This window comes from Scophthalmus maximus, chromosome 5, assembly GCF_022379125.1.
Source record: "Scophthalmus maximus strain ysfricsl-2021 chromosome 5, ASM2237912v1, whole genome shotgun sequence".
Classification (NCBI taxonomy): Eukaryota; Metazoa; Chordata; class Actinopteri; order Pleuronectiformes; family Scophthalmidae; genus Scophthalmus; species Scophthalmus maximus.
This window is the reverse complement of record NC_061519.1, coordinates 23,707,062-23,779,150: the sequence shown is the minus strand read 5'-3', so window position 1 is coordinate 23,779,150 and position 72,089 is coordinate 23,707,062. Positions and strand designations below refer to the sequence as shown.

Sequence of the window (72,089 nt, the reverse complement as noted above, 5' to 3'; positions counted from 1 at the left end):
TCTCTCTCTCTCTCTTTTGTTTGCTGTTTTATTTATGTATTCGTCTATTTTGACCTCAAATCAATAAATGATGTTCTAACTTTTTTTTTTTTTACGTATTTATTGATATCGGTGAAGACGGGCACACAATGAAGTGCCCAATAACTTAATGATTTATTTGTGGGTTAATTCCATGATTGGTTACCACCTGTCCACTTAGATATCTGTCAATGTTGAAATTAAATTATCTAATTTAGTATGAATTACTGATCTTCTCTGTATTTTTCATTTGACCTATTTACTGAGAGTGAGTGATATGTTCATTTATAAATCTTCAGAATCAGATTTTTCATTGTCTCTTTTAATAAATGGTAAATATTCAGATGACCATTCATTATAATGATTTATTTTAGCAGCTGCAACTGAACTGATCGACTATCTTTTCATTTTTCAAGTAAATATGCCAAACATTTGCTCGCACTAGTTTCCAAAATATGTGGATGTAATGTTTTTTTTAGTTTTATATATCTGAATATCTGAGGTTCTGGACTGTTGATCATGAACAAACCTCCTCAGGCAGTGGTGAGTTATAACCGGCACTAGACAAAATAATCAACAGGTCGATGAGGAGAGTAATCGTTCGGCACATCCCTGATTAATTGTTTTTCAAATGTCTTTTTTTATCGTCCAGTCAAACATCAGTTAGTGGAATGTTTTATAGGCATAGAGATTATGTGGTCCTCCATAATCTCTATGCCGATACTGTAGCACACAGCCATCTCCCACCCCCCGCATCATTATCGGTGTCATGCTGTGCACTCTCTCTTTAATTCACACAGGGTCTAAGGCTCCTCGTGGTGTTTTTTCACCCCCCCTCGGGGAGAGTGGGGGGGCCCCTCTGCTTTTGCGGGGGCTGGGGGGTGTGTGTACTTCATGACCCACTTCAGATGCTACTAGCCAGGTTTCGGCAAAAGAAAAAAAAAGAAGCCTTGCTGCATCTCTGCCGTGTGTTTTGTAAATGATCAAAGCTCGTGTTTTTTTTCTTCTCTCTCTCACTTTGATGGGTCATAACTCATACACCGAGAGTCTGGTGCTGATGAAAGGATTATGCATGTTGTTATTGATTGGCCTACTGGGTTCCTGCAACGTTCGCGGGGGGATGACATGTGCTCCGCTTTCGGCTCGTTATGTTTTAGCTGTTCAACAAACCCCACGAAGTGTTTCTCTCGCTCACGTCGATGAGCGAAGGTTTATAAGTTTCCTCTACGCACACAAACCTCTTTAAAGGAGACATATTGTGCTCATATTCAGGTTCATCATTTGAATTTGGGTTATTACCTTGAAAAGCTTTACGTGCTCTAATGTTCAGTAAACACTTCAGTTTCCTCAGACTGTCACATCCCTGCAGCTCCTCTTCTCTGCCTCTGTCTGAAACACTCGGTTTCAGCTCCTGTCTCTTTAAGGCCCCTCGCTGCCGACTAAGTCTGCTCTGATTGGCCAGCCGCTCCCGGCGTATGTAGGAAGTGTCGGCCTCTGCTCCACCTCCTCGTCTTACTGTTTCTATATGTTTTGAGCAGCCCACAATAAGAACAGCTGTTAGAGTAAACTCTGCCCACCACGGAGAGTACACTGTGTACTATTACATTAAAAGTATTTGTGTTTGTGTGTGTTTTTCAGGATCCAGTCCGGCTCCTACCTCAGCACCGGCTGGTTCACCCTCATCCTCGCCATGGACATGTGCAAAGAGATCCATATCTACGGCATGATAAATGACACCTACTGCAAGTAAGACACCAACTGCCCCCCCACCCTCCCTCCCCTGATTCACTCCTCCCTGCTGGGGAATGGAAACACACACAAAACGTTCACATTCACAGCGGCGGCGGCGGCAGGCCAATCACAGTCCCACCATAACCGCGGACTGCCCCGTTGGAATGCATTCCCAGTGCCTCCGTTTTGATTTAATGGCTTGAATTTCTATGCTGAAATCCATATTGGGTTCTCTTTGCCGCCGTGAATTCCATTTCACGTTTTTCCTGCCTCGAATCCCCAGCAGGGCTGCAGAGTCTCCGTCTCTGCGGCTGACTGGAGTGGCTGCTGCTGCACCCAATTCTACACGTGCTTAAAGTTTTTTTTTTAATTCGTATCGGCCTGTCATCTTCTTTCTGACTCTCGGCCGAGTGATCACTGTCTGGCGGAGAGGCCGTGGTGGGGGGCTGACAAACAAGACGCAGTTGCCCTGGGCACGGCTGCTCAGTGAGTCATCTCAGCCTCGATGGACTCCGTCTTTTCTCTCTCAGCTCAACCTGAGCCCCCCCCCCCCCAATCAAACACTTTTACCTAATGCACGGTGGAAAAAATCCTTCCTTTCATCCCCTCCGTGTTCCCCCACGTGCACAGCAGGGGTGGAAATAAAAACAGCCCCAGACACACGGCAGATAATTCAACCGGCACGGAGGGATTTTCTATATAATTCAGCCAGGCAGTTACAAGGGGCCTCCTCGCTCTCTGCTTATATCCTCCCTCACCCGCGCGAGACGGGAGGATATTGTGCTTCCGCCGAGTTCCCCGAATTGGACAATTTAGCGTCACACAAAGTGCTGCTGGCGGCCGATCGCTTTTCGGTACACTGAGAAGAAAAGTGATGTTTTGTGCGATGGTGTTTTCGAAAGCGTTGGTCGGAATTGACCTCGGCGTTTCGTGCGCTAATGGGACTTCCGACGGCAGCGGCAAATTCGGTTTGCTTGTTAACGGCCCGGTGTGGACCGCGGTGTGACACCCGGAGAGGGCGGGGCGACTTGTGGCCCCGCCCCCCCCCCCCGTGGACTCTGCTGCTGCGATGGCTCTTCCTCTTCCCGTCTCCTGTTCAATCTGCCAATGAGGTTGTTTCACGAGTCGTCCTCTCGCGAAGCTGTCGCTCGCTATTCGAAACCGGCTGCAGAATACACGATGAGTCTTTTCTTCTGCACCGGCTTTTATCGGTCCCGCGTCTTTTTTTTCTTCTTCTTCTTCATCGGTTTGAAGATGCAAACTGTAAACAGAGCGACTCATCGTGAAACTCAGAGTCGGAGTGGCAATACGTCCGCGGCTGTACATTTCACTCCCGAGTGTTTTTCTCATCACGATGACATTTGGTTAAAGGGGTATTCATTGAATACTTTTTCTTTCTTTCTTTCTATTCGCCAACAGCAGCTTTTAAATTGAAAATGCCTGCTGAGCGGAGGGTTTTGTTCGCATGGCAGCTTCCGCTCAAACTGCTGAGCACCGTCCTGAAGGACCTTCAGTTTAACAGTTTCATAATTTAGTTTGTGAAACTGAGCAAGACAAAAACCAAGGATACTTGTTTTTATACCTACTCACATTTCTCTAATCGCAAACTGCAAAACATTGTTGAGAATACAAATAGCTTTGCGATTGGATTAGAATTACATATAATTCCAACAATAGTATTTTGATAAACTATCATAAACCAATATATTTGTAACACTATTATATACATATTTTTTTATGTACAAGAATTGAGTAAATCCTAAAATAATTTCTGCATTTAGGTAAAGATTTGTCCAGAATGACGTAACAATCATTAAACTAACACAATCTATTTAACTAATAACACACAAACCATTATACTGTTCCTGTCCATACTGAAAATATCATTCAAACATTCACGTTGTAGGCCGGACAAAGAATGTGAATCAAAAAGAAACTCAATGTAGTCCAGAGTTGGAGGTGTGGGTTACAGGTGATTTGACATTTTGAGTCTGTTATCCACAAGAAGCTTCTGATGATGTTTAATCTCAGAAAGAATTACTGGTTTGCATTAAGCTGGAATTTAAAATGAATACTTTTAAGCCCACAGCAAAACGAACTCTCACATTCTGACTCAAGAAACCAGAGGAACATCTAAGGGGCTCATAATAATCACTGGAGCAGGAAGTCCACGTCCGCCCTCCAAACAAAACAACACATCACAGCGTGCCTGAAGTTTTTCCAAAAGACGCACTGGGACTCCACGATGCTGCTGGGAAATGTTTTGTGCATTGATGAAAACAATGGTTGAAGGGTTTGGGAAGAAGACGAAGCTCATTGTCTTGGTCTGCGCTTAACTGAAGATCAGATCGATGAAATACGAGACATCCGTGATTCTTTTTGTCACAACATAGGTTTTATAATCAAATATACAGTATATATATATATATATACACACACATATATATATATATATATATATATATATATATATATATATATGTGTGTGTGTATATATATATATATATACATATAAATATAAATATATATATATATATATCAGAAAGACCTGGCCCAAAATGTAAGGCTGAATGGCCAAAAATATGTGGACACGTGTGGTTGTTGAAGGTCTTGTTTACGGCTGCAACTAACTCTTATTGTCATAATTGATTAATCCGAGATTAGTTGTTTGGTCCATAACATGGTGAAAAATGACGATCGTGTTTCCCAAAACTCTAAGATGATGTTTTGTTTTGTGCACACACCAAAGATGTTCAGCTTTTCTGCCACAGAGGAGCAAAGAAACCAGAAAATATTCACATTTGAGAAGCTGAAATCGGTGAATTTTGACTTTTTATTTTTCATAAAAACTATTTGAACCGATTCATCGAATATCAAAATAGTTGGCGATTCATTTAGTAGTCGATGACTGATGGATTAACTGTTGCAGCTCTCGTCTTTGTGGCTGGGATTCAGCTCATCGCCGAGATCCAAGCGCACCGATGCCGGGGGATGAGGCCCGGCTGGCTCACAGTCAGTGTGAGAGGAGCTGGACGGGGTCTTTCCTCTGCGGACTTTGCTTTGTGCAGTGAGTGTTGGCACGGTGAGACGGGGGACAGCCTCGGAGGAAAAAGGAAGTTTCCTCCTCCTCACCTTGCTCTAACCCTACAGACTTCTTTTATTTTCAGACTCGTAGTCTTCGCTCACTTCACTTCAGATTTCACACAGCTCCCCCCTGGAGCCACCAAAGGAGCTTTTCCCCTTCAACGAACTGGATTAATTAACGTCTCTCTCCTCTCTCTCTTTCTCTTCCCCTGTAGGACGGAGGGTTACCGGAAGGTTCCCTACCACTACTACGAGGCCGGCAGCCGGGACGAGTGCGCCGAGTACGTGCTCCACGAGAGCGCCCCCTACGGCGGACACCGCTTCATCACGGAGAAGTCGGTGTTCGCCAAGTGGGCCAAGGCGCACGCCATCAAGTTCTTCAACCCGCCGTGGCTGCTGTCGTGACCCCGGCTCAACCGGCCTGGGAGTACCACATCGTCATCGTCATCGCCGCCGTCGCCGTCGCCATCATCGTGCAGTGACCAGCTGAATCTCGACACCGACGGAGAGCATGTTTCCTAACGTTCACTCCAAATCCAATATGGAGCACTTCAATTCTAGACGGATTTCCATTAAGGTCGGACCAACCCGGACATCAAAATCATATCTCGCGCTTCTCGAAAAACATTCAGTCCTCTTTCTTTCTCCTGAATTTGAAAGCTGAAGGAAGTGCTCTGCTCTGCGCCGACTAAAACCACCCATCGGCTGCTCTGTGAGTTCAGCGAAGGATGGCTCGGAGACTAACTTTGAAAATGAAGAGGGAGCAGAAAAACAACATGACGGCGAATCCACCGTCCGACAGCCTCGCTGTGTCCTCGGCAGCTTCCATGTCCGCAGGCGCTGAACATCGCAGAGGCTAAATTGACATATCCTTTTTATTCGATTGTTTCTCCGGCACTGTAGTCGGCGAGGAGCTCGGCCGCCGCGGAGACGCGTCACGCCGCCGCTGACGTCTGACGAGCGCGCCCGCTCCGTTTCCTCCGAGCGACTTCTCTCCTGTCGGGGCTGTAATTAATCTGTAACGAGTGTAATTCGGAGCCCTCATCTCCGACGGAGGGAGCGTTGGAAGCAGATTGTCTGTCAGTTTTAATATTCCTCTGAGTCGTTTTTTAAAAGACGCTCCAACAAAAAAAACAAGGTCGTTTCAGAAAGGAAACAGCACCCGAGTGAGGGGAGAAAAACAGAAAATCCAATCATACTCAAAGGTGAAGCAGAGGTTGTCGACGTAAATCTGCTTTTTACACTAATGTTTGGTGGTTGTGCCGTTACGTTGACTCACACGGCTTCAAGATGTCAGCTTTTATATATATATATATATATATATATATATATATATATATATATAAATAATGCTGTGAAACTGCATTTTAAGAGACATGTTTCGGAGTTCGTCTGATGTCCAGATGGTTTTCTTATTTATTCTGCAGAGATCGGGCTCCCAGGTGAGTGTGCGTGCCACTGACGAGATGAGCATCGCGGCGCAGACAGAGCCATGTGCAATTAGAAACCCCATCCTTACGGACGGGAGTAAAGTCATTCGTGACCCCGCCGGGGGAGAGATTTATGTGCGTTGCGAAACCATTCGAAGTTAATTGTGTTGTATTATCATTTTGTGCCTGCAATATATGTATACACTCTGCAGCTCGTCGCACACAGAGACGGCAGGAGACGCTCTCACACCCTCCGTCTCTCGCCCGTCTTCTCGTGCCTCTTCTTGTGAACAGTGTCACCGCGTTGGACACGTCATCCTCCGTTTTTTTTGGTCTTTGGACGCGACGCGCGATGTCTCTCCTGGTTCGGCCATTTTGCATTTGAACGCACCGAGTTAAAGGACAGTGGAGAGTGTTGAGGTGTGCAGGTTGGTCCGCGGCCCGCCCCGCCCCGCCCCTCTCGCCCCTTTCGCCCCTCTCGCCCCTTTCGCCCCTCTCGCCCCTCTCGCCCCTCCATGAAGCTGTGGTCAGTGTCCTGCTCAGAGCCGCGGCCCACGGAGGAGGATTGGAAGGATTCCGACTTCTACTGACTGTGATATACTGAGCTCCACAGTCTCGCTCCTCCTGCGGCGAACCGTCTACGATCACACCTTATTGGTCGTTTCTCTGTAAGCACTGATTTGGTGATTTACAGGACAGGAGTTGCTGTACGTAGCGTTTTGGTGGAAGTTCGACTACATTCAAACAAAGTTATTTTTTTGACCTCGGAAACAATTGTTTGACAAAACTAAGTTTTTCAATTTGGACACAAACAGACTAAAATTACCACCGGGCTGAATTTGTTTGCTACTGGGTTTTTTGTTGTTGTTTTTTTTACATATAATTGATTTTAGTAACGCTCCACCGGCCACATTTCAATGTGAAGCAGATCCAACAATCCAATATGCAGTGAAATATATTCATCGAAATGCTTTTGAAGTAGTTGTTGTTTGTAACCTATGTTTCTATAAAAGCTTTCTCTGAACCCGTTTTTTAGAAACTCAGACTTTCGACCAAACTATTTCAACGAGAGGAACAAGTCCCTCAAATGAGTTTACAGTGCTGAATATCAATCATGTGAGCAACATTAATTCACACAATAACAGTCAGATCCGATGGTTATTGATCTTAAGGATGAAATGATGTCGTCCAATTTGTATTTGTCCGGAAACGGGCCATGTGGTAACCATCAAACTCTCAGCAGATTGGGTGCGATGGTTCAGCTTTCTCACCCAAAAATATTAAAATGATTATACCTTTTTTCTCAGAGCATTTAACCACTGATGATGTGGTTGAAAGTCTTTGGAAACCCACAGGGTCTCCATGGCAACATCAGTTCAAAACTGCAACGATAAATTACAAAGAACAAAATGTTTCTTAAACAAAGTTTTTGGTTGTAAATGCATTATCTATAGCTATTTTTAGTTGTTTTGTTCCCAAACTCTATTTGGATAAGGAATTAACTTTTAAAGCTAATTTGGTCGTAACTGCTTCAGTCAAACTTCTTTTTCCCCTGAGGTGAACAATTAACTTTCTCTCACACTTTACAGAAGTTGTTAAAGGAGACATACTGTGCCTTTCCTCTAGTGTGTCACATAGGTTTGTTTTGAGTATGTAAAATGTCTGCAAAGTTAAAAAGCCAAACGCTAAAGGGAGCTCTTCTCCCCGAGAGAAAACACTGCTCCTGAAACGCCTCGTCAGTAGTCCCCCCGATACTTCCGTAATATTGTGATGTCACGATGTTACGGAAGTGCACGAGGCACAGCTAGCGGCTACTCTGACACGCCCCCGACAAAGCCAGGTACAGCGAAGAGCGGAAACCGACATTTCCTCCACACGCTGGAAGCCTTGAACCAATCAGAGCAGACTGGGCGTCATTGGGGAAGGAGGGGCCTTAAAGAGACAGGAGCTAAAAACCAAGTGTTTTCCGACAGACTGAAAGGAGGAGCTGCAGGAATGTGACATTCTGAGAAATCTGAGGTGTTTACTGAACATTGGAGCACGTACACCTTTTCATATCATAACCCAAATTTAAAATTATGAACCTGAATATGAGCACAATATGTCTCCTTTAAATAATTGTGATGCTAAAGATGCTGAAGATATCAGCCACAGAGTTTGCATATCAACATAAACATCTCCGGACCAAGAAGCGGTGACATGACTGAAATTGGTTTGCATCAGGGACAGAAAAATCCGTTTTCTTGCTGTATTCCAGACAGAGCGACTGTTTACTGCACCCGCTGTGTAACCTTGTCACTCAGTGGAAGTCGACCTGGCTGAAAAGAGCATCAGCAAACTGTAACAAAAACAACAACAACAAAAAACGCCCCTGCGACTCTGAGCAGAGACGGAGGCCGGCCCGAAAACACACTGCGGGGTCAAGGGTCCCGTCGTCCCCTCCGGGACGAGACGAGCTTGAGAGGCTTTTCAGTCCCGGCAATATCCACCACATCGATGTACCGTATGTAGAGCATGAAAACAAAGTATTATTTTTTTCCCCCCGTCCAGAAAGCCTGAAGATAAGATCTGGGTCTCGGCGGAAAAAAGTTTTATTATTATTATTCTTTCTCTCTCTGTGTTCCCGACACGGGAGCGTGAATTCGTACAATACGCCCATGCATGTTACACACATTTCATCACTCAGCCTGTGATTGTGTGATTGTCATCTGGCAGCTTCTCCTCTCACTGTACAGTGCAGACGGCATCAATTGTAAAGCACGTCATATTAACATAAGAAATGTATGGAATGTTTGATCAGATGTTTCCGGAGGTGTCTTTGTGCATCATTGAGGTATTTTACTCACAACTGGAATGAGAGAACTGTTCATCCTCCATCCTCCTCTACCCGTTGTTTTGAATAACGGTTGCTTCATATTTTTATTTTTTTTGTTGACGCAGTGGTTTGTGTGCAGAATTGGTTTTTTTTCCCCGCTGCCGGTCGCGTGTTGCCAACAACATTCTGCCGCTTCAGGCTTTGTGCACTCCGATCCACAAACAAACACTCCATTGTTCTCGGCCAGAACACACTGCGAGAATACACCCGCAGATTTATTATACTGAATATGGTGGAGGATACGCCCTCTCACAGGCGCCCATGAATCATTCATGGCCCACAGGAAGCCAAGTGTGGACACGGCCGCTCTGTAACTCCGGAATGGGCACTGTGAGGGGGGGGGGTACTTTCCATTCATGATCGGCAGATTTAGTTACGTTATCCTGTTTCCACTGTTAATGCTAAGCTAAGTGACTGAAGCTTCACCTTTCCTGCACAGACACATCAGACATTGAATGAGATTACTTCCCAAAATGTTGACGGGAAAAAAATCATCCTTTCAAATTAAAAGCCGCCTTATTTGCTTTTATCTGATTTTTGCAGTAAATATGGGAACAGTCCCTTAGTATGAATAAACATATTTCTGGAAATTACATTACAAAACTATTCCTTTTATAACATTTCATAAATACTTGTTTATTTCTGATTTTGTCACCTGTCCCCTCCCGTTTCCACTCCCCGTGCTAAGCTATGCTAACCGACTGGAGCGTCATATTTACCGTGCAGACATATCAGTGTTAACAAGCCTCTCATCTACTGTCACTCTCTGACAGAAGTCAAATGACATTACAGATTAAAAATGTCAACGCAAAAAAAAATAGATCTTCTTGAAATTCACAATCATCCTTTCAAATTAAAAGCATCCTTATTTGCCTCCTATCCATCTGACACTAATGAATGGAATGAGTATTTGCATTAAGTATGGAAACAGTCCTCTTTATGCATAAACACATTTGTTAAAATGTCAAACTATTCCTTGAATTACATTTTTGAATACTAAAGTTGATCATTAGATGGCCTAATTCCGTGCTCACAGGGACTTCACCTCTGCACCTCGCTGTGCGCGTGCAAATGATGAAAAAAAACGAAATAAAAAGGAGACACAAATACAGCTTGTCCTCAGCTGCTTGGCAACAGGCCGTGCTCGCGTCCGTCTGTTCACTCGCTGTGTGTCGCAAAGCATAATTGAAGGGTCGCTTCCCCTCATCAACGGCGCAGGGCTCAGAGGAAAGCAGAGTCCGTTATTTGGACATGGATGTGGATTTTCATTGTCCTCCTCCGTCTCACTAGTCCGGCCTCCTCTCCCCGCTGCGATCCGTCGAGCCAATTACCGTCTGCAAAGAACTTTTGATCGTCTTCGCGACCCCCCCCCCCCCTTGACCTTTGCACTTGTTGCCATTTTCTCCAAAATGCCTCAAGTGCTTTTTCTTACATCGAGAACTTTCTTGTTTCGTTTCTCTCTTCCCCCCGTTGTGCACGTGTTGCTATGATTTTTTTCCCCGCGTGTCGTTAAAAAAAAAAAAGCACTTTCCTTTGTCATTTTTCGGCGTCAAGTGTCCTTGTGAGACGTGTGACTTTGCGCGTGTGTATGAGTCACGTCGAATGTAATACCACACCGGGGTTGTTACAAACATGTGAGAAAAGTTGTTTTTTTTATTGCTAACACGCTCCTGCTATCGGTGGTGAACTAACACACCCGAAAATGCTGCATGGACTATTGCAGGTCATTGAAATGTGTGTTTTTGTCGAGAAAACAAGCGGTGATCGTGTGTATTATTATTCTGTCACTTGCGGTCTACGTCATAGCTAAAAAAGTGGATGTATTGTGAACGTTTTCTTTTAATTTTTGCCCACAGTGTGTGGATCCTGTCTTCTGTGTCTTTGACTCACCGTGGGGATTAAAGAGAAAAACCTGAAAACCCCCTTTCGCGTGATCGAGTTCCTTTTCACAACAGGGCAGAGTAGGCAGCGTCGGAATGTCAACAAAAAAAAGAAAAAGAAAAGAAAAGCTGATGAAATGTGCTCACGTTATATAAATGGCGCTCGAGCTGTCATCTCAAATCTGGCGTCTCATGAGATTTTTAAAACATCAGTGGAGGCGCGGCGGCGGCGATGTGCCGAGTTCAGACAGTTGTGAAGAGGTTTTTTCGCTTTTTACGGAACCTCTGCATAAATCAACACGGGGCTTGAAATAATGATAATACCTACATGCGTGCTTTTCATGCTACAGTAATGAACAGGGAACCAACGTAGGAAATTAAAGGGGCGTTCCAGCTGTTCAGTGCAATGCACTTGCATAAATCAGTTGGACGCGTAAGGGACGGGTTTGAAATGAAATGGACCAGTCCAAGTTGATCTGACCATTTGGGGGCAAACTCCAAAAACACAAAACCAGGTAAAGGTCCACTGCTATATTCCAAACAGCTTCCAGTTATCAATCTGTAAGTAGGTTTTGGAATGATATTAAGTTCCTGTAGCAACTCCAAGCTCTGAGCTGAGGTTAGGAGAAGATTTTTTTTTTTTTTTTACAGGATTATGCAAATACTGATGCATAAAAATAAACAAAAAGATGTTCTCCAGACTTGGTGGGGGGAGGGAGCTTGGGCCACGGAAGAAGAACACGTTGATTTAGTGCGGATCTGATTAATGCTGATTAAAGAGGCACGCACAGTCATTTTTCAATCACACTTTTTGGACATTTTCGTTCGTTCCTCAAGATATCGCGATCTTTAGTCACTCGAAAATTACACATATTAGTGGAGTGGGGATCTATGGATTCGCACAATTCGCCGAAGATTATGAGCCAATTTTCCTTTTTTTCCTCCCTTTTATTCTCCTGTCACACAGAGATAGACCGACGTGTGGGATTTGTTTGGCCTTGGCAGAGGATTGAGTTCCGCCGAGTGTCGTCCCACTTCCACGCGGAAACTAAACCGCAATCTTTCCTCAACCGCAACCTCCGGGTGTCAAAACACTGCTCTTCGTCTGCGTTGCGGTACAAAAGCTCAACACTTTGTTGGACAGAAGCACAAAGCAAATATATTCCCCTTGAAAATATAGGAAGAAATCTAGTTAGCGGTACGCGAGCGGGATATTTTAAAGCCCCCCAGACACACATAATTACATAATCGGGGGGCCATTTTCTTTTCTCCACCAGCGAAACACGTGGTTTTATGGAAACCTTATCACAGAAATTGATTGTACTTCATGTAAATATGTGATGGCTGAGCCCGTACACTCGATGTTTTCATCCGAAGCACTTAGTGAGGATGTGGCTGGACAGGGTTTATATCCAATAGTGTGTCGTCTCCGTCTCATTAGGGGGAAAATACTCCTCTCTAACCGTCACGCGGCTCCCAGGAGGATGCCAATCTCGCCTTTCTCATCAGAACGCTCCCCAGCGCCAGAGGAAAATATGTCTGGATAACGCCGCCGCACGCCCCTCTGGCCTCGCTCGACCTCATTGTGAGTTTGACTCGTCGAGCCGACCGACATCAACACCGAGGCCTTCGACCCCCCTGCAGGGGTGACGAGATACAGGAAACGGAAAGAGGCACATCGTGAACATGCTGCTCCCACTCTGCTCATTTGCTCAGACACTGTCTGTCAATTGTCGTGCGAGCGTTCTGGTGCCGGGCCGCGCGGCGATCCTGCGGGCTCCTCTGTCTCCTGTCGTGGAAGCCTGACGCTGAGCAATGACATGGCTGATGTATTAACTAATAACTAAATAGCCGCGGGTGCAACTCCGAAGGCCCGTTCATTTGTCAGAAGCGCCGGGCGGAGCGGCAGCAGGCGGCTCCCACGTCTGAGTAATGGGACAAATGGTCATTTCGCACGAGCTTACAACAACAGAGAAAACTAATGAGCCATTGGGTAAAAGGCCGGAAAAAAAATTCAAAGTTCAATATGCTAGTATTAAGTTTGTCAGACCTCATCCTAAATTGCAGCCTGACCCCACATTTCTTCTTCTTTTCTTCTTCTTCTTCTTGCGCTGGCAGCTGGCACGCGTTCATGTTTTCTCGTTTGTGCTCATCTCAAGAGAGCAGGGTCAACTCGCAAAGACAACTGCAATCGTTTCCGTTCAGTGTTCGCACATTTGTTCTTCTCTTTTTTTTACCTCCCAAACATATTTGCAAGAGGGTCTGCTCTCCGAGGCCAGATGGGGCTACAAAATGTAAACTCATCAGGTCCGGGAACACTCCATGGTGGTAAAATATGTAATATGAAAAGGGGTGAGGGAAAGGGAAGGAAGTAAGGTAAGTAAAATACTCTCCTTTGAGCTGCCCAGTTTCTGTTTCTTTTCAGCCCTGCGGTTTCATTACGTCCTATCTCTTTTGTTCACACAGGAGAAGTTGTCAATTTTTTGCATAAACATATGGCGGAGAATCGAAAGAAAAGAGGTACTTATGTTATTTGTGATTATTTGGTTTTAAAACCAATTAATTATTCCTTTTGATAGGTTATAAATTTTTTCATTTGATGATGACTTTAGTTTGCAACGACAACGAACCCTGACCCTGACCTTGACCTTGACCCTGACCTTGACCCTGACCCTGACCTTGACCTTGACCTTGACCCGGACCGAGACCAGACTGAATTAGCATTTAAATGCTTTTAAAGTGTAAAATCAAAGACAACACATGATGCCACGTCGACTGTCCGCCATCTTGGGAACGACCAGGAGACAGTGTGCAACATGAGCAAGCGTTGAACCGATGAACGACCCCTTTCGCAACGTACCTCGTTAAATCATGATCAATCATAATCATAAAACTGGATGTAGAGAGACAGAACTCTCAGCTGTCGCAGCCTTTTTTTATTGCGTTGAGGTTAATTTATTAATCGGGTGTCTTATTCAGCCCAGCTCCAGTTTTTTTTTTTTTTGCCAAATCAATCAGTCGCAGAGCAAAGGAAAGAAAAAAAACATTTTCTTTCTTTTTCCTTTGGACCCGGTCCTGTCCACTTGGCACTTGTCGCCCGTGTTTGCCGCCAGATCCTGTTGATTGGTGTTTTTCAAAGTGGCCGAGCAGTTCGGCGACCGTCTCCGTTCCCAGTCTGTCGCAGGCCTCAGTGCGAGAGCATGTGTGGGAGTGAGCAGCCCATCCTTGTCGGGTTTATTAGGGTTTTTTTTTTTAAATTCCCTTGACTTAAACAATCTATAAAATTGTGGAGATGTTTTAATTCATTCCATGCAGGGTTCCTAAAGGCTCTTTAACAATATATGTCCCTGTAGTTGCTCCGGCGCCTCATTAGCGACTCACTTGAAGCAGACATGGCTTTGAACGCCACGTCTTTTTTTTCCCTTAAGAAATGTGAGTGCTTTAGTAATTGCTTCATGTTTATATTGATCACATCCACCGCCTCCGGTAGTCACTCATCCCCTGTCTGAGCATATTGGGCCTGTCAGCAAACAGGAACAGTCGTGGGGACGGGGGGGACGGGGGGGACGGGGGGGGGGGGGGGGGGGGGGGGGGGGGGGGGGTACAAGCAGCCACTACATGTCAACAGTCTTCATATTATCTGCGGCAACAGGAAACATTCGACTGTGACTAATTGCCGCGGCAGCTCTGACAAAATAAATCTCGGCGCCGTCACGGAATATTCTTTCCGAGGTGGCGTGCGTTTTGGAAGTCCCCCCCCCCCCCGCAACAATTTCAAACAGTCAAACAGCAGAAATAAGCGACGTTTGCGTCGGCTCGAGGGAGGATCTGTGCAACGTGGGACCACAAGCCACATGATCCTCCCATACTTTCACCAGCGTTGATGAAATCAAAGCTTCTTACATCCTGTGGCCGGAGGTAATAGAATTGGGCCAAAAGGTCTTATCTCTGGAAAGGCCCCCCCCCCCCCCCCCCCCCCCCCTCGCTCATCCCCCACTCCTCCTTCGATGCCTTTTTATATTCCTCCAAATACATTAGCTACAGGGGGGGTTCCAGTCTTTAGAGCCGGTGACGTCCCGGTGTGGGCGACAGCCGACAGAAGTGATTGACTGCTCCGTCAAGCAACACCGCTGCGAGGTGTCAGCTGCTCTCAAGGGGCACGAGGATCAAGGGGAGCGTTCGGTTGACGGAGGGGGGGGGGTTCGTGAGAGCGAACACTTTCACTTTTTAACACCGCTCTTCACGTTCCTGCTGCTACACACCGTTCCCCCCCCCCCCCCCGGGAGCTTCCCCACTACACCTACGATCTGCTGCTGCTTGGCAACTGTGCAGCACTACGAAAGCCAGCAGGTGGTAATCCCTAACTCAAATACACCTTCTCTTTTATTAAATGATATTCTACAACATCAGAAGGAAATAATATACCGTATGTATTCAGAGAGTATGGCAACTTGTCACCTTGCAGATGAAATGTTCATCCGAAACATATGAAACCATACAACGATATGTGTAAAATTGGCTCCACCTCAACCAGCTCTCACATTAAAAACAGCTTCGTCTCTCAGTAATAGTAACTCAATACTAGAATAAACATCACACTGTAAACCTCGGAAAGGAGCCATTGTGCATTGTCGATTCAATTTATTTTAGTGCTCACGCTCTTAAAGGGGAATCGCGGCATTTTTCAACCTGGGCAAGTGTGGGTGTTCAAATGAATGGTCCTTTTTTCCCCCCCCACCAATTAAAGGCTCAACTTGTTATTCTGGCTCTTTGCAACCCAACATTACACATCCCCCGAGACTCGGGCTGTCGAAGGGGAAGATAGAGTTTGGATTTTATTGAGAGAAACTATTTTTGGCTGAATCCTTTCTTTTTTTCTTTCCGATGTGGACAATGTCGACGAAGCATTTGACTTTGACGACCCGTCCCCGTCCCCGTCCCTATTCGTTTGAGCCAGAGTAAACGGACGAAGAGCTAACGAGGAGAGAGGCGGAGGAGCGTCGAGCGCAGGAGGAAGGACGAGCTGCTGCACGGCTGCGAAGCTCTGGGAACTGGTGGTGTTCCCGTGGGTGGGTGGGTAGGACTTTTATTGGTGGGGGGGAAAAAAAGCAGCACTGAACCAATAATTGTTATTATTGGACACTTCGTGGACTGTCGGGGCACCAGTGGCTTCCAGCTGAGGCCATCTACTGGACCGATTTACACTGACCCACCCACCGTTCTAAACATCTAGGGCCTGAGGTTGAAAAATATCAGAATACCCCTTTAAAGCTGCGCTACTTCTTTTTCGCCCCAAGCCGAAAACCCCGGCATTGCAGTGATATCACTCCTGTGCGCGGCAGACACAGAACAGTCACCAACGTTCACCTGGAGTGATGTCGTACACCAGTCTCCCCCCTTTTGTCTCGGTGTCCATCGAGAACCCTGAACCAACGCTACATCTTCAGCTGCTGAACGCTACTTCACCCTCAGAGCCGCCCTGACCGAGGCAGGGGTTCGGAAAAAAATATTGACGTGAATTGGCCGCACAGCCGAGGAGCCTTTGTGTGCTCATCGCTGCGAGCGCGCCGTCCTTTGCAGTTATTTCGAGTCACGTCTGGACAAAAGCATCTTTCAGATGAACGCAATGTTGCTGGAAAAAAAAGGCCAATATCGCTGTTCCGCCTCCTGCCCCCTGGTACAGTGATACTCTCTGTCTTCTGGTATCCAGGCAACCGGCTCATCATTTAACTCTTATGGTTAATGGGTTTAATTGTTTGTATTATGTCGTGCGTGCTCCGCTTCATGTCCCCCTTTTCAGAAAACGCGCACACACACACACACACACACACACACACACACACACACACACACACACACACACACACACACACACACACACACACACACACACACACACACACACACACACACACACACACACACACACACACACACACACACACACACACACACACACACACACACACACACACAAATGCTAAATGGAACCTTTGTGATTTGACCAGTCACTTTGTTGGTGACTGTGGAATTTGGGGTTCAGATGCTCGAACACGCGGACTCCAGTTGGCGCTACCGTCCATGAGGACACAGGGGACCTGGCGCAGGGGAACAGAGGTTTGCACCGTTGCCTCGCGATTCCGCTTTTTCTCCTTCCTTGATGAAAGACTTTTGGGTTTCTTTTAAACACCACTCCACAAACAGTACACTCGCTGGCGGCGTTCCACTTCCAGTTCCCCAAACCAGCCTCGGCTAACCGATCGGACCGCGGCCAGGTCGCGCTCCATCTGAAATCAGATGAGAAGCTGCCTCCAGTCGTCTGAGTGATGAGAGCGATTTCGCATATCGCAGCCGAAAGACACGAAAGATTTGACTGGCTGCGCTCGCCGACTCGGTGAAAAGTCGGAATCCACTGACAGTTTGATGAATCCCTCCCCCTCCCTCTGCCCGGGAAACATGCACGCGACTACTTCAGCAGCTTCGCAGCCCCGGAGCGAGGCGAAAATTGCAGCGCAGCCGCATCCGGCCGTTGTCCGTCTCAGCAAACGTCACCTGTCAGCGCGGTTATCATCTCTGCATTAGGAACCCAACGTGTACGCCGAGCAGCTGGCTCGTGCGGCAGCGTCGATCTCTCCGGGGGATTCTCGCGCTACAGAGACACAAAGAACTTTTCCAAAAAGAAAACTCCCGGGAAATTAGATCTGTCCAAACCATCAGGTAAGAATACTTCCACACACACACACACACACAAAAACCAAACGTGTGCAGAGCGATGAAAGCGTTCACGGTTCTGCAACCTGCAGGTACCTGAACACTCGTGAGGAGACGGGGTTCATCTGAACGGGGGACGCTCCGCAACGGGAAACAACGAAATGTGACGAAAGAGTGACCGATGCGTTCGTGAAGCTTGACAGTGATTTTTTTTTTTTTTTTTGACAAGTAAGAAATTAATTATTATTTTCCCCCAAATTACAAAACACATTTTCTCACTTGTCACCTAATGGTGTGTGGCCGTACGTATAGTTTTGGTTTTAAGTGCCCAGGTTTTGAGCTCCGGTGCCACATTCACAGACTTTAGAGCAGTTGCCACTGGCAACACGTTTGACTGAAGAAATCTTTTAAATGTCACTTGCCATTGCCAAAAAAAGAGAGGAATGAATGGAAAGTAATGCTCCTGTAAAATTTGTAAATTTTATTTTTTCCGTAAATAAAATTCTGTATTATTGTATTCTGGTCAAAATCAAAATGAAACACAAAGAGGAATTTCCCTTTTTTGGAAAAGGTTCTGCCACTGAGTATATTCCTCCAATTGGGAAACTGTGAAAACATCAATTTTATTCTATTTATGTTTCGTTGCATTTGTTTGTTGGTTTAAATTATTTTATTTGCACAACCTACTTCCATGGGTCCTGATTTATTCCGTTATCTGTATGTCCCTCATTTACTGTAACAGTGGTCTCGTGTAGTATTAGGGCCTTTATGTGCCATTGTAATGGTTAATGATGTATAGACACACCATCTTCCCCAATCCCACCTTGTTCTTCTCTTTAACTGCGTAGTCAGACCACTGCCAAGAAGTTCTCCGAAGCAACAGAGACGAAGGACTTCGTCCGAGCAAACGCCACAGTTTCATCATTCACCGGCACAAACCTTGTGCCATTAGGAGGACGGAATTAGTCAAAGAGGAGCGGAGCTGCTGTTTGCCGAGGTCAAATACTCAAACTACACAGTTTGCTCTTGTAGCCCGCCAGTGCAGAAAGTGAAGAAAAACATTTACAAAGAAGATTTTGCATTACAGAAAAACACCGAATGACTCATTTCCGTAGGATAATGGTCCAGAGAGAATGAGTGCGGTTCTAAAGAAGTAGTACCACCTTGGCTTTATTCACTCCGAGACAGAATTAGAAATGGTTCCGACTTCCTGTTTTGCAGTCCTTCACTCCTGACCTGTGATTGCTCCCGCGTCTCCCCGGAAATCTTCCGGAGCATCTGGCGCGCACACACACACACACGCACACACACAATCACGCACGCACGCAAACACACACACACACACGCACACGCACGCACACGCACGCGAGCAGACATGTCGGGGCAGGCGAGTGTTCCTCCCTGTGGGCCCGGATGATGAGATGGCGCATTTACATTAGCCCAGTGAGGCAGGAGCGGTGGCTCGCTGCCAGCTCCAAAGCACAGAGCACGCAGCCAGAGCATCTGGCGGGTTTGTGCCAGCGCGGGCAGCAGCCCCCGGTTTGCCTTCACGCAGACTCACCGACGGGGGCGCGGGGCAGGCGGGCAGACAAACTGGCACACAGTCAGATCATAAAGTCAGATAAACAATCATATTCGGGAAGTTAATTGGCCATTACTCGTTGAGCCAAACCATTTATCAGCCGGTGAGCGAGACAGACTCCTGGCCTGGACCTGCGTCAGTTATAACCAGGGAGGGATATGAGAGGGGAGGAGGGAGTCTGGACTCCAAACTCTTGGCGTGGATGGCAGGGGGAGCAGGTTGTTCTGCTCAGAGGGAAATTGGGAAAATCATTCTGTGTTGAAATTACTTTGGTCACAAACCGCAATCTGCCTCCCGACCACTGACCATCGGGGGGGGGGGGGGGTTCTTTGGATTTCAGCATGATTTTCAATAAAGATCCAAATGGAGGGGGGTTGATGAGAATGGGACATTGGAGCAGAAAATGTGTATTTCCATCAGCTGGGACGGAGAATGGTCCAGTCATGTGCACAGTAACATTACAATGCACCTAGATTGGATGTAACAGGGAAGAGGAAAAGTGCAGTTCTCTAGGCGAATGGAGTTAAAACGGGGCCTGCACTTTAGCTGGAACAAGCTATAAAAGTAGCACCAATAAGCATTTTTCTACAGCCAACGCTGAACAGAAAAGGAAACAAGACTGTGGGTGTCATTACTGACTCCCAACCCCTTATGGCTTCTTTGCTCTTCCGTCTCAGATGTATTTATTTATTTGTATATGTCATATTCATTTTCGTAGGTAAAAGAACAATACACAGCATGTACCAGTGCAATAACAACAACATTAATAACCTACGGTAGTTTGCAATTTGCCTTTTATACACAAGAAAAACTCAACAGGAAGGTCAGCATCATTTCTTTTTGAGTTCTGCAGAAGTTTCCTAAGTTATCTATTAAATCTGGTCGAAATAAGATTTCCAAAATGACACCTAACAATTTCTCATATGTGCATTCCAAATCACAGAGCAAGAATCTGCAACAGGTTTCACCAAATATATATATATATATATATATATATATATATATATAGACTAATTGTAGAAACTTATATGGTGATCACATCTTATCATATTGGATTTCATATTGAGACATTTCACTTCTAAAGCCTTTTCAGTACATTGACCAGTAATCTTTAATTTGAACTCATCAACTTCATATTCACATGATTTCCTGTCAAGTGTGCAAGCACTGAGGAAATAGTTCCACCCGATACGTATATTATAGTATCGTCTGCATAGCATGTGAGAACCTGCTCCTTTACAGGATTCTGGTGAATAATTAATGTACAACGGAGGTGTACCGAGGACAGAGCCCTGTGGAACTACTCCGTTTCTTGTTTCAAGTCAGAACATTAAGTATACAAAAAAAAAGTACAAAATGTTTATTTGATGTGTTTAACTGAACTGTAACTAATTTAGTTATGTGCCTCCAAACCAAAGTGTCCTGTGGGAACTTTAAAGATAAAAGAAAAAAGGATGCTTTTTGTTTCTCTCTCTCTCGTCTCCAAGACGGGAAGTACTGCTACACGAACCACCTAAGAGCACCTTACAGTGAGCTCGGTCGGCTGCATGAGGGGTGGCCGGACACTGATGCATCGCCACAGCGCTGCGATCCCATTTGCCGATGTCAGACTCCCAGTATTTGTCTCACCTCCAGCAGAGAAACACTGAAAAGCCGGGGCTTCGCAAAGCGCCGGTCCTCGCTCTGTACCCGTGGCCCAGTCACCCCTGAAACTAGATTCCCCTCTTCCATCATGCCTGAGGGAACAATTTAATTAAAGGCCAGCACACCCATCACCCTATTCCTGACGTGGCCACAGTCAACAAATATGGAGAGCAAATAAATCCGCCTGTGGACAAAGCCCTGGCCTCGCTACACTAACTGTAAATACACACCGACAGATTGTGGCGTAATGACTTTAATTTACTGCGTAAAAGGGGGCAGACGTCGACGTATTCTCGTGAGAACAGTCCTGTTGAATGACGCCGCTTTAATTGAATCTGGTTCTGTTTTTCAACTCGACCGACCCGAATGGGCTTGATTTTGTTTCATCCATACTGGTAATACGACACATTCATTTCCCTCGTAATTACTCGTCAGCTGTTATTATCCTGTTAACAATGTGTTTGTTGCACAAAAAAAGCAATACAGTCCCCCACATTCCTGCAGAGATGAAGGGGGGAGTCACATGTTAACAGCTGCAGTATATAGACACTGAAAGCCCCATACCAGAGTTTTTGCATGTTTGGTGATGATGGTGGTTGGGTTTATGTAATGCTGTCTCTTAGCATTGTTTTGCGTGCGTGCGTGCGTGCGTGCGTGCGTGTGTGTCCATCTCCTGTCACCATCTAGTTGCTGGTTTTCTCATCACACTGTAGATTTACTGTATAAAAGCTTTTTTTCCTTGATAGCAGAAACAGTTGCAGATTGTAAAAACGATGAGATGAATGACAATAAAATGCAGAGTACAGCTGAGCGGGTAGTTATCTGTGGCGTGTATCTCCCTGCAAAGCTTTGAAATTACTCTTTTGGAGCGAAATACGAAAAAATATTGATTAGTGCAGATTTGTGTTCATAGATTACCGCAGACCTGAAGCTCACGGTGGTGGAGTCGGTCACGTTGCAAGCATTGAATGATTTACCATTAACAGAAAAGAAAAAAAAAGAAAAAAGAAATAATGGAAATCAGTGGTTGTCCAGAAGGTAGAAAAATATGTTTAAAAATCCAAAGGACAATATAATGGATTGCAAAATGTTTAGCAGACATGCGTAAAGTATGCATGATTTATGACAACTGGGCTGATGCATAATGCAGAGTGAGTCCAGTCCTTTAAATCCTCCCTCCATGTTCAATCCTCTGGTGCAACATGCAGATATATTCTAAGTCGGATGTGCAAGGGGGGAAAAAAAAAACATTCGTTTTGTGTAATGTAGGTTGATAATTAAACTGCCTGGTGATTTTGTCTCCCGTGTCTTGTACGTGCTGTTGCTCATTCACCCCAAACGGGACAGCCAGTGAGTCGGCATTAAAACGGGCCTCCGCCTCCGCCTCCTCCTCATCATTTGTCACTGGGCCCAAGGGTAATGAACAGGGTGAATTAGATGTACTCTCTAATTATGGCGAGGACAAAGAGCCAGTCAGATTCCCTTGTCAAGGTCCCCGTCCTGCAGCACCGCGGGGAGCGGCTTTCGCTCATAAATCAGAGGTGGGGTACAGATCTGCCGCAGATTAGAGGGAACATAAAAGGGAGAAATATAGGGCCGTGCGGGCCTGAAACAATCAACCATGTAACGGCGTACGACTGGCCAACAAGTAGGGGCCTGGGCCCTGCCGCGCGTTATGGGTGTCGTAAACACCTGCTGATCAGCATCCGGCAACGTCCACGTGCTCGGCAGGCGGCAGCCATTGCCTCATCACGGTGGCCTCGCCATGATCGTCATGTCGGCCCCCCCTCGACAATCACGCGCCGCAGCCTCGGTGTTACGGGATCCATTTACATCGATCGACGTGCCCCGGCTGCTGTTGGGGGCTGCCTGCGCGGTCATTGCCTTTTTAAACTCCCATCTCCTGCTCATGGCCCCCGGTTGTCATGGTGAGATTATGTGGAGACGCGACGCCCACGCAGCCGTGATCAGTACAGGCCGCTCATGGACACTCACGCCGAAGCTTGTGTGGTTAGTGTGGAGTTAAAGTTTACAACAGCTGCTGTTATTTCGAGATTTAGCGCCCCCCCCCCCCCCCCCCCCCCCCCCCCCCCCCCCCCATCGGGGGCCTCTGGGTGTTTGAGAAACAGCGGCAAAGAGACATCCACTGCAGCAGAATCACAAGCACAGACTTTCAGTAGCACGTAGTTGAAGGAGGCCGCAGCCGCTGACCACCCTGTCTGCGTGATTAGAACCGTTTCCACCGACGCACGTTGAAGGATTGATCCCTTTTTCCCTGCCAACGGTGTCATCTATAATGTGTAGACATCAGCAGAACATGGAGCTGTAGTAATGTAGCAGTCCCGGTATTTTCTGTGGCGGCAAAGTGAACCATTTTTTCTTTTCTTTTTTGAAGTATGTAATTGCACGATGTAGCACACTGCTCATTAAAATGTAGAAGCACTGAGCAGGCATCAGGCACAGCTACCTCGTTTCTACGGTACAATGCAAACTCCCGTCGGCGGACCGAGAGATAAAAACCCAGCGGTTTATCGACTCGGGGGGGGGGAAGTCTTGCTTTTGGACAAGTATTGGCTCGCTGAACCTTCGGTGCCCCGTTTCCCGAGAGGAGCTGCGAACACAAAAGATGGCCGTGCTCTCGTAGGGTCACACTGAGCTGTGAGCTGCGCACAGGTTGGATATTGCAGTTTAATGTCACAGCCATTAACTGGGCTTTAATCTAAAGTGTAAAAAAAAAAAAAAAGTTAAATAGCCACGGCGCATCAACGCAGCGCTAACCTGAAGACGCCCGTCATATTGCCCGTTTGCTAAACAGCCGAAATATCTCCGTCAGAGCTCAGAGAGCCGCGAGCCCTTTCACTGCCCTTCACTGAGTGCACACACTTTGAATTGCTTCTCTGATACGCTGCTGCTGCCGTTGTTGTTGTTGTTGTTGTTGTTGTTGTTGTTGTTGCTAAGCCTTCCAACCTAATGCCGCGTTATCGCACATCATTCCCCAGTCACGCCGATGGCGGCGGCGATGTGGATTATTACTTCTGGGAGGTCTCTCTTGCTCCTCCCACGAGGACCTGTTGGTTTTTTTTCCGTTTTTGTTTTTTTTCCTAAGCAGAGTACACGGGGGTGAAACGTGCAGCAGCTTCACTTCGGATAGAATGCATTGCTGTGTGTGTTTTTTGACTGCTGTGGATTGAGAGCTGAAAATAATTGAATTCTGCCGCGACGTCGCCCATCGGTTTTCGAGCTGCCGTTTCCGGAGCCTGGAGTTTAGCATTTTGACCGACGCCATCTTGGGTTTTCTTGGCAACCGGACTTGGGATCGATGGGTGGCGTCCGACTGAGAGCTCGTCCGGCGCGCGCCCACTTAAACCTGCGACCATGTCTGACCGATTGGACGCTACCAGCTGTCAATCACGCCGTTTCCATGCCCCAATGCGTTATCGTCTATTTTACTCTAAACGAGACCACAGTTCACAAAATGAACATCACGCTGTATTGAAGAAGACATGAAACTAGAGATTGAGATCATTAACTCCTCAGGAAAATGTTGACTGACTTTTTGCGACCAGTCGAGTCGCCCTCTGCTGGTGATTCCGAAGAATACAGGTTTAAGGCACTTTCGCATTGGCCTAATTTCTCGGACCTGGTGACCACGTCCATATTTATATACAGTCTATGAATTCTTTGAATAATACGTTTTCTGGTATTCTATATTTTTCTGAATGTGTACAAACACAGAAAAGCCCAACACACTGTACAGTGTGCACTCCTGCTGATGGAAATTCAAACCCTATCAGCAAACAGGAGTTTGAGTATTAGACTTTTTTTCTTGTCTTGCTGTCTACAATATCTCAACATGATAACTACATGTATGGTATAGTTGAAATTAGGCAACAAAGGTTATTATTGCAAATTAATTGTGGTTATTAAAGTGTGAAAGAAAAACATTTGGTTGAAGTTATGGAAACATCTACAGATAATGTTAACTGCAGGCTGCTCACGGGAAGCAAATTCCAGTCTCCTACATGAAAGTCATCCAACAACCAGATCTCCAACAGACCGACTGACAGATCGAGATTTGCTCAAATCGATTGTACGAAGACTGATCTGGTAAATATTCACTACAACACCAAACCTGAAAATAGTCTCCAACAAATGTAAATATAAAGTCAGTGTTTACTCCTGTCCTTTTAATTAATTTGTGTATCATCATACGTTCATTTTTCCAGTTTGAAGGAAACGACGGACGGACTGACACACTGTTGGTTTTCTGGTCTTTTCACATGGTTGAAAAAAAACTTTTCACAAACACCTTTATCCTTTTAATTGGGACTTTTCAATGTTGACTTTAATCTGCTTTCTGTGTTTGTGATGCACATTTTTCCCTTTTTCAGAAAAAGCATTTATTTTCTTCTTTCTTCAGAATCCTTTCATACTCATCTATTTATCTGTGGTCCACAAAACTGTCTCTAAGATACTCTTTCATTGAGTTCTGACCTGGTTGACACTTTTACATCCCAAACAGAGATTTGTATTAATTTTTTTTTACTTTTAAAAGAGGGAGAACGCGCTCTCTACATTCTCTGCAGCGCCGAGACTTTTTAGTTAAATCTACAGGACACGACCGAACAACCTCCATTTTCAGCCTTGCTTCCATGGTCGAATCATCATTTTTTAATATTTCATTGATCACCCTTCACATTTTTGTCCGAATGCACAGCGAGCATCTCTGGCCCTGTCAATAATCTATAAGTCGGATCCCAGAACAAGAGCTCCGGGCCGCACAGTTCGCGTTGAATCAATCCAGAGCTGAGAGGAGTGGGCTCTTCTCTGTGAGGTCACCGGACTAGCTCCATCATTGTCGTTTTTTTAAACCGCTATTTCACAAACCTGGTGTTGTTCTTCTTCGTCACTCTTTTTCTTACCTTGTTCATTCTATTTCTGCAATTTTGGCATCATTGTTTTTTTTTTTTTCAAATCAACATTGATTTCTTTTCACACATGCTTCTGTTAATAAATACTGTATGTGTCTCCGCGCTGTACGTTCACACCACACTGAGCACTTCGTCAGAACACCGTACTAACGGCTGGGGGCTCCTCCCTTCGCTCGCAGCGCAGCCTTGAGTCTTCGAGGCGTGAATTTCCACAAGATGTCGGCCATTTTTCCCCTGAGATGCCGTTGACGCGATTACGTTAACGCGGCGCTTTCTGCGGATTTGTCTGTTGGCCACATTCACGCCGCCGGAAATCTCACAGTTCTAGCTCGCGCTACAGGTGGATCTATTGGATTCAGATCCCGGGGACAACGTTGTGTTCATGAAACCGGCGCGAGGCGACTCTCGCGCCGCATTATCCCGCTGGAGTTAGCCATTAGGAAAACTGTGGACATGAGAGGATGCACGTGGTCGGCCACAATACTCAGGTCGGCTGTCAAAGAGTCCATTAGACCACCACCACCACCGGCGGTCAGTCGGTCAGTCGGGCCTGTTAGCACAGGGCAGCTTGGCTCCGTGGACTCGCGCTGTAGATGCCAGATTCCGACCCCCACCACCTGCCGCCTCGGCAGAGAATCCAGAGTCGTCACATGTGCGTTCTTCCGGCCTTTCAAACTGTCCAGCTGTGGCGAGTGTGTGTCCGCGGCAGCCTCAGATTCCTGTTCCCGGCCGACGGGAGCAGGGGCCGGTGTGGCCCCTCTCACGGCAAACTTCGAAAAACGTCGCAATTCCGAGATGCTCCTCTGCTCATCGCGGCTGCGAAACGGTGGTTATCTGTCTGTGCGGATTTCAGGGACTGCACCCCGCAAGCTGTCCTGCATACACATTCGGTGGTGGGCTGTTTATTTCACTGCTTCGTTCATTACTCATCATTTTTCTCCTTATTTCCCACAAAGTGCCCTGAAAAAGGCGATAAAATCTGGTGCTAGCCACGTTCGTAAATCGTAAAAAAACCTCCAAATGATAAAGATTTATTCATTCGTTTTTATCTTTCAGTCAGCACACAGCAGCTGATGCAAAAGTATGAAATATGTCTATACATAATATATTGCGAGCTTAACACATTTTTACTTTGCCTTCTGGAAATCAACAACTCAGCTTTTTTTTTTATAACAGAAACACCAGTTTGTGCCAAATCACATAATTCTCTCATGGTAACTTGTCTAGAAATTATTAGAAAAGATAAGAATAAACCTTTCAAATTGCTTAACTGATGTGTTATGTGTTGTGGAACCAGCAACTCTGTACATAATATACGGAACTGACAGAAATAAACCATATTCAATTTCTTTTGTGCTGACCTGCTTGACCCCGTGTCAACACAAGCTGTCCCTCAGAAAAGTCTCTGCTCACTCTTGTTTCTGCTTTTGTTTTAGTTTGTTTGTTTGGTTGTTTTCTCTCTCTGCTGCGCCACAAAACCCTTCGTAATTGTGGTTTGAAACGTGCCAGGAACATAAAAGTTTATGAATATTTATGGTAAACTGCAGTTGCTACAGCTCAAAAACATAAAACATCCCTTTCCACACACACACACACACACACACACACACACACACACACACACACACACACACACACACACACACACACACACACACACACACACACACACACACACACACACACACACACACACACACACACACACACACACACACACACACACACAGCTACTGTGCTACTTCTTTTCTAGACAGAAAGGTTCAGTTATTACGAATCCAAATCCTCTTGAGCAAATAACAATATTAAAAGTTGTATTAGGCTTGCATCTTAATGCATCCATAATATGGCATTGCACAATTTCTCTCAAGTCTCACAGTTAAACTCTGGAATCTAGCATAATCAAACGCAAAACAATGTTAACATTCAAACAATATATGCCATATTTTACTAAATAAACATTTTAAAGGTGAAAAGTCCATCTGAACTCACGTCTGTTGATCCCTTTGTTCTGCTGGAATTGTTTGGAGGGGGAAAAAAGGGCTCACAGGCCTGCAGGGCCGGGTTTTATAGTTTTAGGGGTGTGGTCAAATTAGGAGTGGCTGGCTGCAGGTGTAGGGTGGAGACTTGGGATTTAACATCTTGCTTCAAAATGGCCGCTCACAAACCAATAGGTGATGTCATGGTGGGTCGCTGCTTGATTGGCGTTATAGTTGGAAATACTGAACTCTTCAAATATGTACCTTGGCATTTGAGCAAATGTGCTTCGTTACATTCCACCGGTGGTTAATAAAGTGTCAGTGCTAATGGGAGGAAGTTATACAGGATGTACATCTCGTCCCATGCATTTATAATCCACTTCATATTACCTTTGCAGCGGACACACAGAGGGATGACATGGTGGGTTCACTGTACTCCAGAGGGATCCGAGCTGAGATTTCCCATCAAATATCGCTCAGCCTGAAATAACCATGAAACAAAAACAGCCTTATCACCCTCTTGCAGGTATAATGGAAGAGTATTAGGGCCAGGCAAAGAATTTTCTTTTTTATCAAGGAGGGGGAAGATTTTTTAAATTTATTTAACATTTCGACAATAAAGTAGAAATGTCGAGATTAAATATGAAATGTCGAAAGTTGAAATATCCCTAAACGGCCGTGTTGTGGTTCCAGTTCAGCTGTCACACATCCACGTTAACGTACGTTAGCAAAGCTACGCTAGCTTCGGTCATTGCACGCCTCTCAAAATTCATGACCTGTTGTTTGTTTGCATTTGAAAGTTGTCGTGTCAGGACACAAGTTGACGTTCATGTGCAAATGTTGGCTCTGCATCGTTTCTTCCAGATGCAGCCTGTCAATAATAATATCGGACCTTGTCGCAACTTGGTTAGCAGCTAGCGTTAGCTTAGCAAACTGGCTAGCAAAACATCAACATCCGGTTGTTTGGTGGGCTGGAAAGTGCTTCTGGGTCACAATTTTCAACTTTATTCTCGACATTTCGACTTTATTCTTGGTATACTATTTCGATTTTATTCTCGATATAGTATTTCAACTTTATTCTCGACATTTCGACTTTATTCTCGGTATACTATTTCGACTTTATTCTCGATATAGTATTTCAACTTTACTCGCGACATTTCAACTTTATTCTCGATATAGTATTTCAACTTTATTCTCGACATTTTGACTTTATTCTCGATATAGTATTTCAACTTTATTCTCGATATAGTATTTCAACTTTATTCTCGACATTCCGACTTTATTTTCGATATAGTATTTCAACTTTATTCTCGAAATGTTATCTTTATTTTGGAATGTTAAAAAACCATTTATTTTCTCATGACTGGCCCTTATACTCTTCCATAAGGTAGAAACTCTTCTAATTAACTGCCTACATATAAAAACTCCTCCGCTACAACTGGAACGCGGGGGGCTTTAAGACCCAGCGGAGACACCAGAGTGCACATCTGTCGCCTCGCTCTCTCCACAGTATGAAGTGCGCCTGGGCTCCGGTGTGGAGACACTCGGGCAGCGGCAGGCAGGCGAGGCGGAGGCTGCAGGGCGCAGTGTGCGGAGCGACTGGGAGTGGATGCGGGACGTCGAGCACACGATCGAGGCTCAGGCTGGACCATGACGGGAGAGTGGAGCCGGACGCACTGAGCCGCAGCGGGAAGACGAAGCGTGCGCGCCCTGCAGAAATGAAGACACCTATGGTAAAGAGGGTTTTCTGCCTTGTTGTAGCCCCCGCCGCGGGCAAAACTGTTTGACGCTTCAGCATTGTTCCGAGAAAGTGCCCCTGCCTCCCCGATGCCGAGGGATCAGAGGATCAGGATCATGTGGAACAATGGACGTCCAGCTGTGCCACTGAAAGCTCCGGCATCCCTTTACATTTACGCACCGCAGCCGTGGACAGCTACAGCGCGCTGGATGGTTTATTTCTTGTTCTTCCCCGCGCGTCTTATGCAGAGGAGGACATATTAATTTGTGCAAGTGCATGGCAGAATGAATTTCTTTGATTTGCTTTCTTCTTCTTCTTTTTTTTTTTGCCCGTTGGCCCCAGTTTAGAGAAAAAGAAAAATGCATCCACTGCTGCCACGAAAACAAAACCCAAAGTGTCCGGAGCTGCGTGCTTATCTCCTCATATGGATTCATATGAGGCGCGGGCTCAGGCTGATGCCCATCTCGACTTGCAAGGTCAGGGGGTATCGATCTGAACTTTCTCTCGTGCGTCCTCTTGAGGTGTGGCACTTCTCTGGAAAAAATCCCCATCAGCCTGCAGATGTTTTCTCTCCCCCTGAACATTAAAGTGCAGGCACGCAAACTGAGTCCATGTCATGAATAAGCCTGTTGAATGAAGTCTATAAGAGTTGTTGTGGATGTTGTCTCTGAGGAGGATGATGATGATGATGATGACGATGATGATGATGATGTGTTCCACTGAGCCTGTAGGTGCAGCAGCATGAACTCGGTTCACTGCAGCCATGAACTAATTTGTCAGCATCTGCTTTGTGTCTTCTGTGTCAGCGCCATGGGGTAACCGTGCTTCTCGTGCTTCTCCTGTGCGCCAGCTTGTTCCTCGTGTACAACGGCAGCTTCAGCATCGCCTCCCGGGACGCCAACGACACGCGCGTCCGGCAGCATGAGCAGCGGCGGCCCACCGAGGCCTCCGTCCGGGTGGCCAAGCCTCACCCGCCGGTCCTCCAGGGATACAGTGGCATCATCGACCATAAGGTAAAAACACACAGATGTGTGGACGTGCGCGGAGGGAACGTGCGCCAACGCGCGGCCGGTGCACTGCGAAGCCTTTTGAGAGTGAAGCCACTTTCAACTTTTCCTCCATTAGCAGCTGAGTGTTTTCCCCCCACTTCATCTCCACTTGAGACACAGGCTGGATTTGGATTGTCCCTCCTGTCGTCTCTTCCTATCTTCTACTGTTTTCCTTGACCTCAAATGGAAGAAAGAAAATGTAGTCATTACCAAGGTAATAAAATAATAAGTAATAAAAACAATAATAAACAGTAGGCTACGAAACTGAAAGGAAAAGGTCGTCACATTGAGACTGTCCATTCATATTTATCCACATGACCACTGTATGGCATGAGATGGAAATGCATCATAGGCAACGATAACTTATATGATGACTTGGGTCCCTTCTCGGTCATATTCATTCTTTTCTTCTTCTATTTTGGATTTAACCGTTTACGTTCGTGCATGGCCCGTCACGTTAAATATCGCTGCCGCAATGACTTGTGGGGCGTCTATTTCTCCTTTCCTTTCGCATAGGAAAGGTCCAGTCTACCCAATACCCCAAAGGAGATGGGAAAGGAAGCTTGAAGCACCTTTCTTAAACATTTGGGGTGGATTGGGATTGTCCTTCCTATAGTCTTTTCCTATCTGCAATTCCTTGACCTCAGTGGAAAACATCATGAGGTCAAGGAAAGGTGCGAAGGAGGACTGATAGGAATTAGGAGAAGCCGACAGCGCTGCTCAGAGAATCCGACTTTCGCTAAACTACGTCATCACGCGACGGCGGATGTTGTTGACGCGCGTCTGACGTGAGTGTTTTACCACCATGTGACATCAGATGTAAATGCTTCATAAGCAACGGTAACTTACACGATGACCTGCATCCCCTCTCAGTCATAGAACAAGTCAGTTAAATATTGCTGCCGCAATGAATTGTGGGGCGTCTATTTCTCCTTTCTCTTGGCACATAGGAGACGTCCGGTGTACCCTGTGCTAAAGGGGATAGGTAAGGAAGCATTGAAGCACCTTTCCTTAGTAATTAGAGAATCCGAAAAAGCAGCTCTTATCATGGCTGCCAATGAAATACTCCTGGGTCGTTTCAGGATTTATGGATAGGAAATTTTACAATCCGGCCGCACCCACAAACTCGTGAACGCACACACACCTTTCCTCCTTTTCTGGTGACCAGCGGTCCCTCTACCTGCACAGCTCTTTAGAGAGCGAGAGAGCCCCCTCCCCCCTCCCCCCTTGTCATTTATCACAATTTTCTCTAGCACAGTGTTGCACTGACACTCAGTAGCCACCTGTCGTTGCTAATAACACCTTCAGGCTACGAGTGGAATCCGCGGCTGCGTTCTTTTCGCTCTAATTGATAAGCCCGGGAGACCCGCTGCTGCGAGGTGAACCCTGACGTCACCGCAGGGGCCTATTGACTTCCATCCACTTAGCGAGCCAGGTGGGAAACAATCAATGTGAGTTCCGGGGAGCGAGGGTGCTGCAAGTAAAGCAGACCTGATCAAACCAAACCTTCTCAAGGCAACGTGCAACAACAGCGTGCTTCTCTGCGGGCAGTTTGGTCGGCGGCGGCGGCGGCGGCTTGTGAAGCGGCCTGCACCGCTGCCCCCCCCCAGATAATGGGTGCAGCGATTCTCCCAACAACTTGGATTTGAGAAATGGAAAGTTTGGAGGGACTCGTGCAAAGATTATGAAACAAAGGGCCCCCCTGGGTACAGACAGGTCCCTCACCCCCTCCCAAACAAAACAGCCATTTAATTGACTTTTGAACAAGAAAGAGTCCCTTCAAACGGAGCCACCAGCCCGCAGCCCCCCCCCGACCCCACCAACCATGTGTTTGTGCCCAGATGCCCAATGACCCCACTTTGAATAACAGCCAGTCCAAACTTCATCTCTCTTTAAAGGGAAAGTATTCCGTTGGTGGCTTTAAATCCTCAGATTGTGCCAGCGGTGGACTTGCATATGACTTATTCGACGGCCTCCTCCCTTCTGTTTTCTGCGACAATTAAGCGGCGTGAACGTGCACCAGTGTGACCGATGTGAGGGAGTCGCCGGGCTGTTCTTGAACGTCAGGCCCAAAAGAAAAAAATTGGGCCCGGTTGGATAAATGAACTTTTGCTAAATTAAACACGGGGGGACTCCGAAGAGACACTCCATCTCATGACAAAGCGACGCAAGTTGCCAACGGAAGGTGGAACTATTATTCATTGAGAGAAGAATCTCTCGGGCTGCAGGAAACAACAAAGTGCGGCAACAACCCCCGGCTGCTGGCGGCTCGTGTAAAAGTTTTAGCCGGCGGCGTCTTCACTGGGGGAGAACTGCTGCTCGTTGGTCCGCTTCTTAGTTTTACACGTTGCAGAAGGACGTTGGTGATCTTGCACTGTGAATATTCGCCGCTCCCTTTACAAATGACACGCTGCGCTCAACTGGTGCGTGGTGACTCGGTGTGCACGTGAGCAGAATGATTGTTCGCGTCGGAGGAGATGGAGACGGCATGCAAACGGCAAGTTCGAAGGGGCTGATTCGTGGGTCTAGGCTTGGGTTTAATCATGCGGCCGTGGCGTCTGAGATGAGGCAGAAACAAATCTTATTTTCCATGACTGCAGGGCGCCGGGTTGTGTGCCTCCAAAACTGAATGAGTGTGCCGACAGTATGTGCTGACAGCCGTGTGTGAGTATGTGCGTGTCATTGGCATCGTCCCTCCGCGTCTGCAGCCAACACGCTTTTGTGTAAGCGCCACGGTCAATTCCAACGAGCGTTTCACGTGCACTCGATGTTGCTCTGACTTCCAGATAGTTGGGTTCGGATGACTGGTTGGAGCAGGAGACTTTTCTCCGGCTGTTTGTCTCTCGCGTTGCATTCAAGGCCTCCACTGTGGAGTGTGGTCGCTCTCCCCCCGAACCTCAGTGGTTTAGTAATGAATAAGAGTTTTTTAAACTAACAATTATTTCCTCTCAAGGATGGAAACGTCTAGCGGTGTGAAATCGGTTGCGGCAGTGCGGGAGGCTCATGATGAGCCCGTAGTTGTTTGTCGAGCAGAACATCCGAATCCAGTGAAGACTTCCTCCGCCCAGGGCTGTGGTCAATACACGCCGGACGTCTCAGGTGTTAGGTTTTGGTCCGTGCACGTGAATTATTGCAGTCGAGTGGCGCGCACAAATAAATCGTCCGTCATATTTTCAGATGGACGATGGGGCAGCAGCAGCAGCGTCTTCTTTTTTTTCTCCTCTCCCTCTGCCTGAAATGTCAATATTCAGTGACCGTGTACGTTTAGATTTTTTTATGAGGATTTGTCTGTAATGCGTCAGTAAACCCAGCTATGGACGAGAATTGATTTTCTCCCGCTGACGGGAGCAGTCGGGCGTCGTAACTAAACCGCCAATTTGTTTTTTTCTCTCTCTCTCTCTCTTGGCAATAAACTTATTGACATTTTGGTGACGGGGGACATCAATTAGGGGCCACGGCTCCGCTGAACATCATTTATGCTTCTTCAAACCTGCTATTATGTCCGCCCATAACACTCTGCCACTGCAAGCCGCACTCAATACTTTATGATTTGAACGCTCTTTGCCACTACAGCATGTGCCGGTGCATAATGCAGCAACAGCCTTCAGACGCTTTGCATTGAGTTTCCCCGGGACCTCGCGTCCGCCCCGCGGTTCCACAACTTGGATGTGCTCCGTGTGCATACGTTGCCCCTTAAGCCTTGCATTTCTCCTCCCGCAGTGCTGAGCGATCTGTGTTTGAGGAAAAGAATGACTCTGACACGAGCATTCGTCTTCTTCATCGTTGCTCGCTGACCTCTGCGCCGTATCGATCTTTCTAAGATATCAGCCGGGCTGCGGTGCCAGGCAGCCTCTGACCGTCCCACTTTATCTTCCGCCAGAGTATTGAACTCATCACTGCAACCAAGAAAAACATTTTCCAAGCCTTTGCGTTCCCCGCAGACTTAGCCGAGATACTTAAACATTTTCCACACCATAAAAAACATTTCACTATGATGTTTTGAACCACCGTTGTGTTACAATCTGTGTTTTTGTATTTGAAAACCATTAAATCGGAGCACTTTCAATGCGGCACGTTTGATTTAGGTTTGAATAAAGGCTCATTTCAATTCTATATCTATGCAGCAGCCGTGGTCGGCCTGCACTTGTGCTGTGAAGACTGTGGAGGAGAGGGGACGAGATAAGGAAGCTGAGAAAAAAGGAGAGAAAAAAAAAACTTGGGGCGGAGATGAAAAGGGAAGGGAACTCTTGCAGAGTAAGGGCAAAGGGAACGAGAGAAGAGGACAAAACTAGGAGAGGGTAAAGGATGGAGAGGATGATAAAAGAGAATATAGGACCCGGGAAAGGTTCAGCCGGAGAGAATGACAAGAAGGAGACAGAAGCAGACGCCAGAGTGAAAGACAGAGAGTGAAATCCCAACGGGTTTCCTTTCTTCTAGAACTCTCCTGCTTTGTATTTTCTCGGTGAGGAGGAGGAGGAGGAGGAGGAAACCACACTCCCCTGTCTCTCTCCGTCTGCGGAGATGAGGCAGCGTAACCGTCTCCTTGTGATTGCCTCTCTGACAGCACAATCATACCGATTCCTGACTGATATCCTGCGAGCCAGGTGGAGACGCAGTAATGGAGATTTTCAGTGCAGACGAGTCGGGGGGGGGGGGGGGGGCGGCCTTATCAAACAAGGATGGGGACCCCCCCCCCCCATGTCATTCAGGAGAGTAATGACCTAGTCTGAACAAGATACACAATGGTTTTTAAATGATTAAGAGTCAAAGAGTCTGCAGTCATGCTGGCAGCACGTGAGTCGGAACTTTAAAGGGCCGTTCCGCCAATTTAACCATCGTAGTTTTACAAGATTTTTGATTTTCAAAATAAAGGCAGTAGAAGACATACGGCCGAATCTCTGTTCTTGGGCCACAACCAGCTAAGCGAACCGCAACGTGATTGGTTGCGCACTCTTCGTCGTCGTCCTTTTCTGATGGCGGTTTGCAACCAGCGTAACAACTTGTGCTCCGCAGTTTGTCCCCTTTGTCCTCTGACAGTGGCAGATATTAAAATGTGTCGGAAAAGGGAAAGAAGAGCGGTAGATGTAATGGGTTTTTAAAATTGTAGTGCAACATAGAAGTTATCGTTTGATGTTAACCCTAACCTCAACCCTAACCCTAGCCATAACCAAATGTAACGCAGCATTTAAATGCTGTAAAAGTGTAAAATCAAAGGAAATATATGTGATGCGTTAAGTCGCTGCCGGCCGACGTGAAGCAACAAGCTCATTCTCGTCTGGTTCTTGGAACCGCGTTCTCGGCCGCAGACGTTCCTCCAGCAGGACCAGCTAAACTGTGTTTTGATCATGACGCCCATATTACCCATGATGCAATCCCGACCACTGGCAGTTCAGTAATATCCTGCGGTGTGGGACGATGTGCCATTTATAGTCATATTTAGTTTGTACATCTTTGAGATCAGAAAGACGAATATGTGAGAAGCTTCTTGGCAGATCCTCATGTAGCCTTGTCTTAGAGCAGAGATGGAGGGTGAGATACTGAGGTCTGGTCATCTCACCTCTTTCTTACTCCACCACCAGATATTACTCTATTTTTCTTGTTTTCAAACTTGCAGTGTTCAGACTGAGCTGAATACACTCGGCGCAGCTCCCCTCTGAAGCCACGAAGCCCTTTTGTACAACTTTTTTTTTGGACCCGGTGGTGGCACTAGATGAAAAGTCAGAGAGTCATCATCACCATCATCGTCATCATCGCGGTGCTGGTGCGAAAGGAAACGACGACGCCCTCTTGGCAAAAAAGAAGAAGAACAGAAAATGCCAGAAGCTGCCGTGCAGCTGCGGACAGACCCCGCCGAGATGGCGCGAGAAAATTCCCCAAAGCAGTCTCCCATCGATACGCTCTGCGACGAGGTACACTTTGCTCGAAGGTATGAGCCGAGGAGACATGACAAGGCGTCCTCCTGCCCGGCCACAGCCTCAGTGACAGCTGGAGAAGTGAGATGTTTAATATTTCATCTCCGACAGCCACATCTTCTGTGGGGTTTGTCCTCCGAAGCCACGCGAGCCATTTTTCACCGTTCATTAGGATTTCTGCAATGCAGTCAGCCAGCTGGTTGGCGAGACAGAAAACTCCCCAATTACGCCGTTATGGCCAAGGACCCATGTTATGCGAACTAACAGTGTTTGTGAAGCCTGTGTGTCTGTGTGTACAAACCTCCGGGCGTGTGTGACGTCTCTCCTCGTGTTTTCTACCATTAGGGGTTTTTAAAGTACGGCAATTGCACGAAAAAATAGACAGATAACCACTAGTTTTATGCAGAGACCTTGTTAGAATGCTGAGAATGCTGCGTTTGTGACTGAAGAGAGGAGAATATTGGTTTCGTTATGCCACAGTGGTCCCAATTGGGCCATAGTCTTGGATTTCAACTTATCTCCTGTGCATTCTGCTCCCGCCAAACATAAAACAGCTCCGGGCTCCGTCCAATGCAGGCCTAGAAAGCAATTATGGATGAAGGAGGTAAAGGGGGTTTGGGGGCGGGGGGGGCGCTGCCTCTCGATAAGCATTCCCTCGACGGAGTAATCTCACACTTGGCGCCTTTTGGCATTCTGTGGTTAGGGAATCACTTGGCGGAGTCATACATTTTTTAACATAAAGGAAGTGGAGGGGAAACTGTCACGAGCCGAACGGTGATTTCACGCTCCTCCGTGTTTTAACCTTTGGTGCTTTGGTAAAGCCGGTGACTGCGAGGAGCTCTCCTCGTTTGCCCCCCCCCCCCCCCCGGAGAAGAACTGTAAAGGATCTGAAAAGGGTAAACTATGAGAAACGGACGATAGCCTTTGGCACGACATGGGGAGATAGATGGTGGGGCTGCGGTCGCCTTCCACGCCGTCAGCCGGGAGCCAACACAAAGGGCCGAGTTGCAGGAAGCGTCGCAATGAAACCCCATTTCTTTGCTCGTTGCCGTCCTGCGGCTCCACAGACGCAACAAGGCCGGCTACATTACTCAGCTCTTTAGTCGTGATTAATGAGCATGTCGTCCATGCTGGGGAGAGAGGAACGATCATACTGCTATTTGTATTTCGGCGTAATCTCTTTCTGTATGCTATGAGCAACCCCCCCCCCAACCACACACACACACACAGATTAGAAACATATTGGATGCCAGGGTTATTAATTATGTAGGCCTGAGGTTTGATAACAACGTGCCAAGCAGCAGAGTTGTATTAAAGTTTTTCGTGCAAAACAGGAAGTGACAAGGCGAAAGTTGCAGCAGGCCGCTGAGCGCCCGGAGAGTCGAGAAGAAAGGAACAACCTTCTGCAGCCTTGTAGCGTTTCGCTGATGTGACATTAAATCGTTGCCCGTACCGCGTCGCCTGCCTCCAGTCGAAAACACTCCCACTTACAGCGCCGACTTTGATGTATATCCCATCACCTCCCGCCCATTGAGGAGGAGACAGTGTCGTGGAAATTCGCCGAAGGTTCTTTGGTCTCCCTCTCTTCCGCCGACGAGCCCGCCGATTACACTTCCAGAGGAGTAAGCGTTTTTTTCTTCCTCTTTTTTTTTTCCTGAGGCCCTTCCGCCTTCTTCTGCTTCCTCTCCGCTGGAGACGTTGCCCATTAATTCAGGTCACATCGACAGCGGGGGTCCGTCTGAGGATAATTTCAGACGATGCATCGGCCACCGACGTTGAAACCAGGCCAGGTTGCTCGTACAGACACGACAAGCGGCAAATGGAAAGGAAAAACGGGAACAAGTGAGCGATGAAACAAAAAGCAAATGCGTCCGTCCAGGACAGGAGGAAGCCACTAGATAGTTTGATGTGAATGGACACAAGTTCTCCAGCTGACTCGACTGCAAAGGGGCATTTTTGGACCATTGCACCGGGCATCACTTTCCGCCCCCTTCTCCAAAACACCACTTGGAGAATCAGTGCTGATCCAAGCTTCCTTATATCTTATTTATATTTATCATCAAGTCATGTTAGAACGAGTCCCATCAGCATGTTGTCCGACCGGGTTTTGAAAAATACATTTCTGTTCGGCAGTTGTTTCAAATAGCCACACTGGAAGTGAAAAGGCCGACCGTCATGGAGAAGGGCGGAAGACGCAGTGAATCCTGAACATAAAATGAACGGCGTATTTTTTCAGACAGTCTTCACATACTCAGCGTTTCTCTCCGTCGTTCATATAAACATTGTCGATATGAATCGAAATAGTTGCATCAAGAGATGAAGACAAAGAGTCAAAAAGAGAGAAGTTAAGCCCCCGGATCCTTCCTCACCTCGGCGCAGGCGACCGATCGTGTTGGGAATCGAGCGTCGACGTCGGACAGTCAAGTACACGGGGCTGGAGTGTGCCGGCGTTAACACCGGGAGGAGGCAAGACGAGGCAGGAACTGTTACTGACAGCGAGCATTGGCTGGAAGCGAATGTGGGCCACCCCGTCACCGTGCCCCCCCCCCCCCCCTGTCCGTACTCTACAGCGCCGCACTTGGGGGGTTTTTTTCCGAACCGAAATGAGGCGCCAGCAGCGTTTACAAACCTCTCCGAACTCAGCGCAGTTGTGTGGACGGCAGGCGCAAACGTAGCGTTTTAACAGTGAAATGAGGCGGCGCGGATGTAGCCTCAGTCGGCCGCCTCGTCGCCGGCATCGCGACAAGCACTTCTGAAGAGGCCCACCGCGGGCTGTGAAATGACTGTGAGATAAATATTCCACCCCGTCAGAGGAAAACAAACACCCACAGCAACTAGAAACTGCAACCCTGAAAAACCTTGGAGTCAGGTGCTTCAGGCAGTTATTTCAGGGCTGCACCCAATTCTGTATCACCTTAAGATAAGTGTTGTTGGCGAGTCCTTGTTCCGTGCTCTGTTGTTCTGCTGCACACACAAAATTAACCTTTGTCGAAGCAAATAACAGATGCGCTAAATTATAGCCCGACAGCTGCTTTGTGGAATTAATGGATTGGCGCTTTGAGGTAATTGCAGGGATTAAAAAAAAAAAGGAGAAGAAGTTTGCTGCGGAGAAGCAGCTCGTCTTGTTCAAAGATTGTCTGGGGGCGAGTCAACCAAACCTCCGCATCTCAAACTGCGGTGGAGATGCACAGGTGCATGGAGTCGCCCGACTTTGGCAGGCGACTCTGTGGAAACGCCGTTGATTCAAGTCAACAGGAGAACAAGTGACCCCGGCGCCCTCGCCTAGGACCAACTTCACGGACATCGCATCGCCGGGGCAACGGCACAATGCCGTGGAGTGGATTCTCTCTGTCGGTCTCGGCTGAGGCAGAAAAATACCCGTGTGACGTATATAAAACCAAATAATCAAACAAACGGCAACTTAATGCTGCGAGTTGCACGGACAAATACCAACGCAGCAAATTGTCACCAGAGGTGCTGCCGCCAAGACAAACACGCAGAGAGGCAGAACTCCAGCTGTGCGATCTCGGTGTTGATCCCTTTTTCCCTCATCATCTCATTAATGATGCAACAGACCCCTTAATGATGATGATGACGATGATGATGATGATGATGACGACGATGATGATGATGACAACGACGATGATGATGATGATGATGATGACGATGATGATGATGACGATGATGATGATGATGATGACGACGACGACGATGATGATGATGACGATGATGATGGTGATGATGATGATGATGATGACGACGATGATGAGGATGACGATGATGATGACGATGATGATGATGATGATAATGATGATGACGATGATGATGATGATGATGACGATGGTGATGATGATGATGATGACGATGATGATGACGACGATGATGATGATGATGATGATGACGATGATGATGATGATGATGGTGATGGTGATGATGATGATGACGATGACGATGACGATGACGATGATGATGACGATGATGATGATGATGATGATGATGACGACGATGGTGATTGGTGAAAACTCAGCCTCTTAAATTGGTCTACTTCAGACGGGGTTCAGTCAAGAGCTGCAACAGTTAATCGATCAGTTATCGGCTACTGAATTAATCGCCAACTATTTTGATAATCGATCAATCGGATCAAGTCGTTTTTTGTGAGGGGAAAAAAAAAGGCAAAAATCTTTGATTTCAGCTTCTTCGATGTGAATATTTCCTGGTTTCTTTGCTCCCCTGTGACAGTGAACTACATGTCTTTGGTTCGTGGCCAATAAAAACAAAAACAAAACCATCATCTTGGAGTTTTTCGGGAAACACGGTCGACATTTTTCACCATTTTGTTGAGAAAATGACTGAGGGATTAAGCGATAATGAAGATAATCGTTAGTGGCAGCCCTAGTTCAGTCCCCTGTAGGGAAACATCGGACTAGAATACATATAGTCGTTGGCTTCACCTCAACCAGCTGGAAGATACAGGTTTTAAAATCAATGAGTCCATAATAACATAATAAGTAATACGCCCGTCATAGGGGGCTTTTATTTCAGCAGAATTCTTTCTTTTTTTTCAAATACGTTTTATGCTTTATACACTATAATAAATACTTTACATCCGACATCTTGGTGATAATCTTTGAGTGCAGCACTTTTTCCATTGTTGTACCGTTGGTTTGATTTGAGTAAAGTCTCTGAAGCCCACCTCCACCGCCGCGGCCACGTGACACTCGCCTCCTCTCCGCGGCGAGGTGAACGTGAGCGGGGGCCGGTCGGGGCTCATTAAGTGATAAGACGGCGCGGGAGCGAGCACCTCCCCCGACGGCGACGATGTTAAGCAGGTGTGTGCGCATTGTTTGTGTCTTTATGAATTCCTGCAAGACAGAACACGCCAAGGATTAGACTAATGAGCCCTGTGTTTGTGGGGGAGGCTTATCATCCTCGGAGAAAAGCTGGAGGGGGGGGGGGGGGGGGACAACAACAGCAACATTAACATCAACCCCCGAGCAGCCATTTACTGATGTGATTTGGATCCAGAGCCGCTGGCAGAGAAAACACGTTCTTTCCCCGTTGAGGCACTGAACCTGCGTGGACGTTACCCTCACACGTTCCTGATCAGCTGTTATCGCATCTCAGGTGCGAATCCATGAAGTAAATGAATAGGCATTTCACCTTGGCACTAGACATTAGCGCTGTGATTCATTCATTAGCGCGATCCAATTAAAAGCGCGTGTCTCTGGGAATGCGCGCGTAAAGAAAAGCACCGACAAGCTCTCCTCCTGTGCTCCAGTCGCGACCCGATCCCCGGTGCAAAAGTAGTGTAAACATTATTAATATTTTGGGTGCTCAGTTTGCACAGTTTCTTACCTTAACGCTGCAGCGTGTCATATTTAGAAGAACTTATTCACAGAAATTGAACACATGTCCGTAACTATGTGTCCGTGTATGCATAATCACCATGTTTCTTCGTCAACTCTGAATGAGTTAAACACAGTTCCGTGAGGTGGCCCCCCGACCTCCGTGTGAGTCGCCGTGTTTGCTACGTCCCGTTGAACGCGGTTGCTGACACGAAACGGTTCCAGAATACGCCGCATGCGCCCTGAATCTCTCCGACGATGGCGGAAACCGGGAATGGGATCGGCGGTGCGCCGCCAAAGAGTGTCCCCTGTCGGCTGCTCGGTTGGTTTGCGGTTTGCAACTTTACCACCAGATGCCGCCAGGAAAAAATTTCAAATTAAAACAATTTAAGTGAGGGTAGTTTTTCTTCTTTTAATCCTGCTGAAAGTCAGACGGACAAACAAACGGCAATGAAAAGATGGAGATAGTCCCGACTGTACTCGGGCGCAGTATTTGAGTAATTGCTTAATTTCCTCCATTCACGTACATGCCCATCACACACAAACACACACACACACACACACACACACACACACACACACACACACACACACAGAGATTCAGAGTCACACTCATGTGCCCTGCTTGCCAATATGAAAACTCTCTCCTCCCAGGAGTTTCTTTCTGCCTGACGAGTGTTGCCACTGCCAGCTGGTATTTTACACACTCGCTCTCACACACACACACACACGCACACGCGCACACACACACACACACACGCACGCACACCCGTTTTGGTTACTGTTCCTCATTATCCTCTGTTCCAGCACATAATGGACACACTCCAGCTAGAATATTTACTACTGAAAGTCTTTTCCGGGGGAAGCGCGTGGAGAGCGGGGCGTTGGCGATGTATTATTGATGTCTTCTTTTTGTTTTCTCGGGCTTGTTGTTTTATTGTGAGAACACAACGGTAATTGCTCCGCCGGGATTAAGTTCGACAGGATTTATCACACGCGCTCTCGCAAGATTTAACAGTCAGTCTCCAGCCTGGAAGGAGAATCTTGGTTTTTTTCTTTTTCTTTCTTTTCTTTTTTGCGTCGGTGTGAAAATTGCTTGTTTGCCCTTGTTCGCGGCAAACTTGTCACCTCGAGTTTGACGGTTAACAGTTGGTCTGAATGCCATATTCAAATCCTCCCTCCCGCCGTCCCCGCCCGCGCGTTCATTCGGCTCCACGCTAACATTGTGCCGCACCTTCTATCTTTCAGCTTCATTTTTTTGTCAACTGGCGGAAGAGGGACTTTTGCAGTGCAGCGGTGCGACGTGATGTGAAAAATTAAACCTGGCGCGCGCACACACACGCACACACACACACACACACACACACACACACACACACACCTACACACACAAACACACACGCACACACAAACACACACGCACACACACGCACGCACACACGCACACCTACACACACAAACACACACGCACACACACGCACACACACACACACACACACACACACAAACACACACACGCGCGCACACGCACACACACACACCTACACACACGCGCACACACGCACACACACGCGCACACACAGACACACACACACACACACAGGCACACACGCAGACACACACACACACACACAAACACACGCACACACACACGCGCACGCACCTCGCGCTCAGACAGCTCCTGCCAGTCATTACTCTCTCGCCAGACTTCTCCCTTAACAGGATCATCTCCTCGTTATCGACCGGGCCCGTTGTTTACCAGGCCTGAGCCAGACGTTAACCAGGCCTGTCACTGCCAGCAGCCGATCGGAGGGAGGATTACGGGGGAAACACATCAGGCCGGCAGATCAGTGAGACGGTGTGCTGCCGACGAACACCGCCGCGGCGCAGAATTCGCTTCAGGCGTCTGGACGCACTCAGGAAAGGAGAGACCCGGCAGACGGCGGGCCGCCGTGTGCTCGCATAATGACCCCATCGGATACCATCACACGGGCGCAGCTGCGGAGGGGAGTGTGTGCGATTCCGACGTTTTTTCTCCATCAGAGGATGCCCCCCCGAGACCTCCGCGTGCCCCTCTGAAGGTCCTGGCCTACATGTCTCAGTCATCCCAACGTGCTCGCACTCCGTTCTCTCACTCCTTCTTTCGTCATATCGGATTGGCTTTCATTTTCAACCCCGCCTCTGTCTCCGGAGCCCCCCCAGGACCCCCCGGCCTCTCCTCGTCGTCCTCCCGTCTTTATCCCCCCCACCCCGCCCTCTCCTCCGAATGTCCCCCTGTCATTTCTTCCCCCCTGCCGCAATTTCAGAGGGAAAAAAAAGAAAGGGGGAAGGAGGAGAGATTCTTGAAAATGGCACCTCATCTTTTGTATCCATGCCAAAGCAGTCATTCCTACAGGGGTGTGTCTGCGTGGTTTTCTCGCAGCAGTGGCCCCCTCGTCCTGTTCCTGGGTGGAGGTCACAGGGACGAGCCACGGCTGCATCATTGCACAGTCCGCGCCGGCGACTAGAAAGGCCGATACGGAGCCAATTAAAGCGAAAGGAGTCTGTGGTGTAACAAGCTGCAACCCGACTGTCTTACACTCTCCCACTGGCACGTCGGGGCCGCCCGGGTCCGGTCTCTTCCGGCTGCTCATACTAATAGAAAGCTCACAGCGAGAGGAGCTGTTTGTTCTTCACCTATGGCGGACGACGGGGAAGAAGAAGAAGAAGGAGGAGGAGGAGGAGGAGGAGGAGGAGGAGGAGGAGGAGGAGGGCAGGTCCGGCTTTTCTTATCTGGGAGCAAAAAAAAGGAGGAGTGAAGGAACAAGGTGCAGTGATGTTCTTGTCCCCGTGCAGGTGGCGAGGAGAATTCTGGTTTTTTAATGACGCACAGTCTTGCCCTCGGGGGCAGAGGCGGGCCGCACACGAGCTGCAGAGGTGTCTGGGATACGGGGGCATTTTTGATGAGGGAGGCGGTGAGAGACGGGAGGTGAGTGTGTGTGTGTGTGTGTGTGCGTGTGTGTGTGTGTGTGCGCGAGACGGAAATCAAGCCGGGGATTGAGTGTGGGTGGACACGATGGTAGCAACACCTGTGAAATCGAATGGAAACCCGGTGTGGTATTGAAGCACCGCGTTCACGTCCTGTTGTGGAGAGAGTGGCCACAGGGAGATGATGCCGAGATGCGAGCGAGACCTTCGTATGCGGTGTTCTCGGGGTCGACGTGTGTTTTTTTCTCTAAAGCCCCTGGAAAAATCAAGATCTCGCTGATCAATGGCACGAGTGCGCTCCACTTCACCTTACGCGGGCGATAGTGCCGCGGCCATTGTCGGCGCCCGTCATCGTCGGCGTCTGTCATCGAGCGAGCTAATTCACCGAGGCCTCGGCCGAAGGTCTCGTCGCACAATAAAGAAGCCGAAAACACGACGCGGGGGGGGGCTGCTGGACGATGGTCCAATTGAACAGGGAACATTCAGTCTGGCGTGTGACTGCATCGGCGTCAAGGCTCTTATTTGAGTACAGGGTTTTTTCTGCTGCTGCTGCTGCAGATAAAATACAATGAGGTAAGTTGAATGAGAGCGTCAGACTGCACTCACGAAGCCTAAATAAAATCTGCATAATGAAATGACTTCGAACTGTCGGGAGCCTTCATGAACTGCTCGATGGTTAAGAGCCAGTTACGATAAGGCGACTCAAACTTCTCTGTTTTGGGGAAAGTTCGTCTCGATGGTTAAAATGTGGATTCATGCGGAGACAAGATATCTCACCTCCTCTCAGACCTCTTCCCATAACGCTGCAGGGAACAAACGCGGCCTCGCTGCTCCCGCCTTTTACTGCTTTCCATGAAATATAAAACAGGAAACACATTACGGCTTAACATAAACAGGACTGGTTTTTTTATTAGCTCATGAGAAGCTTTGTGTTTTGCAGGTGCACGGTTTACACGGGACACCGATGACGGGTGTGATTTTAAGAGACGTCATGTACCTATAGTGTTATTTTGGAATCCAGGGGCGGTCGCTTGTTGGATAGGAACAAATGACCAGTGCTGGGGTTTTTCACAACAAGTACGTTTCTGGTTCGCACTGGTCGGGCGACTGAAATGAAAAATGTGCCCTTGATTTTTGCTTCTGTGGAAGTGATGTTGATTGTAGAGTGCGGCTGTTCTTCGAAAGTGGCAGATGCATTTTACGGTGGTGGTGTGTTTTTGTTCCACGTCTGTATTGAGAGTGTATGTGCGTGTGTGTGTGAGAGCGAGAGAGAGAGAGAGTGTGTGTGTGTGTGTGTGAGAGAGAGAGAGAGAGAGAGAGAGAGAGAGAGAGAGAGTGTGTGTGTGTGTGTGTGTGTGTGTATTGGTTTGATGTCCTCTAAACTGTTGCATCCCTCTCCAATGGCCATGCTTTGATCAGAAACGTGCAGACAGGCCCAGATTAAATCACACACACACACACACACACACACACACACACACACACAGAGCAAAGAGGCCTCTTTACGCTTTGAAGATCAGTGCTCCGCCGCCCATCTCTCTCTCCTCTTCTTCTTCAAACGCCGTCGATGATATCAAGTCTCGTTTCAACCAGTGCCCTCTTCATTGCGTCGTCAGCCATGCCCACTTACCCCCCCCCCCACCCACCCCTAAAAGAAACCTCACTATCAACCTCCATCACTGAGCTTTCATTAACTTCTTTTTGGGTCAGGTGAGAGTTTTCCCCCCCTGAAGTAGATAATTGTCCTCCGTCTGAGACGTCGTCTTTTTTCAAGGCGCTCGCTGACAACTCGGCCCTAATTGACACCAGAGCATCGGAGCGGCGGGAGCTGTCAACCTGGAGAATGACTGCTGACCGCCCCAGTCCCTAATTGGCAGTGTTTCAATATCCACTCCTTCCTCCTCCTCCTCCTCCTCCTCTTCTACCCCCTCCTCTCCTTGTCTTCATTAGTTCTCAGCAGCGCTTGTTTCCCACATCAGCTCCGTTCTCACGACTGGTTAAACGTGCATGCTGGACAAACAGCTCCAAATAGGCCTTCCTCCTCCGACTCGGCCCTGCGGTGTGTCTGTGTGTGTGTGTGTGTGTGTGTGTGTGCGCGTGTGTGTGTGTGTGCGCGTGCGCGTGTGCGTGCAGAGAATAACAGAAGCAGGTTCGATTCTTTTGCCACGGCTGCTGAGATTTTTACTCTAATTGCCCACTGTGCTCACACGGCCCGTCCCGTACGCGCCCCCCCCCCGTCGCTCCGCTATCAACCGCGGTTCTGTTTCCGCGTTCGTTAATTCTCTGTTCGTTCTCCCTTCCACTCTCTCTACGTGTCCCCGTACCACTTCGCGTCTTTATCCCTGCGCTTCTCCTTCCCAGCGCCATGTCACCTCTCCTCTTTTTCTCTCTTCTTACTCATCTCCTGTCATTAATTGCACACTGAAGCTGCCGCAGTGGGGAGCAGCTTCAGAAATGACCTTTCTTTTTTCTGAGTCCTTTTCACGGGCAATTATCAAGAAGGAAGAAATAACACAAATACACTCGATTAATCCCGGTGGGATTAGAACCAGAACACTTGTCACAGTGACACAAAAGATCTCAGTGTTGAACTGCTGCGTCGGTGTTGAGCTGTGTGCGGCGCTCTTTGCCCTGCGTGCTCGCAGGATGCTAAATGGGGAAGTACGCTCTGCAGCTGCTACCATAGATACGATTTGATTCTGAGGGAAACACTGAGATGTGTCTCCACAAGTTTCCAGAGGATACTTCATGGCGGTAACTTGACCTCTAGCATCAACAGGAGGGCGTCGGCCCGCCCCTCGCCCGATGTCAGCGATCGCCAAGTGGTGTACACTGTAGATCGTGGATGGATGGATATGGGACGGATTGCCATGACGGATACAATACAGCTGTGTAATGATGTGGTGCGTCACGTATATACAGTGTTTCTACTGTGACTGAGTGCTGCTAATATTTTGTTGCCACAGGCTGTGATAAGATACGATAAGACTCTATTAATCCCACGCCGGGGAAGTTCACTTGTTACAGCCGCAGCAAGAGGCGAGGCAACAAGGAAGAGGTAGAAAATATAGCAAAATGATACAATTATAACAGAAGAAAACAACTGTAGAATGAAAAAAAAAGAGTGCACAATATTGTAAAAGAAGGCTAAAATGTGCAGTGGTTTGAATTTGAAGTACAAGTAGTAAATACATATGCATATATATATATATATATATATATAAATATTGCACAGTTGTTAGTGGAATATAGATAGATATATGAAGTACAGAGGATGATAATCGATATTGAAACGGTGAACTACAGCCTTGCCGCAGTGCAAGCAGTTTGTTGTGACGTCGTGATGGGACGTGTTTCCCGTCAGTCGATCCGTTTGCTTCTCTCCCACCGGTGCGAACCCGTCAGTCACCGATTGGGCCGCGAAGGACAGCAGCCGCGTTCGACGACACAGTCGGCAACACGTGAGCCGCGCGTCCTACAGTGAGAAGGAGAGTTGTATGTACCTAAGGTCAGCATTTGACTCATGGGGAGAGTTTTTTTGCCCCGGAGCCACAGTTTATTTCTGACTCTGGAAGTCGTCTCTCCGAGGAGGCTGTAGAGAACAACGGTGTCTCTGACGAGCCCAGAGGCCATCGCGGACAGGCGCTCGAGAATGCTCCGTTCCGTTGCGGTATCTTCGACGGCCAGACAACGTCCCGCTGGGCCGGAGGATTCTCAACGCTCCAACATCTCTCCCGTCCGTATCCTTCATTTCGCACACCCTCCGAGACCCGGCGACCTCGCCAAGCCCCTCACTCGAATCCCTCCTCCCTCCGCTGTCGCTCCCCGCACAAAATCAATAGCAACACTCAAATGCTATTTCTCCTTCCAGAGAGGGGGGTAGGGCGCACATCGAGCGCAAAGGTTCACCGCAGTGTGAGGGGCGCCGAGCCGGTCGGGGGAAGGAAGGGGGGGGGGGGTTGAAGCTGCCAATTATTGCGTTTATTACCCACGAGCAGCGAAAGGGCTCCGAGTGCCGACCGCCAATCAGGCCAACGCAACTGCACAATCTCTCCCGATTACAATCAGGCGGGAACAATGTGTGATTATATATGAGTCCTCCAGGGCTTTGATTCCTCCCTGTCGTTTAAATACAGACTCCAGTGCACAGTCTCCGAACGCCACTCGGTAACAGCGGCCGTCTGATGTCCGAAAAGCCGCCTTCAATAACACCGATGAAACATTTTTTGATGGCAAGCGCCGTGTTTATTCTGTACTTGAATGGCCGACGGCTGCACGGTGGCGTAGTGGTTCTGAGGGTTCTGGGTTCGAGTCCCGGCTCAAACCAACCAGGGCCTTGTCCAGGGTGAACCCCGCCTCTCGCCCAATGTCAGCTGGGATTGGCTCCAGCCCCCCCGCGACCCTTAAGTGGATTAAGCGGTAGACGATGGATGGATGGATGGATGGACGCCAGGAGGCTGTCTCGCGACGCGACGTCTTCCTTTTTGATCGCCCACCCGTCCCGTCTGCTCTCAAGGATCACCGCCCTCCCCAGGTGGTCCGGGACCGCGCTCCCTCTTCCCATTATCCCCTCCGCTATCTCTCAAGGTCAAATCCTCGCCGCTCTGACCGCCGTGTTTTTCCCCGGGGTCAGGAAGTCATCGCGGTGGGCAGGCAGTGGCGGTTTCCGCTCAGCCGGATGAAGGACGAGCTCAGTGGAGGCGGAGGAGGAATCCGATGCGGACAGAATGAGGAAACAGAAGAGGGCGGGCCCTCTCCCCTGTCGGGGAGCAGATGCGACGGGCTGCTTCTTGTCTGCATGTCGGAGGTTTTGTGCATTTACTAGGCCACCGCGGACGGACGGACGGACGGACGGACGGGCGGGCCCTCATGAAACCAGGGCATCCTCCCGGTGTGAGCCACAAGTGGGACAAGGTTACGCCTTCGTCCCTCTTAGGCTGAGGAGCTCACCGAGAAATGAAAAATGATTTTTGTGGGAGCTAATTTTAAATGTACAGTGTACACCGTTTAACAATACAGGACAAAAACTCAAAAGACATAGTCTTCAAACTAGAGCTGCAACAGTAAATTGATCGATCGAGTAGTAAACGATTACGAAATTAATCGCCAACTATTTTGATAATCGATTAATTGGGTCAAGTAGTTTTTATGGAAAAAAAGTCCAAATTCTCTGATTTGAGCTTCTTGAATGTGCATGTTCTCTGGTGTCTTTGCTCCTCTGTGACAGTAAACTGAATATCTTTGGTGTGTGAGCGAAAAACAAAACGTCATCATGGAGTTTTGGGAAACACGATCGACATTTTCCAACACTTAATGTCATTTTATGGACCAAACAACTAATCGAGAAATCGAGAAAATACTCGACAGATTAATCGAGTATGAAAATAATCTTAAATTGCAGCCGTACTTCAAATGCAAATTGATAGCCTTCATGGCATATACAGTATAAACAAGAATCTAGAACTGAAACAAATACTGAATTAAATCTGATCTCTTTCTTTCACTATTTGCCAATAATTTATTGACCAAACGATTAATGGAAGGATCGATTTGAGAAAGTGTCATGGCCCAGCTGACATATGGTCACATATAACCATATATACAGTCATGCCCCTACACGCTTGGGTGCTGAATTAATCATTTCTGATCATTTCATTAATCATTCTTCTGTTTTATTACATTGTCCAGTATGAAAGTGGTTCAGATAAGGAAAAGAAATTTTAATATAGAAATGGCCGTAGGATTTAACTCTTCTTTGCCCTTTCTCCCGATATGGTCACCTGCATTCAAAATCTTACTTAAAAGTAAAAGTATCATTAGCCAAACGTTGGCTACTTAAAGTACAGAAAGACAAAGAACCGCCTGTGACAGACATATTTCATATCTGACATGATTAGATCGGTGATATTGATACGTCAACGTGCATCTTTAGCGCTGTAGCTTGTCGAGGCGGAGCTGTAGTTCTAATGACTTTATACATGTTTAGGGGTATATAAAGGGTCACAAGTGATGGTCGATGGCTGATGGGAGGAATAATACTTGCCTTTTTTTGTAAAATATTGGTTTATCTCATCTGATATCTTTCAGATATGTGTGAGTTGTGATGGGTCACAAGCCAAAAGAGTTTGGAACCACTGGTTTAGTTCTTTTCACCTTAAAAGAAGAATATCAACTATCAGTTCCTGAAACCTAACATTTGTACTGAAGAATGTTACCTGAGTAAATGTATCTCCACCACCGATGTACTGATACACACACACACACACACACACACTCTCTAAACGTAATGTTCAGCATGGTATCCAATTCAGAGAACTGCCGTGAATGGACCCCACTGCAAAGTGAGTTAAGATTATTGATTTTGTATTTAACAAAGGAAAACGGCTCCAGAAAAAAAACACACTCGCTGTCAACTGTAATATATTTTCTTCTTCATGTCTATTTCTATGCCTCCAGTTAGACAAAACAAACGCTCACAGTGATCACAATGTATTATTGAGTTTCGAGAGAGAGAAAAAATCACTGGGGTTCCATGAATTCAAAGCTTTTGTTCGTGTCTTGTATCTCGACACTGACGGAATAACAAAAAAACACTTAACACTCACAGTTTAGACGCCGTAAATCTTTTAATTATTTTCAGTTTTGGAAGGAACAAAGCCAGGGACTCCAAATACATAAATGATAAATGCTTCTTGCATTATGAACCACTCATCGCATGTATCATTGAGCGTTGCACAGTTGTCCGTGGAGTTTTGTCGAGGATAAACGCCGAGCTCTTTCGTGAGTCAGCCTGGTTTCCAAGGGTGCACTGCGGCGTCTGAGCAAAGTGACTCGTCTGAACCACGAGCTTCCATATTGGCCCGGTCACATCATTCCGGCTGAAATGGAGAGCGCCTTCTCCGGGCCGCCCGGCCCCATTTCTCGGTAATGGCCTGCCCGGGCTCCCTGAAGAGGCCAATTGTGGCCAGCGAGGCCCACTTACATTCTCCGCGAGACAGAGGACGAGAGAATAGGGTCCGTGGAGCCACTTAAAAGCCCCGGCGAGAAAATGGGATTTCTGACCTGCTCCACTGGTGCCGTAGCTCTACAGCCAGATTGGCTGTCAAGGCGCTGCCAGGTGGGGAAGGGGGAAGGACACGGGAGGACTGGACGGATGCCGCGGCTGCTGCTGGTGACGTTGCAGACCGCCACGACCTCGTTAGCTCCACATTTCATCAAACACTTTGGCACCGAGGTGGCTCTCGCCGCCTTTATACGTCTCTTTCTCTTTCTCGCCTTCTACTCTTTTCTCTTTTTTAACTTGCTTTCATCACACTTCTGTGTCGCTCCCTCGTTTTCTTCAGTCTGCCTCCCTTTGTTCCCGCTCCTTGAAGTCTCATTAAGCGGACGAGTCTGTTCTGCTGGTAATCTGCCACTAAGTCAAAGGCGGCAGATGAGGATGATAATGACACATCTCCCTCCCAACCCCACCCACCCACCCACACCCACCCACCCACACACACACACACACACACACACACACACAAACACACAAACACACACACTTGCACACATACACACACACACACATACAAACACACACGGCTATAATCATTTGTTCATGTTTTTGCCATGAAATGTAGTTTTTGGGGGTTTTGTCTTTTTCCTATCAGGGTATAAATAAACACCGTACTTCTTCTGCGGAGATGTCACTGATTTTCAGTGCAGAAGAAAAATCCCAGGCACACCCACATGCACACATACCAAGTACATGTGCTGCAGTCTAACACACACACACACACACACACACACACACACATACCAAGTACATGTGCTGCAGTCTAACACACACACACACATACACACACACACACACATACCAAGTACATGTGCTGCAGTCTAACACACACACACACACACACACACACACACACACACCAAGTACATGTGCTGCAGTCTAACACACACACACACACACACACACACACACACACACACACACAGACAGACACCGCCAACACATAGAGCAGTTTAGCTCAAGGCAAATAGGTCTGTGTTAAAGATTTATGTGCATGTGCACAGCCTCCCACATGAGCGTGCTGGAAAAAAAGGGGCCACACGCATTAATGAACGACAACTTGCATGTACGGATGTGCGACCTCCAATGCAGTCGAGTGGATCTTTAACAACAGCAGCCATGAATATGACTCTACTGTTTAGATCCATCTGATCTAAACCTGTCAGTTATTGACATATTCTGAAGGGTTGCGTCGTCCAACCAAACAGCTTAAACTCAAAAAGTATTACATTTACTGTCATAGAAGTCTGAAAACATGCAAATATCCAACAAGGAGAAGGTGGAACCAGAAGATTTTGGGGCGTTTTTGCTCAACAATTGACTAGTCAATGAACAATACTGTTGCAGTTGTAGTTTCCGTCATTTGACGATCTTTGACGTGTTTTGTTTTGTCATTTATCTTTGTGGCTGTGGCAGTTTTTTTTATTTTAGATTTGATATGAATTGATTCAGTGCTGATTTGTTTCCAATCACCAGTATGACAACAAGTTTCTTACAGGTTAAGAAAACGAAATCACATTTTTATTGAAGTATTACTTAATGGTTTTGTACTATGTTTTCATCAGTCGTATCTAGAGCTGCAACAGTTAATCGATTAATCGATCAGTAATCGATTACTAAATAAATCGCCAACTATTTTGATAATCGATTCCTTTTTATGAAAATAAAAGTCAAAATTCTCTGATTTCAGCTTCTTACATGTGAATATTTTCTAATTTCTTTGCTCCTCTGAATATCTTTGGTGTGTGGACAAAACAAAACACCATGTTGGGGTTTTTGGAAACACGGTCAACATCGTTCAACATTTTATGACACTTCATGGACCAAACAACTAATCGCTTTGATCGAGCAAATAATCGACGGACTCATCGAGGATGAAAAAAAATCTCTAGTTGCAGCCCTAGTGTTGTCGTTCATGGGTTTATATGAAATACTCTCGCCGAGCACTTTACTGAAAATGCCTACTTTATGCAATGATCCAATCGGCCAATCACGTGGCAGCAGTGCAGAGTATGGAATCAAGCTCGGGCGCTTCAGTAAATGTTCACATCAAACATCAGGGTCGCCCGTGACGTCTCCTGGGATTTTCACGCTCGACAGTTTTTACCCGGGAAGGCGTAAACAAACCCAACTTGAACTTCCTGCGGAAGTGCGGGAGCTCTGGAGGTAAAGGCCCCGCGCGCGCGCTCCTCCTCTGTCGCGTGTCGAGCGCGAGCCCGATTTAAGGTGAATTCTGTTGTAGGACCCCAGGGCTTCTACCGATCACAAGGCAATATGACAAGCTACACAGACCCGAGGGGCTCCGTCGCTACCCATTCGTCAGCAGAGCGTTTTCCGCCTCAAACGCACAGCGAAGCTTCCTTCTTTTTTTCTACCCAACGTTCCCTCTAGGTGTGCATTTCTGTCTGCCTCTGCCTCTTCCGTACGAGCCGGGCTGGAACAGAACTTTCACAGCCGTTTTAACCATCTGAAGAAAAAAAAGCTAAGTTTGTAGACTTTTTTTGCGATGCAAAACTAACGTGAATAAACTCTCCCGGTAGCAGCGCCGCCGCCGCCGCCACCGCCGCCGCCGCCAGGGAGGAGGAGGAGGCCAAATATTTGCATGCACAGTGGTTATATTGAAGTTTTTCCCATTCGTGTTTCTCTCCTTCACTCAGCCTCTGAGGATGCACTGCCAGACCTGCGCCCTGGTGACCAGCTCCGGCCACCTGGTCGGCGGCGGCAGGGGCGAGGAGATCGACCGGGCCGAGTGCGTCATCCGCATGAACGACGCGCCGACCGCCAGGGGCTACGGCCGCGACGTCGGCCGCCGCACCTCCCTGCGCGTCATCGCCCACTCCAGCATGCAGCGGGTGCTGCGGAGCCGCCACGAGCTGCTCAACGCCAGCCAGGACGCCGTGTTCGTCTTCTGGGGCCCCAGCAGCTACATGAGGCGCGACGGGAAGGGCCTGGTGTACAACAACCTGCGGCTGATGAACCAGGTGCTGCCCAAGCTCAAGGTCTACATCATCTCCTGGCAGAAGATGTTGCAGTTCGACGAGCTCTTCAAGAAGGAGACCGGCAAAGACAGGTGAGGTGGTCACCGACCAATGAACCGATCACCTGACCAGTTCCATATATGGTCATGTTCATCTGAGTCATTGGTTCTTATATATACATGTTTCATATTTACAGATTCTTTTCTTCATATCACCTGATCTACAAATAGGAGAAATACAGTGCATCATTCGTATCAGTTCACCCTTCGTGGTGTTTTTTAACTTAGAGATAATATTTGAATGTCTTTGCAAAATGCAGCGAGCGGACTCAAAAGAACGTGAGTTATTGTGAGGACTGGGTTAGATGGGGCCCCTGCGCCATCTAACCCACGACTGGTTTTCTCCAAGTCGTGAAAGCTTTCTCCTCTTTGGAGCTCTTGGAAATACGTACATGTATTTTCGATAATTTGTGAACTGCTGTTTGAGCACTCGAACCATCCCTGCTCAGCCTCTGGTGTTTTGTATGGATATAGTTTCTTCTCTTGGTTCCAAGAAGGAGGAACATACAACAGGTCTTCGAGTGTAAGACAGTAAAGTCTGCCCTACGTATAGAGAGCTAGATAAAGCTCCATGAAGATGCCCCGTGACAATACAGCATCGACTGACTCTTCAACTTCACAAAAGAGAGTGATATTTCAACCATAATTGGTAAATTCTCAAAATAATGGATAATGGATCTTAAATCTTTCAGGCAGCTATTTATTATTTATGTAAATACCTCACGTGAAATCAGTGTCCGGACACAAACTCTCGGTGATAAAAGTGCAAACGGTGGTCGTATGGCCCCAAAAGGAAAGATATGGGTAAACCTGGATTTCATGAAAATGTGAGGGTGAAGTGAAATAGTTTGCCTCTTGCACGGAGAAGGTTTTCAAGGTCGGTGATGAACATGAAATAGTAACAAGCGTCTTCTCTCAAGGTAAACGAGAGAGAGTTTTGAATTGAATGAGTCCAAACTGAGTTCTGGGTCGCACAATAATTGACGCCCAATGAAAACACCACACACACACACACACACACACACACACACACACACACACACACACACACACACTCTTGGGGGGGGTGCAGAGTAGAGGATTTGGTGGACGGCTCAGACAATCCATCCTCCAGAATCTGAACCTACAGTCATGGCAAATGTTTACAGTGAGCAAGCGGCTTCCAGTCATTTCTGCTCCGCGGCGCACGGGATCTTAACGTTTGAAGGAGAAAAAACAGAGTAAAAGAAGCTGTCATCATGCGACGTGTGCTGTGCCTTAGGCGAATGGCAATATTTTACCTCTGATCTCAAATCGATCACCATTGTCTTCAAGGACCCGGTGACGGAGCGACGCTCCACTGGCGCCGCTTCTGGGTGATCAACCGCCGTGGTCGACAACCTCGCGAGCCTGTAATTGTAATTATGGGTTATGCCATTCCAGCGCAGGTAATTAAGATGGTGAGGGGACGATGCCACAGCCGCCCATTTCAATCACAGCGGCAGAGGAGCGGCGGAAAAACAGGTACCTCCTCTGCATCGTCTGGTTTAAATTGCCAAGTCGGGAATGAGCTTCAGCTGGTGATTAGAGGCAAATTAGCCCCCCCCCCCCCCCCCCCCCCCTTCTATTCGGTGCGTTATGTTTCCATGATGCTTTATGATGATCACTAACAGACCAACTGTGATGCACTGTTGTGGTATGGTTGGCTGTAAGGGGAAAATGTGTGGGCTGCAGGCCCCCGATGGTCAGACGTCCCATAAACAACACGTCCACCTGCTTTTGGAAAATTAAACTTGACCGATGCAAAGACGAAGCCTCGGCAGACTAAAGGTCTGAGAAAAAAGGTCAAAAAGATCAACTGTTCCGTGGCCCTGAGAAGTCACAGCACTGCAACTCAGGAAAAAACAATGAACAATTTGCGATAAAGAAGACGCGCTTGCAAACACCGCAACACAACACATGAAGAAAAAAAGCGCTGCAAACGGGCCGCATCGAAACGGAAGTGTTTCCGGGGGACACTTAAAAGTGTTGCACGCGTGGGGACCAGCTTGTTGTTGAAATGTTGCGCCATTAAGGTTCCCTTGGCGTCAGTGGTGTTGGAAAATGAGATTTTAGTTTTTTGTTAATTTGTTTTAACATTAATAGAGAACAGGGGTTTCAGCTGCAATTATTAACAATAATCACGCGTTCGTGTGACCTTTAGCTCCCAGCAGTCGTATAACAACCGTTCTAATAAACACTCAGAAACACCGTCTTCTTTAATCAGCTGCTTCTTTTTCTACTTAAAACTATGAAAATGAAAAGGTCTCGACTCATTTGATCAAGTGCTGGAGGTGTTACTGTACGTTAATATACGCTATTTCCTTCTGTAGAGAAAAAGGACATCTTAAAGACGACTTGTTTGAATAGTTTTCCTGAAAATAATCGCACAATCAAACCGCTCATGTAACGGACACTTTAGCTCGATTTACAGAACCAAACTGTGCAAACAGGAGGAAAGCGGCTCTGTTCTCCTTCAGCGGGGAGAAATCCGTCTGCCTACTCACAGCTGGCTTTCGCCGCTCCTCAAAGGCAAGCCGCTGAAGCTCGGAGCTTGACATTTCACACCGCATTATTCACCAGCATGTTCATAAACAAGGATATGAAGAATACTTCTTATGTGAGATTAGCTGCATTGCCTCCTGACTAAGACCCCGGCACATCCACCGCTGATTGCTGGACGACAAAAAACACTGTGCTCGGAACATTGAAAGTTTTCCAATTTGCAAAGACTGCGTGTGTGTGTGCGCGGCGTGCGTGCGTGTGTTTGTGTGTGTGTGTGTGTGTGCATGTGTGTGTGTGTGTGTGCATGTGTGCGCGCGGCATGTGTGTGTGTGTGTGTGTGTGTGTGTGTGTGTGTGCATGTGTCTTTGTGAGTGTGTTTATGTGTGTGTGTGTGTGTGTGTGTGCGTGTGTGCGCGCGGCATGTGTGTGTGTGTGTGTGTGTGTGTGTGTGCATGTGTCTTTGTGTGTGTGTCTGTGTGTGTATGTGTGGGCGTGTGTGTCTTTGTGTGTGTGTGTGTGTGTGTGTGTGTGTGTGTCTGTGTGTGTATGTGTAGGCGTGTGTGTGTTTGTGTCTTTGTGTGTGTGTGTCTTTGTGTCTGTGTGTGTATGTGTGTGTGTGTGTGTGTGTGTGTGTGTTTGTGTGTGTGTCTTTGTATCTGTGTGTGTGTATGTGTCTTTGTATGTGTGTCTTTGTATGTGTGTGTGTGTGTGTGTGTGTGTGTGTGTGTGTGTGTCTTTGTGTGTGTGTGTGTGTGTGTGTGTCTTTGTATGTGTGTGTCTGTGTGTGTTTGTGTGTTTGTCTTTGTGTCTGTGTGTGTGTGTGTCTTTGTATGTGTGTGTGTGTGTGTCTTTGTATGTGTGTGTGTGTGTGTGTGTGTGTGTGTTTGTGTGTGTGTCTTTGTATCTGTGTGTGTGTGTGTGTCTTTGTATGTGTGTGTGTGTGTGTGTGTGTGTGTGTGTGTGTGTCTGTGTTTGAGGAACGGCTGTGTTGTCATATTGAAGCCCAGCGGATGTATTTGCATATCGCAAATCAACATGTTCCAGAAAACCTGGGTCCCGTCTTCATTAAATGAAAGTGAGAGGTCTGTGCGTCAGCCCGCGATAGCATCACTTTGGGCCGACGCTGTTGTTTGCCGCGTCACGAACAGACTGCAATAAAGATGAGAGTCGCACGCACAAAAGTGCACCGTCACTAATTCATCACAGCTGTCACTTAGCCGGCGCAGAGTGATCGATCCAGGGATGGGGGGGGAGCAACAGTAAAAAAAAAGAAAAGAACAGCAGCATCCCAACGTTTGTGGACACATTTCCGCTGCGGACGTGATGTTGCATTAAAGGTCGGAAGAGGAGAAGGAGGAGGAGGAGGAGGACGGGTTGATTCATCGCTCCATCCTGAATTTGACCTGTTGACATCGTAGTGGTCGGTGAAGAATCAGGAGATAACCAGGGAGCTTTTTGTGTCCACTCACGTCCCAGTAAGCAAGAAACGACCCGGGACCATCGTCGGGACTCTCTTCTGTCCAGGTAGGGTCCTGTTCTACTGCTGCAGGTCGCAGGTAGAGCTGCAACTGACCACTATTTTCATAATCCATTAATCTGTCGATTGTTTTCTCGACTGACCGATTCGTGGTTTGGTCCATAAAACGCCATGAAAAAAAACCAGAAGAATATTCACATTCAATTTGGACTTTTTCTTCATAAAAACTACTCGAACTAATGTATTGATTATCAAAATAGTTGGCGATTAATTTTAGTTACCCATTACTTTAATGATGAATCGATTCCCTGTTGCAGCTCTAGTCTCAGGTCTACGTGTCAACACGTCCAACATTGCATTTGCATCGAGATCACTGATGATGATTTGCGCTTGATGCCGTTCTCTCGGGTCTGTTGTTTCCTTCCGGGCTCGAATGTCGTCTTGGTCGAAAAAGAATGTATGCATGTTGGGTTTTTGAGTAGATGTTTCACGGGTGAAACATTTTGGAACACGTTCAAATATAAAAAACCTCGTGGAAACCTATCCCTACCTTTTTTTCCCCCACCCCCGGATATTTTCTCTTTGGACCAAAACGGTTAGACAGCCCAATATTGCAGCGTGGCTGAAAATACAGAAACGAAGGTGCGAACACGAAGCTTTGCCAGCGCAACACAGCGAAGTATATTTTTCCCCGATTACACTGAAATCCTTTCATCAGTCGGGTAACATCCGCGTCAGTTTCCTGAGCTTCTATTCCACCATCCCCGAGCGGGGGAAATGTTCACAACACAAACGCTATACAGGCCTTTTATTTCAGGATATAAATATATTATATATATATATATATATATATATTTTTGCCTGATATGTGTCTCTACTGCTCTCGCTCTCTCGCTCTGCGAGGAAATAAGACAAAGAAAGTCTGAACACCTTTTTCAAACGAGCAGGTGAACCCCCTGTACTCCGAACGTGTCACTCTCGTCAACGGGAGGCGAGCGCGGTGTCGAGGCGCCCGCCTGCTCGTTCTTGTCAAGACGTCTCTGATCAGGGCCCGGGGTTTTTTTTGTTTTCTCTGCGTTAGAAAAACTCCCAGCCGCCGCCGCCGCCGCCGCGGCTCTGCCCTCTGAACGCAGCGGGGTCGAGGAGTCTCACCATTTTTTAGAAATGCGCGCCGACGCGTCCCGGGAGTACGAAAAAACCGAAGGAAAACAACGATTGCGAAGTAGTCGGAAGGGGTGAGGGTTTCGCCACGGTAGCACTGTGGATGCCGGTCTGCCAGTTGGTCGAGACTCAAGTGTGTCAGCAACGGCCGGCCATGCGTGAAATCTGGTTCCCAGAGGACGAACCCTACGGACGCTGTTGATCAAACGGACTGGGGTGACGACATAACCTCCTCGGCGAAGGTAATGAATTGCAGAAAGAACGGAATTAGTTAAACAATATGTTCATATCCGTATGCTTTTCCTCTGCCTCATCAACATGTATTATTTCTGCCATTTGACATAGAAAGTTTAACAATCTGAAAGTTTTCTCTCTGTGTCCCAGCTCGTTGTCGACTCAGAGCCTCTGAAGATTAAAATACAATATGTAGGTCAAACTTTTACTAACATTACTAAATTAATGTGGCAGTGATTTACTGGTGTCAGAGAACTGCCCCGTGGCAGGACCACATCTTTAATTATTGAATGAGGGAATTTCATGATGATAAATGATTTAATATAATCGCCGTGCTTTATTGATTTTATTCTCCTCCTACACAGACACTTTTTGGTTTTTTTCCATGAACCCTTCCATGTAGTGAGCGGATCGCTGTTGGCAGAATGCAACGTTGCGAGCTCTTGACCCTGCTGGACCAATCAGAATAAAGGTCGCAGGGGGTTACCTGAGTTCATCGTGCATCTCGTATCTCCAAAGTGCGCCTGATAACTGGTGCGTGAACACGTTTACCGGTCACCGGCCACAATCCCGGTCGTGAGGAGGCTTCGGCTGCGCGGCAGGGGAAGCGTAACGAGATGCTCGCCGGGGCGCGATTTCAGCTGAAAGATTCAAATCAATCGCTGCCCAAGGTTTTTTCGCGTCGTGAACGTGTTGCATCAGCTCTTATTTGATTATTTTCACACTGCATGGGCTGAAACGAGAACAGTTGTGTTGCTTCTTTTTTCTTTTTTTTCTTCTTCTTCCCCCACAGCAACTCATTTACAAATTGAATTAATGAATATTGGATTGTTCCAAAAGTGCTCTGGACCACAGCAGCTAAGCCAGAGGACTGGCAGCGATTATGGCTGCTGCAGGCCAACGAGCCGGAGGTCGGCGACACAAAGGTTTCCGTCGCGACTGCACCGCGGACACCAGACTTTGAGTCCGTGGGCCACGCGAGCTGTCGCGCACGCGAGCTGTCGCGCACGCGAGCTGTCGCGCACGCTGACGGTTTGAGCTAAATGCTCCTTTTAATACTAAAATCAAACCAAATGTGAGGTAGTTAAAGGGGCAGTAAGCAATTTGGGGGTTAACTTGTCTCTCTCAGACCGACGTGCTAACCACTAGGCCAAAATCCCTGAGTCGTAGCGTCATACGCTAGCACGTCTCCTAAGGTGTCGGTTAAAGGTGATGTGTGGTGCGGTCCGCACCATTTTTTTATTTTTTTTTTGCTGGATTTACAGAGCCTGGGCTGAGCCCTAAACCCAGATTTTTTTTTTCCCGGCCCACACACAAACACGACAGCTAGAGGACGGTGGGAAGGTGACCGTGTATTGCTTTAGAATCGCTTGCTGCCCCTTTAATTAAAAAGAGTTTTCCAATAGTTCCTCAAACTCTATGCTGCAGTGTGATGGAGTACTCAGAAAGATACCCCTGTAAACATGTCACGCTGTGTGATGAGAATATTTCAGAACGTCCTCCGACTTTCAGAGGGAAATGTTTATTTTGCCGTCGAAGGAAATCGTGACAAAAGTTTGAGCTGCTTTAGTTTCACTTCCTTCCCACTGTAGACGGAGGGTTGATCTGTGGCCCGTTCAGAAGCTGTGCACATTTCACAACATTACATTTGTTCAAAACCAACAAGGAATTCTAAAAAATGCATGGAAGTGACTGGAGGGCTTTTTTTTTCTTCTTTTTTTTCCAACCGACAAGAACCCTATGAGACGCGCCACTCTGATGGACATTTAGAGTTAGAGAGATTTTTTAATGCAGCGTCAACTACATTTCATATTTCTTTCATAAGTGCATGTCTAAGATCTTTACTGAAAAAGGGAGAAAAAGAGCTGCCGTGTGAAAAGCAGGCCGATCGTTGCAGCAGTCGAAGCTGATGTCATTTTCAACAATCTGCACTACATGCAGGCCGAGGCTATTTTGTGATTAAGCGTTTGATTATTCGACAGGGTTCATTTGTATCGGTCGATATGTAGGATGGATCTGTATTTTAATGAAGCTGTGAGGGAATTTGAATGATCTGGCAGCCCAGGAAATATCGAACCTCTGGATTTAGATGAATCTTTATTCTGCCGTGGTACGCCGACGTGAGATTTTCTGATTATCTATCACAGTTAATCACATTCGAAAGAAGAAATTGAATATGGTACAGTAGAGTTGTCACCCCTGTGGTCTCCCCCACATGAAATCCATCTAACTGTCTTTTCTCTCTCCATCTCCCCTCCTCCTCCCTCCTCCCTCCTCCCTCCTCCGCAGGAGGATATCTAACTCCTGGCTGAGCACCGGCTGGTTCACTATGACCATCGCCCTGGAGCTGTGCGATAGGATCAATGTCTACGGCATGGTCGCCCCCGACTTCTGCAGGTGAGACAGTGGAGCTGAATGGATTGAAAAAAAACATCATCATCAGCTCAATCAACGAGCGCCATCACGGGGAGTCTTTAGAGCAGAGCCGCGGGCAGTTCGCTTCAAGTGGAGACATACTAATTCATAGAGGCACAGCGCAGCCGCCCCGATAAGAAATATTAAAACTAAACATATTCTGGCAGCTGATAAATAAAATGTCAGCGTGGCCGGATGGAGATGTTTTTTATGAAATGCTTAAATTGCCCGTTGACTGTTTAGTAGAAGTGAGTCCGTACACAATTCGGTGAAACGTCAAGGATAAGGCAAGTGGTGACGTTTTCATCCTGGCGTCCCACATGACGAATGGGAAATTTCACACAAATTTTCATTTGAAAGGAAGCAACTTTTGTTCCCTCATATCGTTTCTCACAAGAACCCGGAGGGTGGAGTCAGGTCATCAGGAAAAGTCAGCTCGTCTGGTCTAATTCCCTGCGACGCTACTTAAAGGTCCAGTGTGTAATCTTTGTAATTTTCTGGCGGTAAAGTTGCAAACCGCAACCAACCGAGCACCAGACAGGGGACACTTATTGGTGGCGCACCGCTGACTCCATTTCCAGTTTCTGTCACCGCTGAAAATTCAAGGCGAATGCGACGTATTCAACGCGACGTAGCCAACATGGCGACTCACGCGCAGGTCGGGTCCACCTCACGTAACTATATTTAACTCATTCAGAGTTAAATATATATTCTTTGTTGCAGGTGATTATTCATATATGAACACATGGTAATGGACAATATATTCAATTCAATTCAAAGTTCTTCTAAATATTGCACACTGTAGCTTTAAGCTTGTGGAAATCCATCATCCTCCCCTTTGTCTCCTCGCTCTTTGTGCGCCATTTTGGTTTGATTGTGTTTGATTTTGTTGCTGTGTAGCAGCATGTTTTTCCCTTTTTTGTTTTTCTTATTCGGAATGAGACGGTCCTTTTTGTCCTGATGTAGTCTGGAATGATTCAGTACACAGAAATGCAGGTTTCAGAGGATCCGACCTACGAACTGGAACCCCAAATAGACGACGCCTATTATGAATCCTCTTTGAAAAGGGGGCTGTTTAAAAATAATTTCCATCCGGTTAACACGTCCACTCCGTTGCTGATTCTGCTTAGATGTTAAAGAGGCCGACTCCCTCTGACACCCAGCTGACTCACTCTTTCAGGTCAGTGCACTCGATACACACAGAATATCTCCATGTCCCTGTTTTTTTTAGACGACTAAACCAATTTTGGGTTTCAGTGCAGCAGCTCACAAAAAAAAAATGAACAGATAATCCCTTAAAATGAAGAAGTGAGAAGATCTTACACATCAGGCAACTAAAAGACACATAACTGGTGGCTTCATTTCTCTACTCGTGGTCTGGCTAAACATGTTTTTTGCAGAAAATTCTTACTGAAATTTGAAGAGGAAAGTAACAATTGGCAATAAGTACTGTACATTGACTTTTGTTGAAAACCCACATGAACTTGTGTCCAACGAAGGTGAAATAAACTGCCTGGATGTGAAATATGTTTTCCACTGATTTCATTTGTTTGAAATTGGAAGTGCACCATAAACCTTCGACATTGCAGTTATTATCCCCCCAAATTTTTTTTTTCAACCTGTGAGCTTTGATCCCAAAGTGAAATATTATAAAAATTCCGCCAAATTTTCAGTGAGTAGTGAAAATGACCAAAATAAACTTTCTCTACATGTCGTCATTGTCAGAAGAGACTTTCTTTGGTGATGCTGCAATGAAACTTTAGGTCATTGATAAATTAATTGCAGTGGATGCCATAACACAAAATGATATGCACAAACAACACAAACTGTAACTTTATAACTTAACAATAACTAAAACTGAAACTATTACTAATAAAAATGTGTGTTAGACTTAAGATGCTCTGTGAGTACTGAGAACATCAACCCTCACGTTTGACATTGTTTAACCAGGTTCAAATATCTAAATCATATTTGGATGGGTTGCAAAACGATTTAGTTTATATAAGTATACTATAATAACATAGTATAGTATATATAGTACAGTATATTATAGTTTGTCCTTGTTGGACCTTGACAATCGTCTAGTAGCCTTGGACCCAATGCTATTTTGGGCTACATCATGTTTTTATAAATAAAATTTCAAAAATGAAATCACCAATAATAATCTCCTGTCTTGTTGCGCCCAGTTTTTAAAGCATCCCGCTTTCATCATCGCACCCTCAATCCAACTCCTCTAGACCAGCGCCAGTGGCTGTTTCTTGACTTTCATCCAAGAGGCCATACTGTAGGCGGTGTAGAAATGCAGGAAGAGTATTTTGTAAATTACAATTTATTTATTTGTCCTGGGGGACGGACCCGCAGAGCCCCACCAATTATGTACACAATATCTATCCCAAGTTTTCTCCCCCGTTTTAAAACACGACCTGGCACCGTTGGTGCATGTATAATGAATATATATATATATATATATATATATATATATATTACAGAAATGCACAGAACCATGGGATTCGTAATCTGTCCTGCCTCCATCTCGCTCCGAGCAACCGAGGCTCCTGCCTCATTAGTGGAGTTAAATGGTTTGAATCACAGCTCACGTTTCATCCGTCTCAGCAAACCCATTTTTATTGAACAAGGAACAAACCTTATTAGATTTCTCTCTATGAACAGACTGTAAAATGTTCAGTCTTTGTTTTAGCTTCATACCTGGCTCTGTTTTTTACATTTTGTTTTTTTTTTCACTCTGTTTTTTTCCGCACAAAGTCAACCTTGATGATAATGAAGAGCGAATGCCACTTCATTGTTTCCAGTCGTTGGCGTAAGATGATACTCAAATCCATTTTTAGTTCTCAGGAAAAGTGAAGTCTGTAGACTTCAACTGGATGCGATCCAAATGAGAAATCAAAATCCCATCGCTCTTTAACCTCGCGTCCAATATGCTTTATTGACATGAAGGGTTTATCGGTGCAGCCGGAGCATTAATAAATAACCAGTGAACGTAAACGATGCAGCAACAGTTATTTAATCTGAGCTATATGGATAAAATATGAGTTTTGATGCCCGCTTCCTCTTTTCTCTGTTCCTCTTTTTTCTCTTCCCCGCTTCCTTCATCTGTCTTAGCTTCAAAGGAATAGTTTCCCGTGCTATAACGATGCCGCTTCATGTTGCTGGTGCTCACATTTTTCTTTTCTTTTAGAGCACCGTCCTTTCCTTTCATTTAAAAACATTTTGAAAAAATATGACTCGCATGAAAGAAACTGTGTTGCTAATGATTCCTTACAGACTACCAAATCAGTTTTTACATTTTAATTCAGTGGCTCTCCGTATCTCCAGCCTGAATCACTGCACTTTATAAAAGAGAAATGCAGGGACACAGTATCAAGGTACTTTTGTGACACTTCTGCCTTTTTTGTATTTCACTCAATATGTGCAGAGAGACTCGAGGGCGACGTGACATGAATCTTGCATCACTGAACGATGTTTCTGACTGAAAGCTGAGCCAAAAATCCAAAGCGTGTGTGCTTGACATTTGGACAAAGAAAGAAACAAAAGGAATTGTCTCCAGTGCGAGCCAATGGCGGATGATCACTGTTCCCAAACGTTCAAGAAAATATGATTTGAAGACTAAAAGAATAGAAGTGGAGAACAAAACCGTGCACAACTTGTCTTGAAACAAAAATGTGCTTGTGCCTTATTGCAGGGCTTCACATTCTCATTTATTTCATGTTATTGAAGCATTTTAAAGGCGACATATTATACAAAAATCCCTTTTTCAGTGTTTGTGCACATAAATGTGTGTATCTGTGGAGCCTGCAGGCCCACAAACTGTGAAAAAAGACCACCCTGTTGTTTTTTTTGTGAGCTGAATAACCCTACAGCCTGACTCTGAACAACTGGTTCAGATTACCCTCCCACTGTGATGTCACAGTTGGACTCTTTTGGGGGTAGCGCCTCCTGCAATCTGAGAATCTCCTCTGGTGAAGGGGCGTGACATTTCCTACACAATTTTGAAATCGGTTGCCCATTCACAACAGACTGGGCCAGCTGGCCAATCAGAGCCGACTAGGGTATAGCGGGAGGCGGGGCTAAAAGAAATCCAGGCGTTTTAGACAGAAGGTGGAAAGAGTTGCAGGAATGGGAAGTGTGAGAACACTGATGCCTTTTCTTAGCATTAGATCATGTGAACCTTTTCAAGTGGTCACCCGAATTAAAAGTATGAACCTGAATATGAGCATTATATGTCACCTTTAAGTGAGGATAAAATACAATTCTATTATCTTGATAGTGAGATAAATTTGTTTACAGCAGACGATACAATCCAAGTCCTGAGGTACAGTATGTGGACTGGCCATACACCTCAACCTTATTGTGAATGATATACGAAGCTAAATGTTCATTTGTATGCATATACAATTCAGAGAAAGAAACGCTTAATTAATATTACAGCACAGCATCTGAGAAATCACTTTTGACTGATGTGTGAACAGCGTATATCTGCTCGGAGGACAAAGAAATATGAACCGAAATTAAGATTAACACAATTCAAGGACCCAAATTGTCTTGTTCCATTATCATAACATTAATTCAGATGAATAAAACCAAGTAGTTACACATTACGGGAGGTGAATTACGCTGTCGGAGCCATTAGCATCATCATTAGCGTTGCCTTTTGCAATCAAAAGCCACATATTGTCGAAATTAAGCGACAACCTTATGGAAAAATGAAATGCTAAAGCCTTCACTTCGCTGGCAGTAATGCCCCCATACGCATGCCCACATATCTTTGGTTTAGTTTTAACATTTTACTTTCCTGTAAAACTATTTCATGCCCACTAATTCCTCTTCTGTTAATGGTTTTAAACCTTTTTTTAAAGTTTAGTTTAAAGTTTTAAAGAATTTATTATTTTTCAAACAAAACGGGTATAAAAATGTTTCTCCTAATGAGAAGAGGTGAGAGGGGTGAATGAAATTTAATATTTTAGCATCATTTCATAATTATACTGCGATTATATTTTCTATGATGAAATATGCATGTCATGATTTTTAGTCAGTAATGTCACAGAGGCACAGAACGGGATTTTGGAAAGTCAGGAACTCCAACGATGGAAATAAGTTATTTTAACATTTAGTTTTGTTCGGGTTTTTTTCACGCTTCAATTTTATGCAAAACACTTTTTGTTTTATATCCTTTTAAAATTGTTGTTATTATTATTTACTTATTGCCTCATCTCCTCTTGCATGTCCATCTGTTGCAGCGGAATAAATGATGAGCTTTTTCTTTTAAATATATGAATATTTGTTACGTGTGGGTTGGGTTTTTTTATGACCAAATAAAACCAAACAGACAAACAAAAAATAAAAAGACACTAGAGGACAATGTGCTGAGAGAGTTAAACTTCGGTATCGAAGGATGTCGAGCTCAGTGTTGTTTACTGCAGAAAAGACCACCTGATGTTTATATTATATCAGTGACCCCTGCTTATTGTGACAGAGGTCATCCATATAATAACTGATAGTTTCCTGTGTGAAACGTGACTCCGTTTGTTTCGAGCTATTGTTTTTGCTCAAAAAAGTTGACGGCGTTTACTTTCATTCATTCCGATTGTTATTCTTAAGCTGCAGGGGGCATCCAAGTAATTAAAATCAGCTCGGTTCGTCTGCGCGCCCCCCTGCTAAGACAAGGAATCGAATCATCAGCGCCCCCTCCCCCCTCTCCTTCACCACACAAACCAAAAGCACATTAACGTCCAGTGCCTTCAAAGTGTTTTCCTGAATGCCAACCGTCTCTCGTCTCCCCCTCTCTCCGCCGCCGCAGGGAGCCTCAGCACCACTCGGTCCCCTACCACTACTACGAGCCCCGCGGGCCGGACGAGTGCGCCATGTACATCTCCCACGAGCGCGGCCGGCGCGGCAGCCACCACCGCTTCATCACCGAGAAGCGGGTCTTTGCCAAGTGGGCGCGGACGTTTGACATCCACTTCTACCAGCCGGACTGGAGCCCCCCGCCGCTCCCCGCCAACCGGACACTGAAGGGGGCGGCGGTCACGCCGGCGCCCGTGGCACCGCTGAAGACGTGACGTGGCGTTGGGCGTGGGGAGAAGATGGCGTAGGGCACGGGCGTGGGGACTGGGCCCTTAACAGAAAGGGTGAAACGTGTAGGAAGTGGGGCAGGAAAGGTTAGTTGCCACAGATGGAGACTTGAGTCTTGTTGATCCCGCTGGACATTTGTCGTGAACACGCCTCCGGCGCCGCCGCGGCAGCTCCTGCGGTGTGTCTTGTTTACTGCGGTTGAACCGGTTCAAAGTTGGACGTCCCTTTTGGAAAAAAAAACCCTGTGTAAACCGGGGGTTATACAAGAAGGCAACATCGTCACGCACTCTTCTCTCTCAATGCATGCAGCGTCTCACTGTGGATCCACGCCGTCTTTGTCTGTGTGTGTGTGTGTGTGTGTGTGTGTGTGTGTGTGTGTGTGTGTGTGTGTGTGTGTGTGTGTGTGTGTGTGTGTGTGTTTACAGCAGCGCCATCGCAGACGATACAAGTTGAGTTTGAGCTCCCCACAAAGCCTTTATTGGATAACGGCTCTGTGCCAGGATTCGCGGCTTACAGCTCGCTGAAAGGGGAAAAAAAATACCCTTACAATGCCCCTTAATCCAACAATGTGTTGCGGGAGACCGTGAGCGCTGCTGAAGAGTAATAATAGTGTAGCCCGGTTTAGATTCTGACTCCTTTGAGCGTATGAATTATTACCGTTCAGATAGTCGTGTTCTTCTGCGTTTTTTTTTGTTGGTTTTTTTTCAAGGATTTCGGAGGTCAAGTAGACGAGATTTTCTTTCAGACTCCCCGCGTGGTGCGACGTGGCTCAGACCCCCTTTTTGAAGGAGACTTATCATAAATCACTTTCCATTCACGCCGCCTCTCGGACGGACGTGTGCATTGCGAGCTCACCAAGGTGTCGCCCGAGTCAAACTTTTGCAAAGCGGCGTTCTCTGGCTGAAAGACGTGCGCGTGCGCGCGTGCGTGCGTGTGTGTGTGTGTGTGTGTGTGTGTGCGCGTGTGTGCGCCCCGACATACATACGCATCATGAGGCTTTGTCAGCTCCTGTCGTCAGTTAATAATGCGATTTTTATCGATTTCTTTTAACTACAATCTGCATTTCCGTGTAAATGCACAGCCATGCCACACAAGACGGGTGGGAGATAGAGATCGAGGGCAGGGGGACGCAGTGTCCATCCTACTTTATTCCTCTGCTGTGAGCCTGGATCACCTCGGGGGGAATCACGCCGTTAGGAAGAACACTGGGATTCATTATTGTGCTTTTTTGTGTGTGTGTGTGTGTGTGTGATCTGCCACGCTCGCCTCTTTTTGTCTCCTCTCATTGGATGGAGCCGATGCTACATGTAGACCCGCGTCTCCCTGCTCTTTCTCCACGAATAAGAACCGGGTGTCAGAGAGTGAGAGGTGTGGGTTATCTCAATACTACAGAGCACATCCAGTACGTCCTGGTTCTGAGTCCCTATTGATGTTTGCCCTCATCTCCGTAATGACAGGTCGCATAGATCACTGTAGGTGTTTCACACCCAGTGGGAGCGTGTTTCATATCAGGATTCCTCAGGGGGAGATGAGGTCATGCATGACCTCACCTGCAGGTTGTGGTGCTACTGTGCAAAGACCAAGGTTTCGCATTTCAGAGGTGTGTGATGGTGTGTGTGTGTGTGTGTGTGTGTGTGTGTGTGTGTGTGTGTGTGTGTGTGTGTGTAACATTTCGGAGTTGGATGAAGACATAGATGCCTAATTTTTGTGTCAGTACAGTAAATGTGTAGCCAACAGGAAACCGCCTCCAGCCACGTGTTTACTGTACAGACAGAACATTCTGAACATCTGACGTTCATCTGATAGCTACCAATCAATTTTGTGTTCAACTAACCAACGAAAACCACGTCAGCGCATGATGTAAATGTGTTTTTTTTTTTTTTTCACATAATGGAAAATGTCATTCCACTCAATAAAATACCTTTTATCTGTATTGTCGTGTTCCTCCGTTTCTATATTTGACAGTCAAAGAGAATAAATGTGACTAATACAATTACTGAGCTCCCTCTGTACTCTTCAGCCCCCAGGAAAGAAGCTGAAACACGGGGGGTTTGTGGAGGACGGTGACTCACCTTCCTCTAATGGCAGCTTTCATTTATACTTCTCAGTCTGTGCTCGTGACATCAGCTTGTGTCATGCTGACCCAATAATGAAATGACAGGCAGCGCTACAAGGCCTTCTCATTATTCCCCGGAGCTACAGTGACATCCCTGAGCACATTCAGAACTGTGCGCGAGGACTTTGAGAGTAGTGCTGCCACATCACCTGAAGAAAAGAAGAAGAAATATAGATCAAGGTAAAATTATTAGATGATGACAGGGAAACTAGGCTGCACGGTTCGCGCTTTCGCCTCACACCTGGAAGGTTCTGGGTTCGAGTCCCGGTTCAAACCAACCAGGGCCTTTCTGTGTGGAGTTTGCATGTTCTCCCCGTGTGTGCGTGGGTTCTCTCCGGGTTCTCCGGCTTCCTCCCACAGTCCAGAGACATGCAGAATGGGGTCAGGTTCATTGGAGACTCTAAATTGACCGTAGGTGTGAATGTGAATGGTCGTCCGTCTCTGTATGTGGCCCTGTGATAGGCTGGCGACCTGTCCAGGGTGAACCCCGCCTCTCGCCCAATGTCAGCCGGGATTGGCTCCAGCCCCCCCGCGCCCCTTAAATGGATAAGGCGGTAGACGATGGATGGATGGACAGGGAAACTAAGTATTCAGCAGAGGGTCATCAACACTTCAATTATTATACAGCCGAGGCTTTACCGTGTCAATAAAATGGACTTCATATGCATTTAGGAGGATTGATTGCTCCCATAAAGCATAAAATCAAAAACTATGAACAGGACTGAACAATAACTGACTTCAGCTGTTACTGGGACTGCCACGAACATTTAATGTTATTATCTTTTTTTTAATTAATATTATTATTCATCTGAAAAAAATGGTCAATAAACAGAATGCAATATGAATAGTAATATATATAGTATGATGGCAAATGATCTTATTTTTACCATCACATTTTCTCAGTACATCCGAGCAAAAAAAAGTCTGATATTATTATTTAAATGAGAAATTAATTCAATCTGAGGCCAGAAAAGTGACAACATGGATCAATGGACTTAATCAATGAGAGGATACTAAAATTATTTATTGAGTCATTTTAGTTTTTTTACTAAATTCAACAACATTTCATCATGACTTGATGAGCTATCTAATGGTGCAGAGAT

At 46.7% G+C, this 72,089-nt stretch overlaps 2 protein-coding genes across 3 annotated transcripts in view; both read left to right on the top strand.

The window, feature by feature from the left end:
- Positions 1–11,061, top strand: part of st6galnac3 (ST6 (alpha-N-acetyl-neuraminyl-2,3-beta-galactosyl-1,3)-N-acetylgalactosaminide alpha-2,6-sialyltransferase 3) — a 63,924-nt gene extending 52,863 nt beyond the window's left edge. For both annotated transcript variants that reach the window (XM_035634779.2, XM_035634780.2), the window contains 2 exons: positions 1,657–1,764; positions 5,049–11,061. In XM_035634779.2, the coding sequence (XP_035490672.1) occupies positions 1,657–1,764; positions 5,049–5,238 (298 nt within the window). In that variant the 3' untranslated portion in view covers positions 5,239–11,061. The remainder of the gene's footprint in view (positions 1–1,656; positions 1,765–5,048) is intronic.
- Positions 11,062–29,240: 18,179 nt separating this feature from the next.
- Positions 29,241–70,803, top strand: st6galnac5a (ST6 (alpha-N-acetyl-neuraminyl-2,3-beta-galactosyl-1,3)-N-acetylgalactosaminide alpha-2,6-sialyltransferase 5a). Its single transcript, XM_047332247.1, has 5 exons — positions 29,241–29,598; positions 30,410–30,616; positions 54,591–55,003; positions 62,655–62,762; positions 68,596–70,803. The coding sequence occupies exons 1-5, from the start codon at positions 29,377–29,379 to the stop codon at positions 68,855–68,857; spliced, it is 1,212 nt and encodes a 403-aa protein (XP_047188203.1). The 5' UTR covers positions 29,241–29,376; the 3' UTR covers positions 68,858–70,803.
- Positions 70,804–72,089: the final 1,286 nt, after the last annotated feature.

Excerpts from the sequence above, each read along its gene's own strand:
- st6galnac5a (XM_047332247.1), top strand. The coding sequence starts at position 29,377 with ATGAAGTGCGCCTGGGCTCCGGTGTGGAGACACTCGGGCAGCGGCAGG. Across the intron at positions 29,599-30,409 it reads CAGAAATGAAGACACCTATG|CGCCATGGGGTAACCGTGCT; the intron begins GTAAAGAGGGTT and ends CTTCTGTGTCAG. Across the intron at positions 55,004-62,654 it reads AAGGAGACCGGCAAAGACAG|GAGGATATCTAACTCCTGGC; the intron begins GTGAGGTGGTCA and ends CCTCCTCCGCAG.